Raw genomic sequence first — 72,089 nt, forward strand, 5'->3', positions numbered from 1 at the left:
ATTGTAAAGGATTGATAGAACTGGCTGGAAGACCTGCCAAGAGAGCATTGCAATAGTCCAGTCTGGACATAACAAGAGCTTGAACAACGAGTTGTGCAGCATGTTCCGAAAGAAAGGGCTTGATCCTCTTGATGTTGAATAAAGGAAATCTGCAGGATTGGACAGTTTTGGTGGTCTGAGAAAGTCAGCTGATCATCAATCAGAGAAGAGAAGTGGACTAAGAACTGAGCCCTGAGGCACCCCAGTAGTTAGATGTTGTGACTTGGACACCTCACCTCTCCAAGATACTTTAAAGGACCTATCTGATAGGTAAGACTCAAACCATTGAAGTGTGGTTCCTCAGATGCCAATTTCAATTCAAAGGGAACACACATACTGATAAAAAATAAAATAAATGTATAGCCTGAATGCACTGTAATTCGCTTTGGAAAAAAGCATCTGCTAAATGTAAATGGGAAGATTCCTCAGAGACTTTGGTCCATATTGACATGATAGCATCACGCAGTTGCTGCAGATTTGTCATCTGCACATCCATGATGCAAATCTCTCGTTTCACTACATCCCAAAGCTGCTCTACTGGATTGAGATCTGGTGACTGTGGAGGCCATTTGAGTAAAGTGAACTCATTGTCATGTTCAAGAAACCAGTCTGACATTATTTCAGCTTTGTGACATGGTGCATTATCCTGCTGGAAGTAGCCATCAGAAGATGGATACACTGTAGTCATAAAGGGATGGACATGGTCAGCAACAATACTCAGGTAGACTGTGGCATTCAAATGATGCTCAACTGGTACTAAGGGGCCCAAAGTGTGCCAAGAAAACAACAACAACTACAAGCCTGAACCATTGAGACAAGACAGAATGGATCCGTGCTTTCATGGTCTTTATACCAAATTCTGACCCTACCATCTGAATGTCGCAGCAGAAATCGAGACTAGGCAATGTTTTTTTAATCATCTATTGTCCAATTTTGGTGAGCCTGTGCGAATTGTAGCCTCTGTTTCCTGTTCTTAACTGACAGAAGCAGCACCTGATGTGGTCTTCTGTTGCTGTAGCCCATCTGCTTCAGGGTTTAATGTGTTGTGCGTTCAGAGATGGTATTCTGCTTACCTTTGTTGTAACGAGTGGTTTTTTGAGTTACTGTTGTCTTTCTATCATCTCTAACCAGTCTGCCCATTCTCCTATGACCTCTGACATCAACAAGGCATTTTCGTCCACACAACTGCCACTCATTGGATATTTTCTCTTTTTCAAACAATTCTCTATAAACCCTAGAGATGGTGGTGCATGAAAATCCCAGTAGATCAGCAGTTTTTTTAAATACTTAGACCAGCATGTCTGGCACCAACAACCATTCCACGTTTCAAAGTCACTTAAAGGTCACATTTTTTGTGTTTTTTTTAAGCTTTGATTGTGTTTACAGTGTGCAATATAACATGTGTTCATGCTTAGCGTGTAAAAAAACAGTATTTTTCACACAATTAACTTATCTGTATACCACTGTTTTCACTGTCATAAAAACGGGCAGATGATTTCCTTGTTCTATGAAGTCCCTCCTTCAGAAATGCGTAATGAGTTCTGATTGTGCCAGTGGTTCCTGTGTTGTGATTCGACAGCAGTTTATCCCACAATGCCCTCCTTGAAATGCGATTGGGCTAGTTTTGAGAAGCAAGTGGGCAGGATTTGTTTTGAAAACCTGGCAATCCTGATCTGAACGTACATGCTGGAGATGTACTTATAATCACAGAACGCCTTTACTGATGAGATGCGCATGAAAATCGCATTCTATTTTTTTTTGCACATCCCTACCATCTAGTTAACAAAGCTAAACAGTGTTGCCCTTTGTGTAATAAGTTACAGAAACTGTTAAACGCACCAACTTAAATAATAAAATACACTTACCGGTTGTGGTCCATAAACAACGCCTTCTCCAGACAAAGAGGGAACTGCTCCATCTTTCAAGAATAATCTTTGTGTGAATCCGGCATTAAACTGATTGAGATTGAGGAAGCTGTCCTCAGCAAAATGTGCTGCACATAGTTTTACATGTGGATTTTAATTTTCGGGAACTGAGTTAAACATAAATTACAACCATTGATCTCTAAGTACAAACAAAAGTGATTGGACTCCGAGATTAAAATACCAGCGTTTCAACGACATGGCGACAAACACAAACGCAACTCTTCCTCTTCTCCGTTGGAGCGCAACAAGGCCATGCCCCCATTTTGTGAATTCCTGTGAGCCGAGGTTAGTCAAAAAACGGTTTTAGTGACGTCATTACTGCAGGAACTAGAGGGCTGTAGTCCAAACGGGTCGTTTTTTGTAGGCGAATTCTGTTCAATTAAATATCTCGCTTGGCATTGAACTTTGAGCTTTAGAATTTTACAGATATTATTTATACTCTAACAACAACATTACACAGTAACTAAAGTTTGAAACATGGGATCACGAAGAACGGGACCTTTAAATCCCCTTCCCAATTCTGATGTATATATATATATATATATATATATATATATATATATATATATATATATATATATATATATATATATTAGGGGTGTAACGATACGCGTATTCGTATTGAACCGTTCGGTACGAGGCTTTTGGTTCGGTACGCGGTACGCATTATGTACCGAATGGTTCGTTGAACTAATTAATTCTATATATATATATATATATATATATATAAAGTTAAATATAATGATATGCATTCAACAATGTAGCCCAATAACCCAAACGACGTAACAGGCAACGTCCCTGACACCCGGTACGCGGTGGCCAGTGCGTTTAACAGACCAGAAATAGAAGATCCTCCAATAACCAACAGGTCTGGTGTTTGAGTGCACTTTGGATTCCCTGTAAGCTATAATGGTGATGGCAAGAGACTGGTGGATAAAAAAACAACGGTCGCATCTGCCATTCTGTCATCACCATTATAGCTTACAGGGAATCCAAAGTGCACCCAAACACCAGACCTGTTGGTTATTGGATGATCTTCTATTTCTGGTCTTTTAAATGCATTAGACATTTTGCAACGAGCCTTCAGCGCATGCTGAGTGAGCGAGTGCCTTAGGGGCCGTTCACAAATCGCACCTAAAAACGCGTGGAAAACGCTAGACGCGTCTTTCTCCTCCTTTCCAAAGCGCTCAGGCAGAAGCGCCCCTGAGGCGTCTGCCTTTGCTAAGCAACAATGACGTGCTCTCTCCATGAGATGCAGTAATTTCAGCAAAGGATAAATGGATTTGCAGCTCTAAAAATCGCTTGCAGTAGGCTAGCTCTGCTACTAAATTTATTTCAAAATTGCAATCCATATACAACTATAAACAGCTGTTCCTTCATCTTGGCTGAGCTTTCAACGTTGTTACGGGAAAGGATGAAGCTGATTGGTTAGTTCTTGTCACATGACCCGCGGTGCGCTTGCGGCATTCTGAAAAGTTGAGATGTTTTTACATTTTGCTGTATCTAAAACGTTCCGAACCGTACAGAACCGTACCATGACATCAGTGTATCGTATCGAACCGAACCGTGAATTTTGTGAACCGTTACACCCCTAATATATATATATATATATATATATATATATATATATATATATATATATATATGTAAAGTTAAGTCTCTTGCACAGACTGATAGTTTCACTTCAGAAGACCTCAATATATATGGTCAGGAGCCATGGGTATTAATTTGGTTAATTCTCAAGAACCAGCAGCTGCTGTCTAGCATTTTTTTTTTTTTTTACCACCAAGGACCAGTTTTAGTTTCAGCCTAAAAAAAGCTTCTTTACTGTTCTACTGAAATAATGAGATAAAAGTAAATGACCTGAGATGAGTAAATTAAGAGCAAATTTTCATTTTTGGGTGAAACATTACTTTAAGTGCACTTCTTCTTCCCAATGGCTGGCATGGTAGCATGTAGAGAATCTTGTTTTGGCCTTAAGCATATGTAGCTTGGTCAAATTAAGTTTGCTTCAAAACAATGGAAAATCTTTGTTTATGCTTCTTTATGCCAGGTTGGATCATGAAACATCCAGCTAACTAACTAAGCCACATGTAACTAAGTCACATGAAGAAAGGGACCTTAGACTAAAGATACATGTGAGAGTCTAAAATGAACACAAAGCCACAGCTAGTTGCACGTCAGATCTGTGTACTAATACCCTGCTGGGACGAGTGAAAGCCAGTTTATCAGCATAGAAAATTCATACCATGAGGAATCCAAGTGTCCTTTATTTTTTTGAGGCAAGGTTAATGTAGTGTCAAAAATGCTAGCAGAATGAAAAATATCTTCTTTAATCTAAAATGTATTTATTTATTTATTTTTACATTTAAACAGCTTTTTCCAAAATTTTGGGCATTTTTCTCTTAATTTGGCAGGAGATGACAGTAGACAGTGGAACACGTTTAGAAACAAACCTTGAACCTGGACTGTAATCAGACTTGAATGACTGATTGTTTTCAGAATTTGTCAAAATGTGATGCAGCTTTACTTAGAGGCTATTATTAAAAGACCTAAATTAAATGCATGAATTAAAACTATATTTGCCCCAACCATAACACCAAAAGCCTGTTCATGAAAACGATGAATCACTGTTGTTCATTTAACGTGAAAATACTACCAAAATATGACAGCACTATATATATATATATATATATATATATATATATATATATATATTAACATCTTGTAAATGTATTACCTCGCAAAAGTCTAATTAAAGGTTCCTCAATATCTTCAAGTTTCCTCAGAAGCCAATTTATGACTTAACTTAAATATACTAAGTAACCTTAACTAGAAATCTATTTTCTTGAAATATGTATGTTGTCAGGCAAAAAGCATTCTAGATTTAGTCAAGTAAAGTTATTGTGCAGTTTACACTACCTGGGGTCATGACGTGTCTCTTTACAAAATAATCTGATTTATTATCGCCAGAATGTTTTACCCAGGAACGACGGGCTCTTACACTGTGCTTGGAAAAACAGTTTGCAAATAAATGTTTACACTTGTTTCCTATGTCAGAGCCATGTTAATTACAAAAGACTTGAGATAGCATCCGACTGAAAAAGACATAGACCCACCAGTCAAAAGCAGCAATTTTCACATAGCTTATATGTGTGACATTATTCGTTTGCAGAGCATTTATCTCTAGAATGTTAACCTAACCTACTTCCAGATTGACAGTCTCCAGAGCTTTCTGCTGTTCGAGTCTCACTCCTAAATAAGGAACCACAGACTCTGGGCTAATGAGCCCGGCGCGACTCCAGAGCTCCAGGGCTAATGGGAAGATATACAGTATCAGAGCATCATTAGAGTAAACTCAAGAGTTTGTGCTGTAGTTTATGTCAGCTTGCTCACGCTCACTGCGTATGTGAGTTATAAACAAATGTAGTAAATGGAGATTAAATGTTTAGGGTTTCATCATTAGGCAGTGTAATATAGTCTGTTTATGTTAAGGAGTCGTTTCCTTTCCAGATTTTGGGAAAAATGTTTGGGAAAATTCACTTAAATACTTAATTTATTCAACCACATTAAATAATGAAATTCATTCAGACAGTTTATTTCAGTGAACCAGTTCAAAAAAATTACATTTATAAACTTTCATGAAGATTTTCTATTTTGTATTTTTTTTGTAAGTCTCTGAAATCATCATTAATATGCAGATTTGTTGCTCAAGAAACATTTCTGATAGTTAGCAGCACTCTTAAAAGTAAAGGTGCTTTAAATGGTTCTTAACAGTGATGCCATAGAAGAACCATTTTTGGTTCCACAAAGAACCATTTAGTCAAAGATTCTTTAAAGAATCATCTCTTTCTTACACTTTTATAATCTCAGGAACCTTCTTTCACCACAAAACGTTTTGTGTAACAGAAAGGTCCTTTAGATGTCAAAGGTTCTTTATGGAACCATTTAGACAAAAAGGTTATTTTGTGGCATCTTCATGTTTTTGTGGAAACTGTAATACATTGAATATAAATATAAATACATAAAATAAAAGCTGTTCATTTGTACTCTATTCGTCAAATAATCTTTAAAATCACACTTAAGCAGCAAAACTAATTTCAGCTACAATGGCAATAAGAATCATTATTAATAACTCATCGCCAGTAATAATTGATAAAAGCTGACCAGCATATTAGAATGATTTCTGAAGGATCATGTGACACTAAAAAAACACATGAATAGTTATTTAAAACTATTTTAGAATATTACTGTACTTCTGAACAAATAAATGCAGCCGTGAACATTTATTCAACTCATCTGAATCAAAACAGAATTCAATTTATCAAAGGAAAACACAAGCGCACAATCACTTGTCACTTAAATAATTTATTTACCACTAGAGCATCACAACAGTAATGTTTTACAATACACCATAGTGGGTCAACAATATCAACATCATCATCATCATCATCATCATAGACAACAATAACAATAAACAGCTCTAGTGTGACAATGCTGGTGTCTCCTTCCGCTTCCTGCGTCTTCAGGAAGTCATTCTTGCCCTAATACAAATAAAATAAGTGTCACCTAAAAATCTTGGGCATGAATGGACGTTGCTCTTTTAATCTGATCTGCTACCAGTTTCTCTCTAACACTGGTTAAGATAAGGACTAGTTAAAAGGGGAACCTCCACCTAGAAGCCACTCACATCATCAGCTCATGTTATGTGAGTGAAGCTATAACTACGAATAAAAACCAACAAACAAAAAATGTAGAAATAAAAAAAAGTCAGTGCAATTCTTCGTAACAAAGGATCACTTTCTCTGAGAGAAAAAAAAAATCACAAATTCAGGAAGACTTTTGAGATGTGTAGAAACAATTTCTCCATGATAAGCGTTATGGCCGTCAGTGTCCACGGCGGCTGCAGTGCATTCGTCAAGCTGGCCTCTGCACAACATGTGGGTTACCATCTCTCACTTACACGTCTGTTCACATTCTTCAAATCCTTTCATCAAAATCTGACTTTACAAAAGCAACTCACTCTTCTCACATCAATAGCAACATTTACATGCACCCCAACGATCTGTTTAGAGTTGGATCGATGGCTCAATCAGACTCAAAAGTCTTCATGCAAATGATTTGACAGAGTTTGATACATAAAATTTATTTGTGTTCTGTAAAACAAACTGGTCAGTGGAGGAGACTGAATATTTTCTAATATTTGCTTAAAAAAATGTTCTCAATGTGGTGACTGGTAACTGTGTATGCGCTATTTTTTTTGTTTGGAATTAATGTAATGCACATGTAAACAAATAAGTAAGCGTAAACAGAGCTTTGAGAATCTGATTTCTGAATCTGGATTGATTCCGAGTAGTGCATGCAAACATACCTATTGCAAATTCAGTCTCTGTACCAGTCTGATGATATCACTTCCTGTCAACACTGCCGAGTTGGTGACATCACAGCTTCACCTGCTCTTATAAGGGACCATGGTGTGAATTAAAGAAGTTGCCAATTTACCAACCCATAATTCCAGTTTAACCAGGCACTTTAACATGCTCTGGTATAGCTTTGCACATTCTTTTCAGAAATGCCTGCTTTTTCACAAAACTGTGGCTGTTTGCAGCTGTTTTAATTTGTGAATTGTTTTCAAACCATGCAAACACTATTTTAAGGTGGCATATTTACATGTAAGTACATTTTGTTAATTAATATTACTTAGTACATATTACACTGCAACAGCATCACCTTAAAATACAGTAAAGACGGTCCTAAAGGAACTAACTTTGTGAAGAATAAGGGGCCATTTACACAACATTTTCGGCCAAAAACTGGAAACTTTTTATGTGTTTTGTCAGTTCGTTTACACGAAGACAGCATTTTAGGGACTGAAAACGCACATTTTTGAAAATGGGTTTCGAAGTGCAAGTCGTTTCCGTGTGAACACCCAATACAGGAATCTTTGAAAACGGTGACGTCATGCGCATGCGTAGTAAATGCTACGTATAGACATACGCGGTATGTGTTGATTTTACATACACAACAGTGGCGGAGTGCATGGTACTGTTGTTGCTGCTCAAGAGTTTGCAAACGCTTCTTCAGCAAAGTGTCAATTTACTCAATATTACAACCAGCAGCAGAGACGCATCACAAACATCATATAATCGTCACTTCCCTACTGATACTGTTTACTTACAAGGTGACAACGCCAACTACTGGCCTGGCATACGTATTACTGCGTTTTTGGCCATTTGTGCTGATATGTGTAACCGTGAATCATTTTGAAAATGTTGTCGTGTATAACTGAAACTTTTAAAAAATGCAAGGGAAAAACTTTTCTGTATTTCACTACATTGGTGTTGTGTTAAGAGCTAGCTTGACATAAATTTGTGTACAAATATTTTTAACTTCAGAATAAGGCGTTTAAAGTTCTTCCACAAATACGTACACAATCATACACACGTCTTGCTTTGCAAACTTAGTTTCACATGCTGTTAAGTTCTGAAACACAACTAAATATCACACGTACATGTTGCATTCTCAGGGGCGCTACAGTGGACTAACATACCTTTCTCTGCCAGGTCAATTGTTGTCATGTGGCAGAGCAAAAGTTTGAAGAGAATCTTTCTGAGCATGTTTATATCCAGCTATCTGCATAATAAAACATTTGGATTAATGGTGCAGATATTTGATGGAAACTGTTTTTTTCTGCCAGTGATACAAAAATGCAATGGTTTTGCTTTGCAGCATTTGCGTGTGCAGTTGCGTATTTGTGTAAAGAATGTTTGTGTTTGCAATGGAACAAAATGTCTTTGGCTGCTAGAAACAACATGACTTATTGTTCTTGGCCTTTTTTTACTCCATGTAAGGTGGCTTAAACTATGTCTTTCTGAGGCTTGCATTAACTTTCCGCAATATTTCATCTTTCTGTCACCAACCCCAATCCAAAAACGCTTCATTTGCGCCAAACTCAAAGTTCATTTGTGACATCTGTACTGTTTGCCAGAAGTTTCCAGCTCTTCACCAGTATTGGTGAACAACATCATGGGTTTTATATATTACCAAACAAACAATATCCGTATTACTGAGGGGAACAAAATCAACAACAAAAACAGAAGTGTTGGTTTGAAATAAATGGAACAAGGGACTTTCCCTTCCACTTGCTTCACATATAGACACATATAGATCACATACTTCCAGTGTTTGCCAAACTCACATCCATAGAGTGATGAGCGGGTGATGTGACACATGCCGACAGGGCCGTTTCCAGCACAAGTTCACACATTCAGATGTGTGCTGTGGTTTGTGAGAGTTTGTAGGAATTACTCTGCTGTACCTGGACACCCTGCGCAGCACGTGTGTGATTGGGTTTTAAATTACTGTGTGTTTGTTTGAGTGAATGCGTGTTCTTGGAAACGGAGCTGATCGGTTCCTAGCTGCACTTGCAGGACTTGACAATCATGTTGGAGAGCTGCTCGATTTTGGGGGTTTTTCCAATGTAGTAAAGGATCGTGAGGGGTTCCAGATCCTGAGACACACAGCAAGGAGATGCAGACGCTTCTGGATTGATGGTGTTATAGAGGCCAAGGATCTGAAATGGGACATGAAATGCACTTATTAAAACCATATGTAATTCGTGGCTTGACAAATGTAGAAAAAATAAGTACCTAGAAGCATTATATCTAGAATGATATTGCAGGTTTTGTCTTACGTTGCTGTGCTGGGTGTCTGCGCTCCACAGATACGGACAGGCTCCTGCACAGAAGTTGGCGTTATAGCCTTTGGGCTCATGGATCCACTTCCAGCCCAGATCCTTCTTGAAGTCGATGTAGAGAGAGCGTAAACAGCAGTTGTCCTGCACATTCCTGTGACAAACACAACGGATGTATGACACGCAACTCTCTTTGTTGGCACATTTTTGTTACACTTTCAAACTATGATATATGCACATAAACATCTATACTCGTACAATTAATATGTATTTTGACAATTAAAATGAGAAAAAGACTGTTTCGACCTAAGAAATAACTGCAGTAGCACAGATAAAATAGTAGCATTTAAATTAACTATTTAAATACTATTTAACATCACTGAACAGGTCTACAAAATATACATTAAATTATAATGTACCAACGAAGTCCTTTTTTGGGGGGTTAAATCAGGTAAAACTAGCTGTTTAAGGTAAGTTACCACTTGTATTTTTACATGTACATACATTTTTATACCATTAAACCCTCAGTAAATTTATCTTAAGCAAAATACTTAATATATATATATATATATATATATATATATATATATATATATATATATATATATATATATATATTAATTCAATATGTATAACGGCCTTATATATATATATATATTAGTGGTGGGCTGTTATCGGCGTTAATGTGCTGCGTTAACATGAGACTCTTATCGGGCGATAATAATAATATCGCTGTTAATCTATTCTCAAAGTTGGGTTGGGAGCTGGGTCTATACTAGGCGAGCTATGATGACTTTCACCTTGATATTTTAGCGCGGATGTATACCCAGCCGAATCTGTAGGGGGCGAGAACTAGTCTTAAACCTGTGTGTATGCCTACTATGAAATTACCACATCAAATGTGACGCGCTAACATGGATGCAGCTGAAGCCGCCGGGTTTGCTTTTTTTTTTAAAGAAGCTTCCCAATGAAAACCTTGACAAGACGCACGCCTGTTCCACACAATCCGTCTGCAGTGTGTATGCAGTCCGTGTGCATATGTGGTGCAGAAATAAATACTGTACATATTGAATTAATGTTATGTTTAGTAAGTTACTTTTTTAATCAATTAATTGACTAATAATCACTACTAATCACATGCAAGTTTTCCGATACTCATGTTTATCATTACATGCTCGTGCTTATATTATATTATATGAACAAAATATGACATTTTTGACCAAGATTTTCTTGTAAAGTAATCTGAACATAATATTTATGGTAAAAAAATAAAATATATTCTTATGGCGGTTAATTTGTTTACAGTATTGAAATTAGTAAATCTGTTAAGAAAACTGAATTATATATATGTCAAAAAAATTAGTTAGGATTAATTAGTCTAAATTAACTTGCAAAATGTATATTGGATTCATGATATTTCTATGCGTCTAATTCATGGCTAAAATAAATGTAGCATTCATATGCATTTAATATTTTGCACTATACAGTCAAATGCGCTCTAGAATGAAATGATCCCTCACTCTAATAAAATCTATCTTGCATCTGAACAGAATGTAGCATGGCTCACAGCTGTCTAATGTCTATTAACAAAAACAAAACAAAAGGGATGAGTCCTTGGAGACGTCCCGCCCAAACCTTCTATTCCAACAGGAAATTTGTCAACACGGGAAAGAAAATGGTTCGTTCAAGTGATTTCTTATAATCCTGAATTCTGGCCAGCACTTCTAATCAGATCAGTCCACTCTTCAATGAACTCATTCTCAATCTCGATTTTATTTCTATTATTTTTTCTTTTCTCGATTTGGAGACAAATGGCTGCTAGTTTCTCAGCTTGTTAATACTGGATGGTATGATGGAAGCTGATATGTCAGGAAATATAAAATTAACAGCACATTGGTATAATGTGAGTGAAAATGTGATCGTGACAGCAATTGGCTGGAAAAGCGAGAATACAGATGACTTTTATTAAAAGACAATCGAGCCACTTTTATTTATATTGTAGCTGTAATCCAACAGAGAAAAGTTTTCCAGTTCATTGATTAAGCTGAATCTGGATTGATAGCTGGTCCGGTCTGCTTTGATACACGGCCTGCCAATTGCATAAATCTGGCCTGAAGTCTGGCTTTTTTAACTAATGACAGATGAGTATCTATAGACCCCAGAAGCCCATTCTGCTGCGGTTCAGATGCAGACGTTTGTGAGGAGGTGGTACCTGGAGCAGAAGGCCGCGTCCAGAGCACGTTTCTGTCTGTGGCTCTTGTGCTGTGACTCCAGCCGGTATGAGGGAAGCAGCATCAGCAGCAGGTGCGGAGACTGACCGCTCTGACGCCGCTTTTTAAACATCTTCAGATCCCCTCCTTGCACAAAGCTGTCATCTATACCTGTGAACCGCACAGAAAGCAGACAGTTTGCATCAGACAGCTAAAACATTCCTGTATCTCAAACAGTAGAGCAGTACAGCAAGCTTTGGAGTTTGTTTGACAAGAAACTACTATTTCAGTCTTTCATCTTCAAAATTTCATGTTTAATTCAATGTGCACTTTTTGATTTCTATGTAATTATTTTTTAAATTGACTAGCAATTTCTTACTAAAAAGCGTTTCTAAAACAATTTAATTTAATTTAATTTTAATAAGTGTAGACTCAATTTACAATTTTATCTATACCTTAAATGTAGTGTAAGTTTCACTGTGAACCTGTAACTTTTAGGATTAATTAACTTTTGTTTGAAAAAATATTATTATGATTATTATTATTTTAAATCCTTCTATTGTTATTATTTTCATACTAGAACTACTCCTAATAACATTTTATTAGTATTATTATCATAGGATCAGCTCAACATGTGTCAATCAAACTTCTTCAGGTAAAAGCAGTATTTGTGACTAGAAGCTGGATCTAGACAAAGGATGGAGACGTGCTAATATAAGCTAGTTTTCATTTCATAGTTTTGATGACTTTATTATTATTGTAAAACGTAACAAATAGGCCTCATCTAGAACGAGTAGGTGTGTCCAGACATTGGTGGAAAACACCAAAAACGCAACTTAAACATTTAAGTGCACTTTGTTTTGAATTAATTTGCTGCAATTCATGCCTTAATCAGAGCCAATCCTTTCTTTAAAAAAGTATATACAGTATATAAAATCTGATGGACTCGAGAAAGAAACTAAAATATTGATTTCCATTTTTTCTTTAAACACACACACAGACACACACACACACGCAGACACACACACACACACACACACACACACACGCAAACACACACACACACACACTCGCAGACTCGCACCCCCGCCCAAAGCCACCTGCAAAGCGCGCCTCCAGCTCCTCGCTCTTGTTGGGGATGATGTAATTATTCGACGGCACAAATGTGCAGCAGGGACAGTGCAGGCTGATCTTGAATCCATTGTTTCTGTCTGGTGGGAGAGGAAAACAGTGAGAAACACACACACACGTACAGCAAGGTCAGATAACCTACAGCAGATAATGAGCTCATCTCTGGATCTGGCCCCTGATGTAGATCTAGCCCACTCCCATCATCCCTCAGGAGTCACACACAGCGTCACTGCCGTCTCTCAGCTCCAGCATTCATCACAGCCACTCCAGTCATGCAGGAGATTTGCTGCGTAACGTGATGGAGAGCCGCTGGGCTCGTGCTGGTATGAGCTCATGCAGGCGGACGATGAGCACACACCTTCATCATTGCTTCTGCTCTGGCCTCTTACTACTGCTGTTCTTGGTGAAAACACACACCACTGAACTGATCTGAGCTGAGAATACAGAATTACATTTACAGTACTGCGTAGAGTCTTCACCACAACTCTTGTTTTAAGATGGTTATTTACATCTTTTGCTTTAGTGTGTTGATTGTAGGGTGCAAGTTTCAAAATGCAATATGAATTAATATACTTGGACCCACTTTATATTAAGTGGCCTTAACTACTATATACTTACATTTTAATTAATAATTTAGTACAATGTACTTATTGTGTACATACATGTTTTCACATTGTACTTATATAAAAAAAAAAACCTACATGTAATTACATCTGTATTTAATTTCTGTAATTACATTTATAATGACACTCTTGACCCATACTTTACACCTTAACCCACCCTTAAACTTACCCATACCTCCAACCCTCTCCCTAACCTTACCCCTATCCCACCTCAATAGCAGCAAAAGTGTTTTACAATACAATATGAACAAAATTTTTTATGTAAGTACATAGTAGTTAAGGCCACCTAATATAAAGTGGGACCATGTACTTTAAGTTTGCTAAGGGAATATAATTTAATGTGAACTGAATGTAATATTTTTGGACTTCTTGGACTTGCAGCTAAGTGATAAAAGTATTGTCAGTCTCTTTGTATTAACTGAACTTATCGGTTACTTATTGGTAAACCAACTACACATAGAGTGTTCTGTTTTCTATTGAAATCACAAACATGTTTGAGAAACTAAAACAGATTTGAATGCAAGATACAATTATAGTTTTTTATATTTTGAACTAGATTTGATTATTTAGATTTTCTGCTTTCATTTTACATTTAAGTTTATCTTTTAAATGTATGTTTTGAAATTTTGTTTTGTGAATTGCCATTTCATGTCTAAGTTTGTATAATTTTTAGTGCTTTCATTCGATCAATCCCATTCAAAATAAAGGTCTTTGTTTGCATAACTGTATGTGTGTGTTTGTTTTGTGTACATTTATTATGTATATATAAACACACACACACACACACACACACACACACACACACACACACAGTATATATATTGAAAATATTTATATATAAAAATAAAATATTCTTCTAAAATTTATCCTGTGCATGTGTGTGTTTATATATATATATAATAAATATACACAGTACACACACATATATTACCGAAACAAAGTCTTTGTGATTAATCGTTTGACAGCACTAATAATGTTATAAAAAGTTAAATGAAATGAAAATTATAAATGTTTAACTCATTTAAAATGTACTTTATTTCATGCAACAATTTGTAATGATTTTAGTTTAAGTTAAATTTGTTTTAATTTAATTTCTATTGATAATTGCATATGAATAATCTGTACCCACATATTTAACACAGATGCAATCTAGTACATTTTAAAAATAAAATTATCAATATTTTGTTTCATTAATACTATATTACCTTAAAAATGTACTTTAAAGATTTTGCACTTTCAATTCAGTTAAGCACACTTCTCCATGAGCACAAGATGACTCTTGAGCAATATTTTTGGTCCATTCTGGTCCACTGGAATCCTAAGAGACAGACTAGGACTAAAAGTCATTAGTCTTGCGGTTTGGACTTTACCTCGGTGCAGCAGCCACTCGCTGACGGCCTCCGTCACGTCGAACGACAGCCACTCTCCCTCCGTGCGGGTGCGCACCACCTTGCTGCCAATGTAGCGCTGCGTGGGGGACGTCAGGTCCTTGTGACCTAAGATCTGCAGAAACAGGACAGGCATCAGCACGGGTCAAGCACAGGCACCCTGTCCAGCGCCTCAGCAGCGGCTCCCTTCCTCCCTGATTGATTAGCCAGGTCTGGGAAATGCTTGGAGGGGCTGCGGTGGCGGAAACAGATGCTGGACAGGGTGCACTGTTATTCCTCTGTTTACGTTGGACAGCACAGCTCTTAATGCGTAAAACACTGCTTCGGCTGCAGTGCGGAGGTGACCGTGGGATGGAGAGGCTCAGACGGAGGCCGACATGGAGATTGTTAATTGTAGGGTTGTTAGGTTTGAGCTACAGGGGTCTGCTGTTGCTTTCGGGACAGTTTGGAGTCTAGTTACACAACTGCTGATACAGAGAGAAATCTCCACACTTGATTGGTTTAACAGGAGGGATATGAGGGATCTATTCATTATTGACTGATTAAAATACACTTCTGTAAGAAAGAAATTACTACTTTAATAAATCAAGGATGTTTTTATAAGAACTTTATAATGTTACAAAAGATTTCTAAATAAATGGAGTTCTTTTGAACTTTCTATTCATCAAATCATAGTTTCCACAAAAAAAAAAAAAAATATGAAGTAGCACGACTTCTGAAGGATCATGTGAACCTGAAGACTGGAGTAATGATGCTGAAAATACAGCTTTGATCACCGGAATAAATTACATTTCACAATATATTCACATAAAAAAAGTGTTATTTTGAATTGTAATATTATTTAAATATTTGTAATGTATTATTATGATTATTTATAGTGTTAACTGTAATTTTAATCAAATAAATGCTGCATTTGTAAGCAGAAAATACTTTTAAAAGTCTTTCTGGCCCCAAACTTTTGAACGGTTGTGTTCAGTAAAAAAGCTATTTATACAAGGAATTAGAAACACTTCTATGATGAAACAACATGCTTTTCATTTCTGAATTAAAATTGATTTTATTATTTAAAAACAATTGAGGATATAAGTCAGAAATTTCAACCTCATTAAAAAGATCAAATTGTTTAAAGAAAATCTCATTTATTAGTTAATCATATTCTTGTATTTTATTTCTTTGTAAAAAAAAAAAAAGGGAAATATTTCTTTAAAATATTTTATAAATTTAGGAATGAATTATTCCTGATAATAAAAAAAAAAAAAAAACTTCTGTAATGCACTTTGTTTTTCATTTCTGAATTAATTCTGATATCCTTAATATAATTATGAAGAAATTGTAATACTTTTTCATTTATTATTTATATTATGTCTTGGAATTAATAATAATAAATAACCATAAAAACACCTCTTTTGTGATGAACGTTTTTAATTTCTGAATCAATATTGATTTTCATCTTTTGAGGATGTAAATAAAAAACGTCAATCTCATTAGAAGCAGTTTTGTTAAAATCAAAAAACATTTGAGTAACTTCTGTCCACCAAATAAAAGTCACGTGGTCATTCATGATATTTGGCAAAAAAGGTTTGCCCTTTTATTTTGGTCTTGTGGTTTGACAGTTTGAATAAAGTATATGCTATACAGTTAAAATGCATTTCGTATTGTTCTTTCTAATCTTTTAGTTTGAGCTGTTTTTATACACCAAACATCGATCAGACACTGCTTAGTTCCTGAAGTGATCTTTTCCCAGCATGGTGATTAGACTCACTATTTTAGAATCCCTTCTTTAATCAGCCAATGTAACACCTACATTAAATGTGTTATATTTCATTATATTTTCATTACTGAAGTTCACTTTAATTATAACGACTGTATGATCCTGACCAGGATCATTAACATGAGTAATACAAATGGAAGCGGATCAACCTCTCCCTTCCCTGCAAGCTCCTTTTACACCCTCCCTAAGACATTCAGCATCTCTGTGTTATTGGGCCAGTGTTTACTGCACCTGTCATGACGGACCTGACACATGAACACAGAGGAGGGGAGCGAGGTTAAACGGAGAGGCGGGTGGGAGGCCCTCGAGACCCTCCGAACTCTAAATCACCAAACAGCATTCCACACACACATAAAACCCCGCTGATCGATGGGCCGGAGCCCTACAGCACCCTTAAGATAAATAAACGAACATACGAGGACAGAGGAGGAGGAGAGAGGTTAAAAAGTGCATGTGTGGGTGCTTTCACACCGCGTACACAAGCCTGTTTGACGTCACTGTTTGCTTGTAGTGAAACTGTTTTTGAACTTGAGTGCGTATTAGTGAACTACAAGTGATTACAAGTGGCCTTAGTTACTTTTCTGGTTCTGGGTTACTTTACCAGTTCAATCTGGTATTGCATTTATAGCTCAGAACACTAAACCCCTGTATTGTGTTCCAGAGGACTGAGTTTTTCCTGAAAATGCTAGGAAATGTTCATTGTTGGGAAGGTTGCTTTGGAAATGTAACAGGTTACAGAAGTTACTCTGTGTAAAATGTGACCCTGGACCACAAAACCAGTCAATCTTTTGACTACTGATGTACAGTATGGTTTTTATTAGGATAGGAAAATATTTGGCTGAGATACAATGTTGTGAAAATCTGGAATCTGAGGGTGCAACAAATAAATAAAAAAAATAAGAAAATTGCATAATTGCATAAAATATCACTAATCAAAAAAATTATGGTTTTGGGAAATTCTAGAGATGTTCCGATACCCTTTTTCTCTTCCCGTTATCGATTCCGATACCTGGGCTCAGGGTATCCGGTACTACAGAGACGCTGGTATCATCAAATTTTTTAATTTTCAGCACTGACTTGGTATTGAAGTGCCTGTACTTGTGGCATCCCCAGTCGCCGTTTTACTGTCTGGTTGGTCCAGTCTTAAATACTGCTAAACAGCGGACATACTGCTAATGCGTTTTCATTTCTTCTTCGCTGCTCTAAACAGGGGTTGCTTGTGGCAACACAGCACAATTTCCTGTGTTTGCAATGCATTCTGAGCAGCGAAGAAGAACCGTGCAGCGGTTAGGCAAAGCTAGCAGTCATACTCTTTTACTGACTCTATGATTATAACTAGGACTTGTTTAAGAAAATGGTATCGGATCGGTATATGGGTTCATGTACTCGCCGATGCTGATGCCAGAATTTGTTGTGGTATCGGTGATATTTCCGATACTAGTATCGGAATCGGAACAACTCTAATTTATTTACAGTAGGATATCGATAAATTATATATATGAATATCCTAATGATTTTTGGCATAAAAGAAAAATCTGTTATATTGACCAATCCAGTGTATTGTTGGAAATTGCTACATGCGACTTATGACTGCTTTTGTGTACCAGGGTCACAAATCTAATGCGTATTTACTTTAGTAATATAATGTAACTTATTACTTTTTATTCTAAATATAAAGTATTTCGGATTCAACTGGAAAACTGTCACAAGAGATCTACCGAGGAACTGAACCAAGTGTGAAAACAGCTCAAGTTCACATGCAAGTGGTTCATGGAACTGAATGAGTGGATGAAGTCAGATGAAATGCTTCGATGCTGAAGGGCTGATGGAGAGGACAGGACTCACCTGGTAAAGCTCGATGCGCTGCTCAGACACACGGGCCTTTGGGTTCTGCAGCCTGAAGATCCTGAGCTCTGCCTTCACCAGGTTCGAGGCGTTCTTCTCCATGGAGCTCACGTCAAACCTGAGCCTCCTGAAGTACGGGTTGAAATGCGTTGAAGAGATGAAATCTGGAACAAACAGCACGCAGTGTTACTGACCTGACAACAATATACTTTTCAGTCATCATGTTTAATTCAATGTTTAACTGTTCCCTTTTCTTTGTAATTATTTGTGAGTAAATTTCTGTGTACATTTTTTAATAAGTGTATACAATTACATTTATAGACCTACTTAAGTGGGTCAGATGATCAAACTAAAGTTCAGTTAGCTGCGTTTAATATGAATTTAAACTAAAATAGATTTAACTGTAAATATCATGCACATTAACTGAGTGTCCATAACCATTCAGTATTATCTTTAAATGACATTATTTCCATAATACAGTAAGTTCTCTTTTTAAAAGTATGCTAAAAGTACTCTTCTTTGTCTCAAGGGTCTGCATATTTCTCACACAGCTGATGGCACTCGAGGTGTTTAAACTATTTCAGACTTTCACTGTGTAAATCAGAGTCTTGCAGAGGCAGTGATGTCATTTTTACGTGCTCGTGAGGCGCGTCGAGGCGTAGTGTGTACACTGAGACTGTGATGAAACAATAGCGGGACACACCCCAGGGGCCGGGCTGGGCCGTCACGCGAGGGTCAGCTGTGGTACAGAGCCGCTCCATATGGTTCCTGTGTGAACCCAGTAGCCCAGCACTCACACAGTTCTCCAAACCATGTGTGAACGTCATGTGCTTTGACAGGCCCCGTAAACACACACACCGCGAGTGTGTCGAGAACCATGTGTGCTACCACGAGATGAGAGCGAAACTCTGCACAGTAGCTCAACAAATTAACAAAGACAAACAAAGACACATGCACAACTGTGTAAGTGAGCTCCTGACGGGCCGCCGTGATGCCAGGTGACACACAGCGATACACTCAGTTTGCTCAAAATCAAATTGTGTGTGACTCTTGTTTTTAGCATGAGCTTTCGCATATTCCCCATATAGGGTTTTTTTTTTTTTGCCCAAAATATATATTTTTTGCTGTATTTTTTAAGTTGTAGACCAGTTATTAATTATATTCAATTTCTTTCTTCATATACCAAAATATATTTCAAAATGTATTTTAAGGCAAGAAAATGCAATGCAAATGGAATAGCCTAGAGTAAAATAATAATAATAATAATAATGCATTTAAATATATTTATAATTTTAAAATTAAAAACAATGGCCAAAATATTTCGGTCAAAAATATATTTTATAAAAAATATTGTATATTTTTATATATACGTATATATAAGTGATGTGAAGTGTTTTTGTTATTCTGAGCAAAAAATAAATATCATATATTATTCCCCGATTTACAGAAGAGACTCATTAAAATGTAATTCAGTGTAACCATCTTTTCAGGCATATTTACAACAAAAATCTATTTATGACATATTAAAAGACTAATTACTTTCACCCAAAATACTAATTCGTTTTAAATTAATACTAAATACTAAAAATTACTAATCTAGGTTTTGCCCAAACCTTAAAAGTAGACATTTAAGTTATATGGACATAAAAATCACTTTTGTAAATGTCTTTTGATGCAGACATCTTAATGTCTTTGACCCATATGTGTGTGTGTGTGAGAAAGAGAGAGTGTATGAGGTCTGCAGCTATAAGCGGGGCCCGAGCATTGCACAGAAGTCAGGGATTACAGAGGCTCAATGGTTTGTTTAATAAGCCTACGCAAGCAGGACGTCCGTCCACATGAGACGGACAGAAGAAAATATTGGGCAGCTGCCGTAACTGTAAGAACAATCAGAGCTTTGAAGGAAAACTGTGTATTTTCACTTGAAGAGAAGTAACTTTATTACAGGGCTTTCTGGAGTATTTTATTCTGAATGGTCATTCGCAGTATTTTGTCATCAGATATTTCTGTTATTGTATAATTGATCATTACGCCATACAAAGTCTGTCATATCACTCTGCAGTGTTTTTTTTTAGAATCGATATCTAATGCATAAGTAACAGTGTACCAAGTGAATGTAAAAGTATGTGAATGATCGTGCTCAGCTTGCCACGAAGCAGCTATGCTAGAGTTGGTTTTTCTGGGCACTGCTCAATAGTTTGAGGTGCTGGTTGTATGGGTGTTGGGAAGGTTGTTTTGGAAATGTAATAGCTTGTGACAGGTCACAAGTTACACTATCTGCAAGTTACTTTATTTAAGTTACGTAATTTTCTAATTTTCTAATGTTTTAACTGCTAATCATTTTCAAACATGTAAAGCAGGCCGGGTTAACCTTACTGTACACAACACTGATTACTGTCACTTACAAAACCTTTCATCACTTGAATTATGATTATTATAATTTAATTTTAAAGCCCAGCCACCACAAAACTAAGACTTACTTTGAGATCAAAGGATAAAAACAGATTTAAAAGCATAACAAGAAACAGTTTTATACTGTTTTTGAAATCAGCTCTTTGTATTGCTATGTGCTCAAGATCTCAAGAACCAGAAGTCTATCAATCTTTGTAAGAGGTTTCTTCTGTTGACCAGCTGAACAGAAGAGCCAAGTCCACGCTCTTCTCTGAAGCTTCCTCCCTCCAGCAGCAGAAAAAGGCACACTTACAATAAGGCAGCGTAAGGCTTGCTGTTTACATCTCGACTGCATGAAAGGCTCTGCTGTGCTGCTACTACACTGGACGCTTTGAGCAGGGTTCACTGAAACCACACTCCACCGAGTTCACACACGTATAATGCTACTTCTAATCTGTCTACAACACAAGCTCGCTGTCACCCTCAGCCCGCTGGGGAATATGGGCTGAGTCAGGAAGCAAACCGCTGATTTACACAGATTCAGTAGCAGAGAGTCTGTAACCGCTGATTTATACCAACGTGACATAAAAATGATTAGTCGCATGTGGAGCAGCTGTGGTCTGAACAAACTCATCAGAACCACATTAACGTACACAGAGAGACTGTTTCATAATTACACCGAATTTTTTTTTTATAATAGAATCTGTAAAGACTTCCAAAAGTGATACGTACTGATTATTTCACATAAACAGAGCAGAATAAATAGATCTGCTCATGAATACATGGTTTAATTTTTCCAAAGGGGCTCAAACGTCAAATTAAAAAATGAGAGGTTAATGACCTTGTGAGCGTTTGCAAACTCTGTGATTAGTTCTTTCTCAAAAGTCAGCCAACTAATCAGATTACAGGAAGTGCTTTTACAATTTTGGGTTCACACCCTTTGGCCTTAATGTAAGATTTATGTATTTGAATTGCATGTAAAATGACCATCCATTTGGATTACAGTTTTAACATAAAAGCATGGCAAAGTTTATTCTACTATTTGATTTTATTTAAATAATCATATTTTCAAAATGCATTTAACCAAATTGTAAGACTTTCTGTGAAGCCTAAAGCATTATATGGGCATCCTTAATGCATTCTAATGCATCCATAATAATTTCCAAACAACGTATGTTCTAGCATCTGACAAACAATCAGAACAACTTTATAATTATGCATGAATTATAATGCATTATAAATGCAGGCTTCCCAAACTAATGTCTTTTTGTTCATTGTGAAAACAAAATGATTCAGTTTGAACACCGTTCAAATACGGCTAGCTGAAACAATCAAGATTCAGTCACAATAATCAAAGCAATACTGAGATTAAAGCTAACTGGATTTATTGTGTATTTAAAACACATTATTAGTATTACAGAAATCTGACCTGTTTTATGTATGTATGATTGACAAATATGCACCAGATTAAGTTTATTAGCCTGTTTATGTTAAAACTCAATGCATTTTTATGCAATTCAAATACATTAATCTTAAATTTAGGCCTTTTTTTTTTTTTTTGGAGCGGAGCTTGTGTGATTATTTGTGTAAAATTAGCACCTATGACCTGATTTTACAGGCACTTTAATAGGCTCTCAGCTGGGTGTGTTTTCTTTTTGATCACACAATGAAAATATCTCACAAGGGCTTATTATTCCCATCTAAGGACTTTTACAAGCTTACATAAGCTCGCTGAGAGCACCTTATTACCAAGTGCACACAAAATGATGTAATATAAAATAATGTAACCGTTTTTCAATAAAAAGAGATAAAATAGTCAGATGTGCTGCTGAAACTGAACTGGTTGAACCCGATACGAAGCGCTCACAAAGAGCACTAGCCCCGATGAATGATTCACATCTCGCACACACACACACACATTTCATACACACTAATAATAACAAAGAGCCTTTCTTATGCTCCCATAAATCACTCGTCAGGTTTGCCATTGCAAACACTTATCTTAAACTCAGGAAGTCTTCGTGAGTGAGGACCACTTGTGATGTGCGCCAAAAAATATGCACAGCGGCTTGATCTCACAAGAGCTTCCTTCCTGAGAGGAAAGACGCTACAGAGCTGCACTGTGGCCTCCACCAGTTGTTTAGTTAGCAAAAAACACTTATCTGATACTTTCGCACATATTTCCTTCATATAAACCTCAACTGAACCTCTATACGCACATCTGTGAAGACATGACATCATGTTTGTTTAAAGCAGTGAAACCGAGAGCTCTGCCGGTGTATAAGCAGTTTACCCTACACACAATATAAGGCATCTTGAAGGCATTAGGCAGTTAAACAGACACGGATCCCGGTTACTGATCTGTGCCCCTGAACGCTCACTGATCAAACACCTGCGCCGGGAAATGCCTCCCAGTGTCCTCTGCTCCACCGCTGACCCCAGTCCTACTTCCTGTGTGCTGGATTTCCTCCAGGATTTAATGAACAGATATATTAGTGAGCTTGTCTGCTCGATGACACGGCTGTCTGTCCTTCAGTCCCGAAATAACTCCTGTTGCTGACCGGACCGTCCCTCTCTCTCTCTCTCTCTGGCTGGAAAATGCTGTCAGATGTCAGAGTTAGCATTTGAATCCAATTACACAAACACATGAGCGTACACTTTCACCTTTCCACTATCTGCATTACAGTGAAACGCCCAACTCATCATCCACCACAGATGTTCCAGGTCGTGTGTCACGGGCCTCATCAGTGGCCAGAAGTCTTCATCGGTGACCCGTGAAGAGTCAAATGAAAATATGTATGTTCGTTAAAGGAACAGTTTACCCCAAAATTAAAATTTTCTGAAAATGTACTCACCCTTTAGGCTGTCCAAGATGTATTCTGGAAAAGATTTGGAGAAATGCATGACTTGCTCATCAATGGATGCTCTGCAGTGAATGGGTGCCGTCAGAATGAGAGTCCAAACAGATGATAAAAACATCACAATAATCCACACCACTCCAGTCCATCAGTGAACATCTTGTGAAGCCAAAGAATAATAACGCTTCCTTCAGTGAAAAGTCACATCAAAAGAGAAAGTATTATTATGCATAGAGCAACATTTTGAAGTTAAAATGTCTTAATGATGGATTTGTTTCTTATAAACATGCAGCTTTTGGCTTCACAAGATATGAACTGATGGACTGGGGTGCTGTGATTATTGTGATGTATTTATCAGCTGTTTGGACTCTCATTCTGACGGCACCCATTCACTGCAAGGCATCCATTGCTGAGCAAGTGATGGAATGATACATTTCTCCAAATCTGTTTACATGAGGAAACAAACTCATCTAAGTCTTGGACAGCCTGAGGGTGAGTACATTTTAAGCAAATTAAAATGTTTAACTATTAACATTTTATAGTGTAGTCACCATACTGCCATTTCTAACTTTGATACAATTCACTGAAAAATACTGATATCCATTTTGAGGACATGAACAAAAACTGGCACAATATTAAAGGCAAGTAAAAATAAATAAATGAATATAATTGTTTTTTTTTTCTAGCAGATGAATGATAAATAATTGCCAGCCAATCAGAATCCATTCTGCTTGACCACTGAAAGCAGCAGACACAAAACTGCAGTGCACACTTATAACAAACAAAGTCTTATTGTGCATTGGTGTAGACGCTAATGTAGTCATCATTACATCACATCTTGGTGTGACAGTGCATAGATTTGAATAGTATCTTTTATATATTTATATATATATATATATATATATATATATGGTATTTCCCACAGGCAAAAACAGCATTAGAGCAAGACAATATTAATCTTTTTTGAGAGAACCGTTTCTTTAAACAAAAAAAGTGCTTTCCAACACAATCTTTTTTAGCTTTAAATATTACAATAAACAGAGACACAACTTGTGTTTAACACAGAATAACTGTTTATATTATTTTCAAAGGAATACATTTTAGTTACCGTGGAGACCTATGGCATGGCATGTGGCTTCAATAAAACTATGACATTAAGGGGCTTATTTATGGGGATATATTAGTTTTCTCAGTTTTTACAAGCAGTGAATTATGAGGAAAATATTCAAACGTTTGTTCACATTCAAAAGACTTGATCCTGATTTATGAGTCCGAGAAATTGCCGGATGCAACCTCCGAGTCACTTTTACCATTCGAAAATGGAAACTGAGACCAAATACTGGTAGCACTGTGCTGAATCTCCGGGAAGGAGAGCGGAGGGAAAGTATTTGACCTACTTTAGAGCATTTCTTCTGTAAGACATGCTCTCGGAGTCCCCCAGTCCCTCGGCGGGACGTCCTGTCCTGGGAGGGTCAGAGAGAGGAGCGACTGTAGGCTCCTGCTCAGAAGTATTTACATTAGAAACAACTTAACTACATATTCAGTAACATGACAGTAGTTAAGTTGTTTTCAAGACATTGTTGCCTTTCCAATAATGAGCTACTTTTTCCTTTCAGTTGAGCACAGCATGTCAAAATGAACATCACTGTTTTTGTTTTATTACTTCTTAAATGTCTTAAATGAATAATGATCTATTGCAGTGAATCGGCTCATTCAGACGATTCGTTACAATGAAATTGATAAAAGAAAAAAGAACATAATTTGGGGTCAGCAGAATTTTTTTTTTTTTATATTAATACTTTTATTAAGCAAGGATGCTTTAAAATTGATCAAATGTCTTTGACATACATATAGCAATAAGCAATTTTCTGTGTTTTTATTCTTTTCTGTCAATCCCTAGTTTTAGTGCTGTTAACCTCTCTAAGCTTAGAGGCACAATGTAGTGATATCAAATTGAGACAAAACTCATGTTAAGTGTTTGGGTAGAAGAGAAAAAATCAAGCTGGATGAACTAGAGAATCTTTGGCTGCAGAGGACGAAAGAAGTGGGAGCTGCCTTTCAGAAAAAAAAAAAGCAAAAAAAAAAAGCCAAGACCTTTTGAATGGTGACCTGCATTCCTCAAATAATAAAATAAAAGATTCAGTTACCTATTCATGCATTGTTAAATACATTGTTCTGTCCCTGTCTGCTGCTGTACGTAGAGGACATTTGGAAAGTCGCACCTGTTAGTAAACACAGTTTTTCCGATCTCAAACACTGAGTGTGTGGAAGCAGCCAAAGAAACTGCCGCAGAGAGTCGAGACCTTGAGAGGCCGAACGGAAGCAGATTGAGCAGCGAGGGCAGAGAAGTGGGAGTGAGACGGGAAGGGAATGCTGGGAAAGAAATGAAAGACTGGGAGGGAGAAAGACGGAGAGATGGAAGAGTTCTTCCCTCCGCTCTGACGCTCACCTGCCAATAACAAATTGAAAACAACTCTGTTCATAATCCCTGGGAACTAAAAATACCCCACACTTCTGAAGGCCCTTCCATGAAGGCCGCTTAGTCTCTGCAGGACTCGTTCTGAGCCAGCGGCCAACACCACACACACACACACACACACACACACACACACACACACACACACACACACACACACACACACACAAGAATAATGACAGACAGAGAGCTGGAAGGATATCCATTTAAATATGACTATGCAATGCATTTCTACAGAAAATGTGAGAGGTGCTTGCCATGCAGACATTGTTGCTACAACACTGGGGTGCTGATGCTGTTTCTTAATGGCCAAAATAAACCCACTTTAGTCTTTATGTGTAAAGGCGTCTCTTCATTTACGTCTGGATGTAATGGATGTTTTCCACATGGTTTCTTAAGTAAAAGTAAATTTAAATTAATAGCACACCTCTCCTCATCAAGCCACATGGTTTTAGCGATTATGCAGTATCTGTAGCACAAATGGTGATGGATGATATTTAATCCTTAAATATTAAAGTTAAATCCTTAACCCCCTAAAGCCTGATATTAAAATAATAATAATAATAAAAAACTGTCAGAAAAATTGTTCTATTGTTTTAAATGCATTTTTAAAAACACAGTTTATTGAACATTTACATCAGAAATATTAAAAAAAAACATTTTTTTTGATGAGTATCATATTTGATGCATCATGCTTAAAAGTCAAACTGAGCAAAATAAGTATTGGTGCAGATGCTGATATTTGCTCAAAAATTAAGATTACAATTTTGATGCTTGTAATGTAAATCAGTATGCTCTTTAAAACAGAATGCAAATACCTACATAAAATGATGTAAATATTATCACAATATCTTAGTAAGATGATATTTAAATGCTTAGTTTGATGATCAAAACATATAATGCAATACAAAGATGATTGAGAGATGAACAAACAAACGTTCCTCTCAAATCTAAGATTCACTAATAAAAAAAAAAAATGCAAATAAATTACATCTGGGGAATCCAGTCCATTTTGAAATATTACCAACAAAGTTACTCTTATATTTACTTTTTTAAAATCAGTAAAGGTTCGAAAGCAAAAAGATGTGAATCATGAGCTGAAAGTTGACATTTGTGCAATTGGACTGAAATAACTTTTACTTTGCTAAAACATTATGATCTATTAATCAGATAAGAGAGGGCAAGCAGTAGATTGTGTGCAACAGATTTAACAACAAAGTTTGATTCATGTTGATCATTAAAAGGTCTTATAATTGTGTATCAGATATGATACAGTAGTTTTTAAAGGGTTAACTCAAATATGAGTAATAGTAACAGCAATGCTGGCCTTAGCAAACACAGCTGAGGTTGTCTCTTTCTGTCTTCCATGTCAATGAGATTGTTTTGTAACCAGCCAGGACCACCATGAAATTTCACTGGTCAAAAACCCTGCTCCACATTTGTGCGTGGTAAAATGTCAGAAATGATTATGTGGCACCAGGCAATACTTCACATTCAGTGAAAGTTAGTATGCATGGAAATGCTCTAGTTTCTAACCTCTCAGAGCATCTCGATCTTCCCTTCTTGCATCTTTGGAGGCCCTGGACACGTAGATTTCATTCCCACACTGCGCTGTGCTCGTGTTAGAGTATTGTATTACATGAGACCTGCGCTCTGCCTGTAAACAGTATAAAAGCGCTGGAAGAGCAGTTGTTATTCTTTCACAATCCCACTCTCTCTCATCCTTTACTCAAACTCTTTTCTGTCTCACTCCCTTTCACTCTTTTCCTGTTACGCAATGCAGTTTGGCTGTCGCTAACTCCCAATGAGAAGCAGAAAGAGGGTCCAGGTCTTGCGTAAGTACCGAGTCCCCCTTTTTCAACAATAACCCCACTCAAGAATCTCACCGAGAGAACTCTCTCATGGCAGCTATGAGGAAACCCAGGGTTTTGCCATCAGGATGTTTCTGTATAAACACACAGGCGGTAAATCTGCACTCGGTCTACTCCTAATGTCCGGATCCGACTCGCTATGTTTCTCCCCAAGCTTTCATAATGTCAACAACTCACACTCGCATCTGAGGGAACTCAGAGAAATGTGCAGAAAGAGGAGATTTTATAAATTAATAGTTGGTGGATAATCTTGTACAGGTAAAGCTCTGACTAAACGGCAAATGTCTGATCCAAGTCGCAATACTATACTATACTATAATATTATAATAAATAAAAACAATTGCTGTGTAAAAAATAAGAAAAAAAGAAAAGTCTGGAGTCAGATTTCAAATAATAATACTTTTTTTTTCCCAGCAAAGGTGGATTAAATTGATCAAAAGTGACAATGTTCTAAAAGATCTTGAAAAATACTGAAAAAAAAAATGAAGCAGCACAACTGTTTTCATCACAAATAATGATCAGAAATGTTTCCTGAGCAGTAAATCATCATATTAGAATGAGAAGATCATGTGACACTGAAGACTGGAGGAATGATGCTGAAAATTCTATTTTACATCATATATCTATATATATGTTTTACATTGTAATAATATTTCACAATTGCACTGCATTTTTACTCAAATAAATGCAGCCTTTGTGAGTAAAACAGACTTCCTTCAAAATCATTCCATATTAGGGATGCACGATACCACATATTTTATTTTCGATACGATACCAATACTTTTAATGGCCATTATCATCTATATCAATATGATACTTCTAAACTGAACTTTTAGATTATGAAATGTATTTAATTATTATGAGTACAATGGGTAATAACACCTACTTAACTTTATATTTATATATATAAAATTCAATATGCCTTAATTGCAACTTATTAGGTTATATTTTTATTTACACATGGTTAAAATATGTTTACTGCAGTGGTAACAAAGGACATCTACAAATACTATAGTTAAACTATGTTCACTTTACCATGGTTCAGTGTCATAAGGCACTGCCAGTAATAGATTCATAAAATGCAACCTTTTTATTCGGAGAGTGTATGATTTATATTAGCAACACAGAATTGAAGATGAGCAATATGAACTTTTAACATTACAATTTAAATAAATGCGCTGCACAAACTAGGGTACAGTTTCAATAGGTTTATTGTGAAATAAACATATACTGTAGGCTGCTTTTTTTCTGCATTGTTCTGGGCTGCCTTTACCAAAAACAAAAATGCTTTCTTATCATAGGCTACTCTTGGGAAATGCAGCTTTATTTAAATGCACTCTCAGAAGTGAGTGAACGCTCTCTGTAATTGATTGATTCTGCCTTGCAATATTTGTGTCTGTTCAGATGAGCAGGAAAATCCCTTCCATACAATTATTTGCTAACATAGGTTATTCGTCCAATTTAAGGCATATTGTAGGCATTATTTTCTGTTTAATAAACAAAATCACTGAATTACTTAGTAATATTAGTATCGATATTTTTATTTAAGTATCGATACTTTTGATACGCGCATCAGTATCGATATAACGATACTTCAGGATCGATTCGCCCATCCCTACTCCATATATGTTTGAAATTATGGGTCAGGAAACTCTGATTAGAAAGATAAAAAAACAGAGCGATCCAAAATAATATGAGCCGAAAAATTTACAGACATTGAATATAAATCTACTTAAAGGCGCAATATGTAATTTTTCTGCTTTAAAAATAGCAGAAATCACTATATGTATGTTATATATATTTTTTAGTTGTGTACTTACATCATCCCGACAGTTTCCACGAACTTTCAAATCCGGAGAAAATTATAGTTTAATTAGAAGACACGGCACGTTTCTTTATTTCCGTTTTGTCGCCCGTCTATGGCGTCATATAAACTTTGACCCCTCTAGTTTATCTAACTTCCTGCGGAACCGCCAAATACAAAGGTGAACAGAAACAAAGACGAGACGAAGAAGAAAAAGTAGTAGCCTTGATCGAGACCATTATATTTTATATTTACATTGTTTATATTCGTATTTAAACCTCAATCAATAACTTAGTTATGGATCATGATTATGCTTTGCCTGCACGTTCTGTGAAGCGCAAACGCACGGGTGAAATAAATGACCCGAGATGGTTTTGGGACAAGAGAAGCAACAAGACACGGGTAAATATTGGAGTTGCATTTCCAAGATAGAGAGAGCTTCGTGACAAGCTGAAACTACAGAGAGGTGCCGAACTCGCTTGCATTCTGATAAACAGGTATGTATCCATTCAGCTAACTTTATCTATCCGTATATTTTGTGAAACAATGATTTCTTGTGTAAAACGCAGACGCACTTGCTCTCATTTAAATCTACATTTGTTCTATATCTAGCTGAATAAAGTAGCTTCAAATGCAGTTCTCTAACTTGTTCGATATCATAGTTATAACGTAATTATAATTATTAACGAAAGGCGACCGTGTTTTTTAACATATATTACTACTAGCTAGATGGAATATTGATTTGATAGGGGTCTCATAATTCATATAGACGGTTTCATCGGGCGCACGCGCCTGGACCTAAGTTAACTTCCGGTCTGTGTTGTGTATATCGGTCTGGCTGCAGTGCCTTCTACAAACGCAGTTAAAGGCAAGGTGATGAGTAGACTGAAGTTGGGCTCAGGTGGTTGTGCTGTGAGATGTGTTTCCCACACATTTATTTATTTTTGGAGACTCGCCACAATTTTAAAACTGATCTTTTTTCAAAAAGGCTTCCTTGAGTAACGTTACGTACTGCACGTTAAATAATAATAATTCCTTACATTTATATGTTTAAATATCAAAGCGAGGCACAGGTGTTTTATATCGTTGTATTTCTGAAGAAAGACTTGCATGTTATATGTCTGATAAAGCAGCGTGTGAGCGTACCAGCTCTGCTTCGTTTACAGCTGTTACTGGGGAAACCTCTATTTCTCGTGCTTTATGTCTATGCTTTAAAACATCTCCTGTTGGCAAATAATGAATTTGCATTTTCATTAAGTCCGCCTGATCCACGCAGCCAACATTTTGTTTGTTATCAAAAAATATCTACTCTAGAGGGACTTGGCTGTTGTTATTGATTCTATTTGGAAGTCTACTGGAAGTTAAGTTAGGTCTGCAAAAGCGCTCATGCGCAGTAACGTTTGTTTATGTTGTTGCCGTTGAAATCGTCTCTCCGTTCGAAAAGACGTGATTGTCAAAATACTAAGTTAGAATGAGTGAGGAATGACAGGGAGCAACAGAGCGCGTGTTCCAATGAACAACAACTCCCATGAGCCTTACGCTCTTTCCCGACGTCATCAAAGTACGTCTTATGTTATTATTTTGATTGAGTGACCCCTGGTGGCCAAAAATTCCATACTACACATTTAAGAAAAAAAAAAAAAAAAACATTAAATAAACCTGTTGCCTTGTTTATAAAGAACTAAAACAAACTTTTACTCTTTGAAGTTGCATAAACTCAGCCAATCAGATTAGAGCTTGCCAGAACGAGAATGTGCATTCAAGTATGAAAGCTAAAAGGTACATCTTTGTATCATATTTACCCCAAAGGGGTACATATTTGTACCTTAAAGATACATATTAGTGTCTAAAGTGTACATTGTAGTAGCTTTTGAAATGGTACCACCCCAGTGGCAGATTTTGTACCTTTTTGCTTTCTTTTCTTTTGACTGTAGTTTTCTCCCCACAGGCTGTTCAAGATCAAGCTCCCTTTTGTCTCCATCTTTACCACTGGATAAAGGTCGGAGGTTCGAGCGCCCGCCCTGGGCCCAAACGCCCTGGTTGTTTTAGGGATGGCCTGCACGCCTGTGTTTATTTACAGAGGGAAAGGCGCTGGGAGATCACTAAACATAATCACACTACTTCTGGATCATACAGAAACGCTGACACACTTCTTACACCCATGCACTCCAAACACACTCGAGAACAACTTCAGCTTTCTAAACAAGCATTGCTGTAGGACACACAGAATAACAACTGCTTCAGAAAGTGTTTTTGTTTTGAAGAAAGCTTTCTTTTCTAAAATACTGTTAGTAACACTAAATCTTTTGATTGTTGAGCTACTAATTTTCTCATTTTTCTATGATTCATTCGGTATCGGCTTGTGAGTGTATATTTATACAGCAAGACAGATATTCTCGGGAATTTTTAGTTGTTTAGGTAAAATTAGCTCAGCTCCATTTGTCATATGTAACAAATTAGTTTATGCACCCTGTAATTTTCTCAGAGATAAAAGAGCAACTTCTGTCGACAACTGTGTTAAAAGGCACAAATTATTTTGCTCTTAAACTAACAAAACGGCTGACCTCAGACGAGCAGAAATAGCAACAAAAGCAATACTGTTGAAGTGTCTTTAAATTTAGGGTGTTTGCAAACCTTTGATGACTGCGTGCTTGCTTAGAGACAAAACCTCATTGTCACAGAGTTTCTGGTAACACTTCATAATAACTTCATCCACGTACATTACAGCATTATATGGTTCTTAACAAATCACTCCTTAATTTAGATTCTGATGAAGTAATGATAACCTGATTCATGCATTTGCACAAACATTCCTGCACTTAATTGTACAAAAACGACAGATATGTTAAGCATAATTCTTGTTAATGATATATTAGTGTAAATGAAACCGTGATTTGACCCTGCAACGTCTGGCACTGACTGCAAAAATGACTCATTTTGAGTAACATTTAAGTTTATGTTAGTATGTGTAATGTACAGGAGACTATGTATATTTAGGGTTAGGGTTAGGGTTATGCATCCTGCTATACATTCACTGAATTCACCCATAAGGAGATTAAATAAACACATAATAATACACAAACACTATAGGTAATGATTAATGTTCTATAATAAATCATATAAATCAGCCTATATGGAAACTACACTGCACTGAAACTGCACTCTGTTAGAGATCAGAAAAAGCTAAATACTACAAACCAGAGTAGTGATCAAGCTCATCTGAGACTGTAAGCTCAATTTAGTGAATTCATTTTATGACTGTATACTCAATAACAGACATCATGAATGATATTCAAGCCAAGATGTTGTTTCTGTGCATCTAAAATCTCTTACAGTGCAATCATGAGTCGAATGGAGGAGACAGCGCCATGAACTTTAAATGTCGTGTCCAGCTGTTTTTGCTCAATGACTCACTGTCGTAGTTTTTTTTTAACAGGTTAGGTGTGTTAGTGGCAAAAAACACAGTGCTGATATCCAGTGCAAACAGAGAGCATACTTCAGCAAGCACTCAAAGCGCATATATACTAAGTCATATGCTCTTGAACAGCATAAACCACACAAAGTCATAAAACGACTGCAACATAAACCATTTCCTAGAGCCTGGACCCGGTGCACAGAGACAGCCTTGTGTTGCTGTGCGTTCAGTCACAAGGGAGCTCTGTGCTGGGCTCCAAGAGACCTGCATTCACAAACAGACCGGTGGGGCCACGGTATGTTAGCATTCATGCATGCATGGACATTTAATACCACAGCGAAAACATACGGACCTGTTGAGATGTATGGGACATTAGGTTTAATGGAGGTTCCTCCAGGATGGACGGTATATGAACGAGCTGGTTTGTTTCTTAAATAACGGGGCAGAATAATCTATATATCAAGAGAGCGGCTGTAAATAATGGGTGCTGTGTGTGTGTGTTTACTGCTGGAAATGTCACTGTGTGCATGATGTATGAGCAACATTATAGTTAATAATAAAGCCGTAAAGTTGAAACTGGATGCAGTTTGGTGCAGCTCATAAAAATAAAGATTCGAGTAAGAACCTGAAAACATTTTAGAGCCTGGTTTCAAAAGAGACGCTTTTTACACTTTCCACTACTATTCATACGTTTGACATTAGTAAGATTTTATTTGTTTATTTACTTGCTGTTTTCAACATTGATAACAAACAGACATTTTTCTAATTATTACAGTTTAATATAGCCGTTTTGTATTTTTAAATGGAATTGATGGCTGTGATGCAGCGCTGTATTTCCAGCATCATTCCTCCAGTCTTCAGTGTCACATGATCTTCAGAAATCAGAATAATATGATGATTCGCTGCTTAAGAAACATTTCCAAGCATTACTGCTTTTAGTGTATTTTTAATCAGATAAATGCATCCTTGGTGAGTAGAAGAGACTTCTTTAAAAAATCTTACGTGCGCCAAATTGTGAATACTTAAGCAACTTATAAGTATTTTTTCATACAGCCAACTGAACCAAAAGATTTCCACTGTCCTTTAAAATTTCATACGACATAGAAAATAAAACACTGACTGAATAGTTCCAGGGTTACACATTTGAAATAGAACAAGTTCTGATGTTTGGTTTTGACTTTAATGGCTTTGACAGCTTCATATTTTCCCATTCGAAACTATATTTCTGATGACTTTCCAACTAATGTGCTCTTTTCTGATTGTTTTTCTTTTCATTACCAAACTCTGATTCTAATTCAACAACCTCCCAAGTGCCTTCTTTCAAAGATCATTACGCCTGCAGTCCAAAAGATTTGAGAATGTGCAGAAGTGTCAATGTGCAGATTAGCTAATTAAATCTGTTAAAAACAAAGGCTCCAAAAGGGGGTTTTCACACTGAAGAACCATTCCAGGTTTACAAAAGAACCTCTGAGTGAACAGTTCTTAAAAGAATAATTTCTGTCTTATTGTGAGGAACATCTGAATAATCTAAAGTATCTTTTTCATCTATGCTCTTTGAAATTAAGGTTCCAAAATTAGGTTTCAAAAGCTATGCCAAAGAAGAACCTTTTTCAATCATTCGTTCATGCAACTATCACCTATCAGCAACAATCACCTCAATCAAACTGTTCCCTGGATGTTCAAAGTTCCTCAAGGAACAACAGATTCCTATAAAGAATCTTTATTTTTAAGAGTGTAGCATTCCATTCTGGTGCTTTAAAGACAACCAAACCGGAAGAAACCGTAATGCATCAGCAATGCAACCACTCTTTCATCTCATCGATCAGAAGAGAGTTCTCCGCTGAAGAAGCTTTATTTTTAAGAGCACGTGAGATGGGCTGGAGGAGGGGGTTTGGGGAGAACCTCTCCAGTGACTCCAGCTCCACACCCCAGCAACAGTGGGTCTCCGCGTGGAATTTTCCATGGAGCATGTGGCACGTTGCGGAGTAAACGCACACTCCTCTCTAGTTTAAATAGTGCTGTGTGGGCTCTGCCAGCGCTCTCTCTCTCTCTCTCTCTCTCTCTCTCTCTCGTGCATGTTTGTGTGGCTTCCAGTGTCGCCTGCGAGTGCTTCCTGGCGCCCAACAAAATAAGGCAGATAACCTGTGAGCATATTAGCCAACACGTGAATCTGCAACAGAACACCTGATTCAAAGTTCACTTCCATGAAAAAAGTTAATTTCGTCCTATATGGTTATTATCTAGTCTGCTTTCTTTTCTGTTTGCTCATTGTTTCTTTGCCACACATTGGCTCCGTTCCAAATCTGCACCGTCTGCACAGGCAGCTGCCTTCTAAGGAATCTCATAACTGACCGATTTGGAACGCTCTACATTGGCTCTAAATAGCACTCCTCGCAGGAAGTGCACAGGATACTTGACTCACAATTGATTTCGCTACAAGTTGGTGTTAGCGTGTGCACAAAGCTAATGCCATGAACGCAAAATAAAGTCCATTTTTTATTTAATTTAACTATTTTTAATGAGTATTTGTTAGGGCTGCACCGCGGGTATCAGTTTATTTTCTTAACCAATAGATGGCACAAAACCTAATTTGATTCATTAATGTTATGGATTTATGCAGCAAATGAGAATCTATAGAATTGCAGAATATATCTCTTAGACAAACATCTGATGTTCAGTTTTATTCCAGGTAATTAAATAGACAGTCTTTTTTTTATAATCGAAGATATGTAAAAGTATGGTTCTTGAGTATAAAATCACAAAAAAGGCACAACAATTGATCTAATAATTAAGAGACAGTTGATCGTTGATTAAGATTGTTAATATAATTTATTAAACTCACTGGACACCCAAGAGATAATCAGCATATTTATAAAGATATAATTCAAATTATAATTAATTGTTATTTTATTTATAATATAATAAAAAAAATATGATATTAATCATATGTAATCCAATATGCATTTTTACTACAGTAAAGCCATATTAAACTATTACCTTCACTCTTTAAAATATATATTTTTAAGTATTTTTTTAAATAAATATTTTAATGGCAGTTTTAATTAATGACATTTACTGAAGAAAAATTACAGAACTGTTAAAGAATAACAGTGTGCAGATCTTTTTTGTTGTTGTTTTTTAATGTTTTTTTAAAATCAAAATAAAGATTTCTGCAAACTTTGCCAAAGTGATTGTTTTAACAAGTATAAATGCTAAAATAATATTACTGACGAGACTTTTATCACAAACATATCACAGGATTTGAAAACAAAACAAACCACTTTAAAAGTGGCACTTTTATGATTTATTATCTCACCAAATGTGTTGCTCTATCAGCGTTCAACAGAAACCGCAGTCATTGTTAGTAGTGGTAGTGAAAAGCATTCTCCTTAAAGTGTGCCTTCCACCCTGTTGTACCCAATCAGCATTTCTGTTCCGCTTCGCTTGAGCTCATCGCAATGCATTCTGGGATTTCAACATCCATTAGGGATACATGTGATACTGCTTTAAACCTGTCGCACACCAAATCGCAGACAGTTCACAGGTATCACAAACTGAACGGGTCTTTCTGTACTCGCACGCTCAAGTTAAAGGCAGTCGTCCAAGACAGTGAATCTAATCACCACTCAGGCAAAAGTTCACTTCAACAATGAACAAAGTGCCTTCAATGCATTTAGTGTATAAAAAACAGCATAAAGAGTTAGAATTCGATTATGCATATTATATGACTGCCAGTATGTAGCATATACTTGATTCCAGGGAGTGTGCCTACAATGCCTTTAAATGCTAACTATGTAGGCAGCTCATTAGGTTTTGGAACAGAGCCATTGTGATCTAACCCACAATCTGAAGGTTCAATTTGAAAATAATCAGTGGCGTTTCTCCGAACGTTGACACAGGATTATTTATATCCCGTAACTGCTTGCTGACTGGGGCTGGAGCTGTGCCAACTCTATTCATATCTGAAGCATTTATACAGCAGGCAGAGCCAAGAATAACATTTAATGCAAAATATACCTCAGGGCATAAAAGATCTCCTAATGTATTTCTCATTCAAGCTGTATACTCACATTTGATCTGGGAGCTGAAAACGATTACATAATTAAGGATTTTTAAAAGCATTTATTTGCTTATATAGGCCCAACTTTCAAGACACAGTGGGGGAGTATTTAGATACAGTGAGAAGCATCAGTCAAGTGGTGTGTGTGTGTGTGTGTGATTAATTGAGGAAAGAAATGAGAATAATGTTCTAGAACGAAAAGTACTGAAACGTGAAATATATATATATATATATATATATATATATATATATATATATATATATATATATATTGATTTGTGTAAAAGATGTAAAGATGCTTCAAACAGCTGCACAAACATTGATCAGGGGAGCCCACACTATAGCCTATGATGTGGCAGCTGTGGCCGAGTGGTTAAATCTGTTCTGTAACTGAAGGATTGTGGATTCAAGCCCGTTAGAGGAGTGACGCACTGCCAATGCACCCTTGAAAAAGGAGCCTAACCTCAGGTTACTCCAGAGGGACCAAACCTCTAATATATGTATTAATGACAAAGTAGTCGTTTAGAGTGGAGTCAAGAATAATCTGGCAACAACATCTTAGTTCTTGAATAGCAAAGTAAAACCATGCCACTTCACATTAGACAACAATTGGATAACGAGTACTCCAGGCTACAACCATCAATCCCAAAAAATAAAAATAAAATTATATATTACAAATGACTATTGAACTTGGCTTCAACAGCGCATCAGTGCTTCGCGGCTGGAGATCTGTGTGCACCGTGACAGTGGGAACCATGCCACAATATCTTTGGACATGCAAGTCACACTGTTCAATGACTGCTAACTGCCAGGTCTCTATTTGGAATGCATTACACACAAATATAACATTTATGCATTTAGCAGACGCTGCAAAAAATATCAAAGTGATGCTAAAAAATCTGTAAATATTCTAAATGTGACCCTGGAGCACAAAACCAGTAATAAGGCTCATGTTTTTGAAATATGAGTTATATGCATCATCTTAAAGCTGATTAAATTAGCTTTCCATTGGTCTGTTGGGATAGGACGATATTTGCAGTGCAATATATATATATATATATATATATATATATATATATATATATATATATATATATATTTTTTTTTCCAAATTAAGTTCTTAGCAATGCACATTGCGAATAAAAAAAATAAGTTTTGATATATTTATGACAGGAATTGTTTTAAACATTTTCATGGATCACGATCTTTCCTTAATATCATAATGATTAGGCATAAAATAAAACCCAATCATTTTGAAACACACCATGTATTGTTGGCTATTGTTACAAACATACCCCAGAGATTTAAGACTGGTTTTGTTCTCCAGGGTCACATATACATCAAATTACCCACTGCAGTGTTAGTAGTTTGCCTTATACGTTCAACACGTTTGTGACGCGGTGCTTGCAATGAATAACAATCTTTTTATATATGCCTATTTTCATTCATGCTGAGGGTGTTTACGCACTGAGGCCCATTTAAACACTGAGGTAAACTGAGCTCAGCGATGTCGAGGTTCGAACCTACCACCATTACCCAATCCCACCCCCGAAACAGGGCTGAAACACTCACTCTCTGCGGGGTAGAAGGGCTGCATGTCGATCTTGTGCACTTCTTTGGCGTAGTACTCCTCCTCGCTGCGCTGTCGCTCGCAGGTGGCCGCGCGCTCGTTGGCTTTCTCCTGCAGCAGGTCTCGCGTGCTGTTATAGATGGCGATGATGTCCCGGGACACCTCCTCGGGCTCGGGGTAGATCTCGGGGGGACAGCTCAGCTTGAGTTTACTGAGGATCTGACCGCGGATGGCCTCGATCCGCTTCTTTTTGAACTGCTCCATGTCCAGAGTGCTGCATGTGGATAGACTGACGGCCACTGTGGCTAAATCCAAGGTCAGAAGGAGGCTCAAGACGTACAAGTTCATTTTGTGCTTTTGTTTTGGAAGCTGAAGCGAGTTTGAAAATGCTAATTAATGAATTAAGTCACGCAGAAGCCCAGTCATTTCGATGGCGAAGCCAAATGTAACTTTTTTTTTTTTGCGCACGCTATTATCAATTGCAAACGTCTTTGTTTATTGTTCCTGCAAATCCATCCGAGGTGCCAACACGAAATGGTCTGTCAGATCCAAACTAAGATCTTCATTTCAAATCACTTCATAGCAAGTGCACGGAATCACGAGGCACTATAAGAGCCATTGATTTGGCCATCAAAAGTGTCTGCTTCTCAAAGCTTTCTTTCTGACAGACGCGTCGTCTGCGGGCTTTCTGCGCGCACCTCCACCGCATCAGAGCGCCGCGAACTCTCTCCAAAGCGCCGCACAATCACTCGCCCTCGCCGTGTGAGAAGATGTGGAGGTCCAGGGAAAGCCTCAGCTCACTCCGCAAGGCGCATCGCCTCTCCTCTCCTCCTCCTCGCGTCTGGCTCCAGCAGATGCTGAAGAAAATAAAGCTGGACCTGTCTCACGCGTCCTAAACTTGCCTGACAGAGAAGAAGAGTACGGAGTGATGGGATAAACTACCTTATGAGCAGGCAAAAGCGATTTCCTCCTCAGTTTGCGCACTCCTCTGTTCCTTCTGCGGGAAAACTACGGTCCCCGTGCCAGCACACACATGCACATCTGAAGGCGGCCGGTTGGAGAGAGAGGTTTATATAGGACTGACTTCACCACGTGGTTGTGGTCATCACGGTGAGTCCGAGGGATTCGCTTCTCTCCAGCACTGCGGCCAGGTCCTAACGCCCACTGGGTCCTTCCACTGTGACCTCCCCCAAAAACAGTCAGAGTAAACCTCAGACCTAGCAAGAAACACATCTCGAGGAGCCAGTTCACCTGCGCATGTATAGTCCCAGGAGACAGATCGACCAAACACGTTTCAGTTGTCAACAAGTATGTCATAGAAATCTTTAGTATTTTGTTTAAAAAGTCAAGATAGCTGGCGTTGGGGATGAAGTGGAAATACTAACACCATTAGAAATGAAAACTAATTGGTAATTTTGTAATTATATCCATGTATAAGCTTTAGTACATTACACTATGGCTTCATGTTTTATGTAAATGCCTTCAGAAAGCCAATGTGAAAGCTGACTGTGTTAATGAGTTTTAATTTTACAAGCCTTGAGAATGTTTCAGGGTTTTAATGTTAATATCTTTACGAACATTCACTTATCAGATATTTTCAGTACAAAATCATGTTGTACTGAATATATATATATATATATATATATATATATATATATATAAACCTCTCACTGTCTTCATGTAGGGTATCCATCATCATGCCAGCAGTATTAAGCTTTCAGACATGAAGAACACTTTCTTTATTACTCTGCAGTGTAGTATAGTTAATATTTATAACCTTCAGAAATGAAATGAGAGAGAAGTCAGCATAAAACCACCCATTTAATCTGCCCTCTTATCTTGCTTCATTTAGTAAACTGGAAAAAAAACCTGAAAACCTAATAGTATCTTATGGTATTACTACTGTTAGACACAGACAGCTGATAAGGATTGGAGAAGCAGGTCCAGCTGTTGCATCAGCGCACACATCTCGCTGATAACCCTTTCTGGGAGGTTGCTACAAGTCGTTTCGATCACAGACTCTCTGTGTGCAACATGTGACGGCAGGCATTTTCCACATTCTCCCTCGCCGCACCTGCTTGATTTACTTCTCAATCCCTTGAGCTTCTGCTTTAAAAAAAATCATCATTTGCCAAAGCCTTTTGTACCCGGCCCACACTCCAGTAATCTATCAGGAGGGACAGGCCTCGGAACGGCTCTGCCCAGCGCTGTACGCCAGATGTTATCGCTAAATCACCACCAACAGAGACAGATGTGAGACTGCATGCGAGCGAGGGAGAATAAGGACAGGGATTTAAGGGAATAAACCAAACGTTATTAAGTGTGGTAAAAATGCACAACACTTACTACACCTGACTGTCCTCACAATCACTTCCTGATGAGACGAGGAAGAGGTTTTGTGATGTAGACAATGAAAAGATGAGCAGCGAGGGAGCGACAGAGGAGCTTGACCCTCTCTAGGGCGCTGTGTCAACATGCCCTGGCGAGGGCGGGCATTCCTGAGCGGCAGCTCACAGTGTTGTCGTGATAAATGGGAGTTTTACGTCGGCTGTACCCTCTCAGACACTGGGTAAATATATCTCAACTGGGTGTGTACACATAGCTCGACTGAGAGTGATAAAGAGAAAGTCTAGAATCAGCACAACTGTCATTCCGGCAGGGCTGCACCCTTAAAGGTCAAAGGTCATCTCCCGGCAGCCCTCCAATCAGGGCCTACAGGGCACCTCTGATGAAACGACCTGTTATATTAAAACATACACTCCTTATGAGCTCAAAAGAATTAAATACACCATGTGGCCCATGTCATGATGACACATGCATTTCAGTTTTACATTTCCACATCTGTGTTCTCCTAGAGGTCAGGAAGTCAACCCAACTGTAGATCACTGCACTGCTTTGACAGCGGCGCCACCCGGTGGTCAAGCAATCCTGAACACCTTGATTGGAGTTAAAGACCTCTGCTTTATGTATTTGGAGAAACATGTCCATAGTACATGTGAAAAAACACATGCTTTTCTTGCATTAAAGTTTTCTTGTCAATCAAAATATCTGAAGATTTTTTACATTGATTTATTTAGCAAAAAACACTGTGACAAATGTCTATATACAGAAAAAGAGCACAGATGTTTGGCACTCATCAGTGCACTCACACATGAACAACATCACAGATGACTGTCTCATGATCGGTAACTCTTCGAATCTTCTCTCTCTGGTCACGTGATGGATCAGTCTGATTCACTGCTGTACTCTTCAGCAGGCTCAAGGCTGTCTTCTCCTTCCTCACGCTCTTCATCGCTCTCCTTATCCCAGTCCTTCATGGATGTGCCCATCATGAAATCATCCCTCAACACGCTCCAGGACGGATTCTCTCCTTTCACTTCTACAGGCTGCTAAAATCAGTCAAGAGAAGGGACAAGAATCAGTCTCAGAAACCACACGCTGGGATCATAGGCCTATATTTTTACATTAATCAATTCAATAAGAGCCGTATGTACACACTGCCACCATGTGGACACAGTGAGTGAAATTAAGAAACGTAAAAGAACAATGCATTTCTTCAACATAAAGCCTACATCTTACATCAGCTGAATCTTAATATTAAATAGCAATGTTTAATAGCAGGTACAATATCTCTAATAGCAAATGCCAAGAACAACAGTGATTAAGGACATGATTTCTGATGATCTTTGAGGCATTTTAATAAATCATTTGATTAACAATGCTGTTATTTTAAAATTAACACAATTTTACTCCTGTTATGCGTTGGAAAGAATAATCCACAGCACAAAAAAGGTCATAATTACAAAGACAAACAAACCTTTTAAATCATGCACACAGAGCTCAGCATTATTTAGAAACTATTATAATATTTTTAATTCAGTTTAAGTTTTAGTTATTTTATTATGCGCTTTCATGATTTTTATTAGTTTTAGATCTTTTTTTTTACTATTTAATATAAATTTATGTTTTATTTTGATACTTCGGCTTAAAAATGTTCAGTTAGTTGTCAAGGCAGCATTTCTAATTTAAAATTTCTCATTTTGCATTTACATTTTAATTCAATTAGCAAAATAATGAGTTATAATAGTTAATAACACTGGTAAATAGAGACTTCATGTGTACTTAAAGCATGAAGGCTGTGCCATGTGACGAGGAAAGACAGTAAGTGTATGGGAAAGAAAAGTAATCTGACCACTTTCTCTTTTTTGACGGCCGGTTTGTGAGCCACGTCCGCTCCTCTCAAGACATCGATGAAGTCCTTCTTAGTCACGGAGGACAGAATTCTAGATTTCTTTCTCTCTGAACCCCCAACTTCCTTTATCCTGTCATCCACGTTCTTCTGATGCTTCTTCACAGCGTTGAACAACTGCACCACACCTCTACAGACATCACACAACACATCATTATACATCATTAACTGAGAAATGCAGCTCATGAATTGCTTGTCTATCTATACGGAGCAAAAGTGGACCGAATGAGGTCTCACCTGGTTGCAATTTTCTGTAGGTTCCTCTCGTGCTCTCGGTCTCGAACCACATCAGGCTTCTCTCGACACATATTCTCCCATGCTCGTTTCTTATCGAGCTGTCAATTAATAACAAACCCATGTCAATGCATATAGGGGTCGGTCATTCAATGCCTCTTCACAAAAATGCATTGAAGAAAAAAAAAAAGGTTGTTTGTAATGTTCTCCCTTTTTCAAATGTTTAGAAGGTCATCAGGTTGCCGTCATTCACAAATGAACATGTAGGGCATCAAGTAACATGTACATATGCTCCAAGACAAATATATATTCATAGTACCATAATGACTAACAACTCTGCATACATGCTTGTCTTATTTTTGTTGACTACATTAATCATTTTGCTAAATTAGTCCCAATTTTTTTTCTTTTTCTTGCAATTCATTCCAGCACTTAGAAGCTTAATATTAAACATTTGAAAACTTTATAACATAATAAAAGAAGCTGTTTAAAGTTATATTGAATTCTATGAGATCTGGAATAGCTCAGCTGATGCAGCACCCGTTTCTTTTTCTCCAGCCGCTCTTTCTTCTCCTTCTCTTTGATCTTGTCCAGCTCTTTGTTCTTCTGGAGGATGATGGGTTTGCTGTCTGGGGTTTTCTTGCCCAGGATTTTGGCCATGGCTTCGGCCCAGCCGGTGTTGGGATTTTCCGCAGCGTCTCCATTCTGTTCTTCCTCGCTCTTTCCATCCTCATCACCGCTGTCTTCTACATCAGATTCCTCCTGCTCACTCTCTCCATCATTACTGACGCTGTCATCAGAAACCCCAAACGCTTCTGATCATCCATATCACACACACACAAAAAATATATTTCATCACATGGCATCACAATTTATGTTCTTTTCAAGCATCTTTTCCTCCATTTAAAAAAAAAGTGACAATGTTAGGCACTACAAGTAAAATGTAAAAAAAAAATTAAACAAAAAATAAAATGCATTAATTTGTTTCTACTTGTCTTGAGAATTTCTAAGTATCTAACGACTTACATTCTTGAAATTTGCTTGTGTATGCAAAATGGGTCAATATATGTACTGCATGCAATAAGAATGTGAATATTTAGCCCAAACAGTTAGAATTTTCATTTAACTTACATGTTGTTTGCACGATAAAATTGGAAGGACACTAAAGTGTTAATTCTAGCCAGTTAAAATGTCATCTATAAAAATAACCCAGATAAAGACAAGCCAGATAAATGTCAAAATAAATCACTGATTATTGCAAAAGAGAACGAATGTGTATTTGGCTTTACATTTCTAGAGTAAAATCGAGAGTAATTTGGGTTCACTGTCATATCCCTTTGCCCTGTGTGGCTTTTGTTGGGTTTAATTACGAAATCAGTAGACGTCTGATTAACGATAATAATACGCAACCTTTCGTAAAGACATTGTATATGTGCTGCATCATAATTTGCCAGAAAAACAGTTAAATTCCTCACCGTTTCCCTCTTCAACAACGACATGTGGCTTCTTCGTGAGCGTCGCCATCTTTACTGATATTTACGAGTACTTTCTAAACAGTCCGTGCGACACTAGAGGCGCTCGGGAAAGGTTCCGCTCCTGTTTAGTTTCGAGGTGAGTTCCGATTGAAAGGGTCCCTACGCGAAGTGTTCACTGCTCCCTACTCCCTGAGTACGGGATCGCTTATTTGGAACGCACTGAAACGTCATAAAAGAAATGCAACACAAAGATTCTTATATAACATACATAAATATTACAGTTTGTGACGGAATGTCACGACTGACCAATCAGAATCAAGTATTTCCACAGAGCCTTTTAATAATTGCAAAGAAATACTTCCTAATAAAATGATGACTTGAGAGGATGAATGAATCAAGGCTCTGGGAATCACACATTTAATCATATATATATATATATATATATATATATATATATATATATATATATATATATATATATATATATATATATATATATATATATATATATATATATGATTAAATGAAAAAAAAATCATATATATATATATATATATATATATATATATATATATATATATATATATATATATATATTTTTTTTTTTTTTTTTTTTTTTTACACATATATCTTTAAATCCAAACCCCACCCCACCTACCACAACCCCCATACACCTGTATCACCTGTATGACAATGCCCTGATGGATGAGAAGGTCAAAACTGAATCCTCAATACTGTTGAGGCAATATAATAACAATATAGTGACTCAACATGCAAAATGAACAACATGAACAACATTCATGTGGCATAAAAAAAAGAAAAGACAACCCCCCCCCCCCCCCACAAAAACACCAATTAATTTAATTCTATGTATGAATTTGTTTGATTGTTTGATTGTAATTATTAGAAATAGCCAGGCTCTTTGAGGAATGTGGAGAAACAGCAAAAAGATCTGTGCAGGTGCACAGAAAAAAAAAGTGAACACAGTCACACATACACGCACACATACACATATACACACACACACACACACACAGAGAGAGAGAGAGAGAGCTGCTGTCTCAGCTGCTGAGGTGCACTGAAGAAGAGAGCCGACTGACATCTTCACACTCGAGTGGAAGGACTTTACCTGTTTGCCCGGGTCACCATAGTGCCATCACAGCAGAGTAAGACAAATCCTGATCAACAATGATGAAAAACAGCCTTAAAACTAAGAGGTTAAAGCTGTATTTAAAGACTGTTTAAATACATGTTTAAATGTGTACTGTAAGGGACAAATGCATGGCATGCTGACGTGTTGTCTGTAGCTGTTGGTCTTTGCCATTGTTCATTTGTGAAATAGGCTTTAAGTAGTTAACATGAAATTAAAATAGTGATACACTCACACAATGTTAATTCCATGTTAACTACTTAAACCTATTTCAGAAATGATTAATGGCAAATAACAAATTTTTGTTACTTATCAATTGAGAATATATGGGCTATGTAAATGTATAAATCTTGGCGTAAATAAAATAAAATAAAAACCTTTTGGACATGTTAAATGAAACCTATATGTCCCATACCCTTCTACAAGTAAAAAATAAAAAGAATGTAAGACTACTACTAAGACACCTACTACTGTAGGTGCAACAGTTTTCTGTGCACAGTTTTCAAATTCTGATTTACTTCAAAAACTCAACTGAACTGATGTTCATTGTATGTTGTTCTGTGTAACTGGAGCCACATTATTTAAGTATGGAACAGAATGGAAGAAGATGCTGTTACAGTACATCAGTTTTGTTGACTGAAGTTAAAACCTATGTTGTCACATTAATCTTTTACTCCAGCCTGCATGTGGACACAATATACTGTACACACCACCACGTAGCATACCTGGATAAACTGGCTCATCATGTTCCCTCTGGATAAGATATGTTAAAGGGGTGATACGATGTTGCTAAAAAGAACATAGTTTTGTGTATTTTATGTAATGCAATGTGTTTATGTGGTTTAAGGTAAAAAAAAAAAAAAAAAACATACTGTACATCAGTGTTGGGTATAGTTACTTTGGAAAGTAGTTAGTTAAGTTACAACGTTACCATCATTTAAAAGTAATTAGTTATGATACAGCGTTACCTATTCATAAAAGTAACGCGTTAGAGTACTCATGCGTTACCAAAAATTAAAAGCCGTTTGCAGCGGCTCACACACGACAGACACAGCCCCCGGCCCCTTTAAATGCACCTAGAAGTCGTGACTCGCGACAATGAATAACGTCAGACATCCGACTAAATTAACACTGCAGGATAACAATAACAGGAAAGACAGTCAGCAATCGGCTATTCCACATGGCGTTTTATTTATTTATTATCACAGAACATATTATTAATCAAAATTCGCACCTAACGTTACCCAGCCCGAGTAGCCTAGGCTACTGTATATTATGAGCACCACAAGATAACTCCTGATTTTTCTTTAACTTTAAATAATGCAGTTATCAAAGTACAAGTATGCTTACTTGTAAACACAACCTTAAACAGGCTTGCAGATTTAAATCCATTTAGAAATGATGAACAACCAGCCAGCCAACGATCTAACAGAAATTAACAGCTGCCTGTCAAACAAAAATGATAACAAACCGAATTAAATCCTTCACTGCCACACAGGCAAATGACAAATCGCTTAATAGCCGAACTAATTATTATTAAAGTGTCACTCACAGTCACAAGCCTAAATTCGCTGTAACACAGTCCTCTTACATTTACTCTTCAAAGTAGTGATTAAAACGTAGCAGAAGCAGATTTTCGAAACGTTTGTCCGACAGTCGATTTCTTTTTCGTTGACAAATTGAAAATAATGTGCGTACTTCCATAAACCAAACGCTGTCCTCTCTGCTATCTTGCCGGGAGTTCGAAAAAAAAAAAAACCCCACCCACACACAGGGTCAGGCGCAGGGCACAGACGCATCACAGCCATTGACTTTACGATCACAGAGCTTCGGCTCCGCTGATACTGTACATCCGCAGGTGGCACAGTAGACCTAGGACTACTGTCTGACAAAAAGCAGGCTGCAGTCGGGATTTTCCTTTCCTTAAAATAACGGATTACTTTTTTAAAAAAATAACGAAGTTACTGATTACTTACGCACGAAACTAACGCGTTAAGTTACACATTTCAGGAAAAAAGTAATTAGAGTACTCTAACGCGTTACTTTGTAACGCGTTACCCACAACACTGCTGTACATTACTGTTTCTTCTCTACAAAGCTCATCGCTCTGAAAAGCGAGGTGTGCTCTGATTGGCCAGCTATGTAGTGCATTGTGATTGGCCGAATTCCTCAAGCATGTTGTGGAAATGTTACGCCCCTCACCATACTGTGATGGTGTGTCCCGGGACGTAGGGCTGCTTGATTCTGAAAGTTTTGAAATCAAGTTCGATTTAATTCTTGTTTCTTTAGATTGAAGAAACCTAATCTCACCATGATGACTGCAGGATAGGTTGTAGAATGTATCCTTCTCATAATATAAAACAATAAAAAATAAATAAAGAATTGACGATACGTAAACTTTAAGTGAAAGTGAAGTGACATTCAGCCAAGTATGGTGACCCATACTCAGAATTTGTGCTTTGCATTTAACCCATCCGAAATAAACACACACAAAGCAGTGAACACACACACACACACACTGCACACACTGTGGGCAGCCATTTATGCTGCGGCGCCCGGGGAGCAGTTGGGGGTTCGATGCCTTGCTCAAGGTATTGAAGGTGGAGAAAGAGCTGTTCATGCACTACCCCTACCCACAATTCCGTCCGGCCCGAGACTAGAACCCACAACCCTTCGATTGGGAGTCCAACCCTCTAACCATTAGGCCACGACTTCCCCAATTTTGTCTGCTTTGCCTGTGAAATTATTCATAGCCCACAGCTCAGCAGGGACATGCATGTATCGCATGACTTTAACAAGACATGAAGTGTCTAAAATAATTGTGCACAGTTCAGCTGAATGATGGAGCTTACTTTGACTGTATGCTTTGTACAATATTAACAAACTGTACACTGAAACAAAATAAGCAGAATATTAATAGTTGATAGAGCTCATGGTTTATCTGTCAATCAGATGTACTCTTGGCCACTGATCTATACTCGTGATGTTTTCTTTTATAATATCTTTGGCTGATGTTTTTTTTTTTTTTTTTTATGTTTTAAAAAATAGTATTTTAGATGGTAATAAGATCAAGACCCTTGATGACATCACGATCGGTTCTGTCATGCAGTGCTTGTTGTGGAAATTCTAATTCAATATCAATTTGTAGAGACTGAGAAAGAAAAACCAAACAGAGTTTTGTCTTTTTATTGCTTTAATTCTCTGCAGAGAATGATCTGGATTACACACAGCTTCTGAGTCTGTGTGCAAAGAGATAACACACAGACTTACAGCCCATTTTTTATAGAATGTAAAAAGATACACTGAAGGACAGACTAGGACCTTTGAGCCAATCATGTTGCTCCGTGCACATCACATCATAACACATGCACATCTCATCGTAGATGCCTGGTAACTCTCAAAAACTGCCTGTTTCCCCTCAAATGCTGTTTTTAAACCTAAAGCAGTTACGTGCACAAGTTACATAAAATAATTAAATGCCCCTATGGACTATATATACTACCTTATTCATTGTATGTTATAAAAGAGATTAATAAATTAGATTAATGCAATCAATGCCAAATTAACAAAACACTCCTCCCTTTTGATCATTATTGATCACTTATATTGATTAAATGTAGATACATTTGTGAACACACTACCCTTATAGTTTACATCAATCATGTAAATTCAAGATTTTAAACACCATTACTCTCATAAGGGCGAAATAAAGCATCTGCATTGTTTTTTCATGGAACATAGTCATTCCTAACATATAAGCAAGCTGTAAAGAAAAAAAATAACTCTTATATTTGATAATATGTCAAAATCGTAGTGTAATATTCAAAAAGAAGAAACTTTTTTAACTTTTCTTCCGGTTGCATCATCTCGTAACACGGACAATGACCTGCTTTAGACCTTCTTTATTGTACAGCATGTAATGCTTACTTACCACTCTTCTTCTGTAGAGCTGCTGCAGGTGTCAGATTTTAGCCTCTCATTGTCTTCATCATTTTTATCAGAAGTGCTCACATTATTCTTACTTTCACACAAGACATTGTACATTAACATCTGATGAACTACTAAAGATTTCATGATTTAATTTACAGCTCTTCTAATCATTCCCACTACACAAGGCCACATACACAGCAAAAATAAATTCATGGCCAGTGCTGAGATGGCAATTAACCCAATGTATTCTTCTTTCTGCCATAAACCCTTAAACCAGTTCCATTCCCAATCATCATTGGCATTTACTTCTCTAGCTGTTAACCTGTGAATTGAATTAGTCATGTTTTGAATACAGTTCCCACAAGTACACACACATCCCCGTCAGGAGATGCAGAGAGCTGGTCCAGGACAAATCTAGCAGTGCAGTCGGCCTCAGTCCTCGTAGTTTCTTCTTGATGCCTTCCATCGTCACCTTAGTAGTGTTTATGAAACTCATCAGTTCATACCTCGTGATTTGGACTTCAATTTGAAGAAGGCTGACCCCAAGTGCCGTAATTACAGCATGGAAGAACTTCTCAGCTCCGTTCCACAGCTTGTGTTCCCTCTTGTCGGGTTGGTTGTGTAGTTTCGCTGCAGTGGTCGGATGGTATGTTTCCTACGCTGTCATCCGTTGGCCCAAACTGACCTCAGATCACCCCCACACAGTGATGCTGCTGCGTGTTCAGCTCCCGTACACCACTGTATGTTTGTTCACCTCAGTCAGCCAGACGTCCCCCTTGTCACGGGGCAGCTGGTCAATCACTTTACTGAGCTGTAGCCCTCTGGTGGCGCTGGAACCTTCCTGCAGTTACTTGCATGTACCCACGTAGCCCTCTCTCTCACTTTCACCTCAGTTATGTCTGTTATCAGCAAGACCTGATATCATGCAAGACTCCCACCACTGGCTTGGGCAGAGCATCCTTGACCTGCTAAGGTATCTGAGAGAGAACAAGAGACATCTTTCTGCTACACTTCAGCATGTCATCTTCACACAAGGCTGTAGAGGACAGTTGTTGTGGTTCTGGTCCTACTCCACTGAAAGTTGGCCTGTCAAACTAAATTTCAAATGGACTCAAGTTAGACTGTTCTTTTTGTCATTATCATATACATTAACACAATGGGGAGTGCTTTTACCCAAGTCTGTCCTGTCTGCCCACAACACTTCATTACTTTTCTCTTTTATGTCACATCTGACTAATGGTTTTATTTGCATTATCGATTATGCTTTCAATACTCGTGATCTAGGCCATGTACAAGTTTTGCATAGTGTGGGAAACATGTTTTGGCAGACGGTCTGTCGTCTGTACTCGGCCTGTTTTCAGTTTGCACTAGGCCTTCACCCATTGTTTCTTTTCTTCTGCTGTGGCAAAAGCTTGCATAGCTGTAAGATAATCAGAAGGGGGTGTGAATTAATCATTGTTAAATGTTACACAGGTAAAAGAAGGTTCTGTTCCCATAGCCGTGTCCTTCGCTGTGGTATCAGCTTACTTGTTACCTAAAATCACCAAATCATAACTTTTGGAATGTGTGACGCATTTGCAGATAGCAACTAACTTTGGTAGCAAAAATTGCTTAAAACAATGCTGCTCTTTTATCATGAATTAGATCAGGCTTACCATCAGACTTAATAAATGTCCTGTGCTTCCACAATGCACCAAAATCATGACAAACCCCAAAAAGAATAACAAGAATTTGTATAAATTCTTTGCATAAAGCCTCCGTCAATGCTACCAATTCAGTCGCTTGCGCAGAGCAATGCGCGTGGAGCGCTCCAGATCTTATTGTTGCATATGCAGTGGTTACAGCTTAACTTGCTTTGTTTTTGCCAATTGTTTGGGTCTCTAGATGCTGAACCATCAATGAATAGAATTAGGTCTTTTCTAAGTGGGGTTTCTTTTCAATCTGGTCTTTGTGTACAGACCTGTTCAAATGTGGCATTCTGGATCAGTCTGAGGCAGTCTTTGACCTCTGCTCTTCTGCGTGATTTTGGGGGTGTTCACTCTGACTGGACAGTGAGTCTTGATCCGTTGACACAGTATTTCCACTGCTTGATGATATGCTTCGTTTTGCCTCTATCAAGTCTTTCTCGTTCTATGGTTAAGAGACCATCACAGCTCTATTCAGCCCAGCCGCTTGAATCATGGGGAAAGCTCTGACATGCTCTCCTTTTTCCTCCAGTTTCTTCTCGTTCAGGCTGTCCGGCTGCAGTGTCACTCTCTCGTGAGCTTTAGATCTGGTGCTGACTCCGGCCATGGAGTATTTCGTCAATCCGATGACGTTGCTGGTGGCAGAGCAGACGGTTTGGAAGATGATGATGCTGTCGAAGCTGTGCTTGTCTTTCGTTGGGCGGTAAGGACTGCGGTGCAGATGCAGTTTCTCTTTAGGAAGGAGGCAGCTGTGGTGGTTGAATCTGGTGCTGCTGTGGCATCGATAGGGGTGAAGCCAGGAGTCCAGATCAAAGTCCACTTTGGCACAGCGCAGTTCTCTAAGGGGATAAAGAGAAGAAATCTGAACAGTATGACCTGTTCTTTTATCAGCATTTTCTACAGAAATAATTTTTCAGTTCTTTCCTAAATGGCATTTAAATTTATTTATTAAAAGGTAAAATAAAAATTCCTATGTTTCTGAAACTTGCTTGTTTTTCGCCTTTTATATTCTCTTAATTTGTTTTCACATTTTTCCAAGTTCTCTTTTATATTGTTAAGGGCTGTTATGCTAAAGGTACCTCTTCTTTTTTGGAAAACCATAATTCTCAACCCAGGGTATGACTTTCATAATTATTTCCTTATACTTACTCGCACAAAGTCTTATCACCACCATCCTGCTTACCTGCAGCCCCGTTTCCCGTACCCGCGAAAAATCAGTCTTGCGTACCTGCGAAACTATCCTGTTTCACGTTCCGGCGACAAACTGTTTCACGTACAGGCAAAATGTACGTGTACCTGTGAAAGCATGTGTATCTGGGAAGCCATGCTATAGCTCCACGTACCCATGAAAAAAACGTTCACATTCCGGCGACCTGTGGGGTGGCTTGGACTTGCAACATAAGGTCTAGGAATATCAAACCGCAGTTTACCAAATTAGAAACCCAATTTTATAATTTTTTGAGCCAATCATGTTGCTCCGTGCGCATCACATCATAACACATGCACATCTCATCCACATCTCATCGTAGATGCCTGGTTACTCTCAAAAACTGCCTGTCCCTGCTACACAGTTTCCCCTCAAATGTTGTTTTTCAACCTAAAGCAGTTGTGTGCACAAGTTACATAAAATAACTCAATGTCCCTATGGACTATATATAATACCTTATTCATTGTATGTTTAAAAAGATACTTAAATGAGATTAATGCCAAATTAACAAAACAAAAAATTTCCATAACATGCTCACCTTCATTATGATATGAATTATAACTAATGGAAAACATTTTCACCACAATTTTACGATGTAAGTGGCAGTGAAATTAGTCTTACTGTGGTATCATTTCGTGAATCAAAGGCCAGCATATTTTCATGTAATATAGATGCTGAACAGAGCAAAACAACCAGGCCTACCAAAGTTAAAATAATATCCTACAAGAATAATTGTATATTTTGAAATATTTGTATTTTACTTAAGAGTAGCTAACACATTTCTGTTGGTTTATATAAGACTCTAAAACATTTCTATAGAATGTAGACCCCTTAGATCAGGGATCATCAAATCTGGCTCACGAGATCCACTTTAATTTAAGATCCAACTCACCCGAGGATGCTAATCAATGTCTTCAGGATCATTCGAAAATCACAGGTAGATTGATCAGGGTTGGAGCTAAAATCTACAGGAAAGTGGATCTTGAGGATCCCTGCTTTAGATTAACAGGTTATGTATGTCTCCCTGTAATAACCCATCTGACTGATTCTGATCATCAGCTTGTTGGGACAAGTGATCAGGGACCTGTCAGAACGCAGCTCAGTTCAGACAGCTCTCTCCTAACCAGTATGGTAAGGTGTATCTGAAAAGAGAGACATATAAAATGTGCAGAGCATCGTCAGGACCAGAATTAGCCTATATTGGCATTGCAATCAGTTATTTGAAGCTCATAAAAAGAAGTCAAAAACATACACCTTATTTGTTATCAGTGCCCCCACAAGAACCACAATCTAAGAAATAATCAGATTATTCAGACATCAATGAAAGAATGTGCCCTAAGGTCTACAATGAAGTGAGTCAGGAGGGTGGGGCTGAATTAAGAAATCATTTTATCTGTTCGCTGAGGAAAACTTCTGTTGAAAAGACACCATTTCACATTGTTATACGAACAGCGTGTAGTGATACCATATCTGACGGTAAGATTAAGCTTTTCTAATGTAACTTGATTTTTCCCTGAACATGTTTGACATTTTGTATTTTATGTGTGTGTGTGTGTGTGTGTGTGTGTTTTACAGCATAACTTTTAAGAAACATCAGTCACATTTTTTTTTCTCAACTTCAATGTGCCCAAATAGACCTAAAATGTGGTCAAATTTTGTAAAGTGCACTCTTTGATCTTGTGTCTTGATATGATCTCACCTCGACTGTTCTTTTGATTTTCCCATTCTTTACTTGTACTCTGTAATGCCATTGTCCTCTCGTTTTTGTCACCTTTCCTTCAGCCTTTCCAAATGATCCTGATTCTGTCTTGCATAAACTAATTGCTCAATCAGTATGATATTTATGTGGCTTCCTTTGGTCCCTTACCTGATATTTAATTTCCTTTTATATATATATCAGACTACTTCTAACCCCAGGTTGAGAGTTATAGTTCCAACTACGTCATTTTGCAATGCTTTTTGTGAATGTTTGTTTGAACTATTGTTTCAAGAAACACCTGAATCGTGGAACTATGTTGGTAATAAGAAAACTTGTGATCATAGTTCACAACGTGGGGAAAAAAACTGCTGCCTCATCTGTTTCATTGCAACTTTAAGGGGTGCAACTAAGTATGAAAAATTACAAAAAAGTATATTAAAAGTAGACTATTTAGAAGAAAGGATTGTTCACCCTGTTGGACAATATTTCAGCAGTTCCATTTAGGCAAGGCAAAGCATGGCATATTTATTTATATAGCATATTTCATACACACCCTTACCAAAAAGTTGTATATTTCAAGTTTATTTGACTAAGTATACTTAAGTAAAGTTCAAGTATATTTTTAAGTATACTTTATGTATAAAGTATACAAATATCAGTGTTCTAGTAGTATACTTGTAAGTGTACTGTTTCAATACTCCTTGGGACTAAATTGGCCCACTTTCTAGTATATAAAAGTATACTTTTAAGTATACTTTAAGCATAACAGTACCCTATTGTTAATCTCTCATTGGGTTCAGCTGTTCCCTATTACCGCTGGCGTTCGTGCACCAGCACACGCACCTGTTCTGTGTCTTCGCGCTGATTGTGCTGCCTAATTCTCCCTGTTCTTTGTTCTTGTCTGTGTCTGGGAATTGTTTAATGTGAGTGTGACGTGCTTCTCGACGTCTCGCTTTACACTAGGGCTGGGACGATAAATCGATGCAGAATCGATTCGTGGATCGATTCTTAGATTTTCAGAATGCATCTGGATTCCTCTGGAATCGATTCTGAGCTTAGATTTTAACAGCAGATGGCGCTCTAATCTGGTTTTTATCTGCACACGCAAATGCTCATGAAGAAGACTCATCTAATTTTTACTTCATCTAAGAATGCTTTTATGATGCAAGATTAGTGTAAACACAGCCCACTGTGAACACCTCTGTAATTCGCTTCAACCTTTTTGAGTTTTATTAATGATTATTTTAGGTTCAAGTATCTGTAAGGATTTGGGAAGGAGCAGAGTACGGGTGTTTCTAAAGCATGCAGTGCCATCTGCTGTTCAAAACTAAGCTCAGAATCGATTCGAGAAAGAATCGCGATGCATCCGGTAAATCTCAGAATCAATGCTGAACCATCTCTCGATTTGCGATTGTAATGATCGAACCAAGTTCAGGTATCTTTGAAGGAAGGAGACCGGAGTTGGCGTACTGAGGCTTGTGGGAAATTTATTAACAACTCAAAAAACAAAAACGATCTCGCTCCATATACTTAATTAACTTCACAGCTCTTTCTCCACACTGGCTTCACGGTCCCGCGAGTCCTCAGTTCTCTCTCTCTCTTGCCGTCTTTCAGCTGTCTTAAATACTGCCTCCACACGCCAATCACTGCAATCAGAAGCAGGTGTTAGTCATTTTCCACTTGACCCACTTACCACCGCTCGTCTCCTCGCTCTCTCTCCCGTCGCAGACCTCGCTGAACCACGCCTCCCGTGCCACATACCCCCACCGCCCGACTCAGGCTGGGGAGCCATCCGGCCTGCAGCCCCCCCCCCCCCCATTCCTGGAGAGAAATTCGGCCACAGCCATCTGCGCCCCCCGGTTTGTGAATCACCTTGAACTTAAATGGCTGTAAGGCCAGATACCAACGGGTGATTTGCACGGTGGAGCCACTGGAGGGGTGCATGGTCCGAGCAGAGGGTGAACTCTTGGCCCAGGAGGTAATAACGAAGGGTGAGCACTGCCCACCTGATGGCCAAACACTCCTTCTCTATGGTGCTGTACTTAGTCTCCTTTGAGAGCTTCCGACTAATGTACAGCACTGGGCGGTCCTCCCCCTCCACCTCCTGGGACAAGACCGTGCCTAGCCCCCTGTCCGACACGTCAGTCTGCAACAGAAAGGGGAGAGAAAAGTTAGGAGAGTGCAGGAGCGGTCTGCCACACAGGGCAGCCTTAACCCCGATAAAGGCCTGTTGGCACTGCTCTGTCCACTGGACCGTATCTGGTACCTCCTTTTTACTCTGGTGAGTCAGTGAGCTGGTGAGGTCCTAATAACCTGGAATAAACCTCCTCTAATATCCCGCCAGCCCCAGGAACTGCCTCACCTCCTTTGTGGTCTTGGGCCTGGGGCAGGTCGCAATTGCTGCCGTCTTGTCAATTTGGGGACGCACCTGCCCGTGGCCCAAGTGGAAGCCCTCCACCCGGCCGACTGCGCACTTCTTCGGGTTGGCCATTAGCCCCGCCCATCTCAACACCCTCAGGACAGCCCTCACATGCTCCATATGCCGCTGCCAGTCCCCACTATAAATGATGGTATCATCCAGGTTAGGCCACGGCATATGCAGCATGGGGCCGCAGAACTCGATCCATGAGTCGCTGAAACGTAGCTGGGGCCCTGAACAAGCCGAAAGGAAGCTTCACAACTTGGTGTAATCCAAACAGCGTGGTGAAGGTTGTTTTTTCTTGTGTTCAGGTAATTTAAATGGCCGGCTGCGAACCACCACCACACCTTGCTCGGTCTCAATATGGTGCTGAATCAGATTGGTACGACCAGGTAGAGGCAAATTCTAATTGCAAACGGCTGATGTCAGTGAGTTGCGAGGGAGAGAGGTGATCCCCTCCCGGGGCCAGGGCGAGGGATTTGTCTTTGATAATCGCTTCTGGCCCGAGATCCTCCTCTCCACTGACTGCCGTCGCCAGCAACACTGATTCCTCCTCACTCCATTTTTTAAGGAGGTTGAGGTGATACATTTTCTGTGCGTCGCCTCTATCTGTTCGTATTACTTCATAATTGAGATCGCCCAAACGCTGTGTGACCTCAAAGGGTCCTTGCCACTTTGCTAATAACTTAGAGCTGGAGGTTGGCAGTAATACAGGTACTTTTTCTCCCGGTGAAAATTCTCGAAGCTTAAGTTCCCCTGATATACAACTGGCTCTGCCTGCCCTGGGCTTTAAGCAAATTCTCCATAGAAAGCTGCCCCAGTGTATGAAGTTTTGCCCTCAGGTCTATGACATACTGAATTTCGTTCTTGCTATCCGACCGTCCGTCCTCCCAAACTTCTTTTAAGACGTCTAACACCCCACGGGGCTGGCGTCCATAAAGAAGCTTGAAGGGGGAAAACCCTGTGGAGGCTTGGGGGACCTCGCACACAGCGAATAAGAGGGGTCCCAGCCATCTGTCCCAATTTTTCGCGTCTTCTTGAACGAATTTCCGAATCATTGTTTTCAACGTGCGATTAAACCGCTCGACCAGTCCGTCCATTTTGTGGGTGATAGATGCTGGTACGTACCACTTTAATGCCCAACAATTCGTAAAATTTGCTTAACGTGTGTGACATAAACGCGGTGCCCTGATCTGTCAGAATCTGTCACCAACTGACATTCCAGACACAATGAGCACCACCTGCGCACATTCTTGTGAATGCCCAGCCTAAAAATCTTGTCATTAGACGTTTTAGTGTCGCCGTCACTCCTAAATGCCCTGCCATTGGATTACAATACGCCGTCTGGAACAAAATTTCCCGACGGCTCAGAGGTACTAACAACTGGGTTGTATCCTCTTTTGTTTGAGCGTCGTGGGCCACTCGATACAACCAATACTTAATAATGGCAAAATACGGGAATGAAAGCGCACGATCAGGGTGGAGAACCTGCCCATCGATGGAACGGACCTGCTCGAATGCGTGTTTGAGGGTCGCATCTTGGGACTGTTCCAAGGGGAAGTCTTAGCGACTGGAGAGGGTTAGCTTGGTTCCCCTGAGACAGCCCCACTAGGTCCTGGCACCTGAGTGCTCGCCCGCCCCCCGGTCGTCTCTTCTTCCCAGATGCATCCACTGTTAAACACCCCAATAATTGTTCGAAAGCGGGCCAATTGGTTCCCAAAATTAGTGGATGTCGGAGGCGCGAACTAACGGCCACCTCCACATAATGCTTTTTTCCCCTAAATTTGATAGCTATGGCTTTTACGGGCTATTCCACTATATCCCCGTGCACACACCTCACCTTAACCATGCGACCCGTATCCAATTCCCCCATTTGTATCAGGCTTTGATGGATGGAGGTCTGGTTACAACCTGAATCTACCAAAGCCTGATAGGTACCCCCCTTAATACTCATGGGTATTTGGTACAACCCGGCTTGATCGGGGGCAGCCTGCGGGTCGTCCGGGATCCGGACCTCGTCCCCACCTCCATGACCGGGCACCGATCCACGAAATGGCCCGGATCCCCGCAACACCAGCAGGCCAGCCCAGGCCTCCCCGCCGCTCTAGTGGCAGGAAGTGGGTTGGGGAATTGGCGTGGGAAGGCAGTATGTGGCTCCTCGAGTCCCTCCTGGTGCGGCGACCCCAATCCCCTGGAAGGGCCTCGTGGCCCGGCCGCTGTCTCCATCCCTGTCGTCCAGAGGGGGGCAGCCCTCGATGTCCCCGCAAAACAAGTCCTCGGAGCAGGAACTGGTTTCTGAGAAGATCCAGATCCAGCGCCATATCCAGCGACACCGGACGGTGGCATTGGACCCACTGGGCAGTCCTCTTTGACAGGCGGGAGATGGACTGCTCCAGTACCACCTTGTTGATGATGCCCTCGGCGCCGCTTCCTCCGGCCAACAGCCATTTGCGGAACGAGTCCCGGAGCTGCTGTGCCAGGACAAAGGGTCGGCCCACTTCTGTCAATTCCAATGACTAGAGGCGCTGTCGGTGTTGCTCAGGGCTGAACCTCCCCGTCCAGCAAGCTCCGGAACAGCTCGCAATCTTCCTGCTGGACCTTCATTATCACCTGGAACCGATGCTTGTGGTCCTCCCGCAAGTCTAGCAGGGCTTGATGGTGTTCTTGATGCAGGCCCGCGAGCGATGTGATGATGTCCGCAAATGGCGACGCTGGTGGTCCTGACGGAGTTTGCATGGCGGCGTTGTTCTCCTTCCTTCCCGGGTTTCGGCACCAGTGTAATGATCGAACCAAGTTCAGGTATGTTTGAAGGAAGGAGACTGGAGTCGGCGTACTGAGGCTCGTGGGAAATTTATTAACAACTCAAAAACGATCTTGTGCCATATACTTCATTAACTTCACAGCTCTTTCTCCACACTGGCTTCATGGTCCCGCGAGTCCTCAGTTCTCTCTCTCTCTTGCCCTCTTTCAGCTGTCTAAAATACTGCCTCCCCACGCCAATCACTGCAGTCAGAACCAGGTGTTAGTCATTTTCCACTTGACCCACTTACCACCTCTCGTCTCCTCGCTCTCTCTCCCGTCGCAGACCTCGCTGAACCACGCCTCCCGTGCCACAGCGATGCATCAATTTATTTTCCCAGCCCTACTTTACGGAGTTTGTGTGTGTGTGTGTGTTAGCAGCCATTATTCAGAGTCTGAGTCCCAGTCCCAGTCCAGAGCCCAACGTGTTTCTGCTGTCCTGATCTGCTGTGCTGGGTCCTCTGTCTACAGGCGTGGTTGCCACTATTTGCCAGCCTGGACTGTCTCAGCCGGCTTATGCTTCATTCCAGTTGGACTGCACTTCAGTCAAGGATCTGTGACTCGGGAAGCAACTGTATGATCCTTAGTTCTTAGGCAGTCTGTTTGTGTTTGTTTTCAGGACTGAATAAACTGTGCAAACCTCTTTCACCTCTGGGTCATCTCAGGTCTCCTGACAGAATTCCCGGACCAAGATATGGAACTGGCGAAGGATGCACCGATTCGCTCCATGGTGGAGATTCAGGGGGTAATGCTGGGCCATCATGAGGAGGAGCTCTCCGCAGCAAGACATGCGGTTGAGAACCTCGCTGGTCAAGTGACGGATTTATCGCACTGTTTTCAATTCCTCTATCATGAGCTTTCAGATTCTCCGCCTCTCAGCCAAGCCCCCGAACTGAGAGTGAACAATCCACCAAGATATGCCAGTGAGCCCAATGAATGCAAGGCCTTCCTAAGTCAATGTGAAGTTGTCTTTTCTCTCCAACCCACCCACCGTGCGAAGGTTGCATTTGTCATCTCTTTGCTGACAGAAAGAGAGCGAGACTGGGCCACAGTGGTCTGGGAGGCGGAGGCGGTATGCTGCCAGTCCTTTGCTTCGTTCCGGGAGGAAATGGTAAAGGTCTTTGACTCTTCCGTAAGTGGATGCAAAGCATTATGAACAAGCAGTGGGCTCGTGAAAAGAAGATTCCTTTGAGACTCGAAGACCCTACTCCTGTGTTTTCGTTAGACGGCAGTGAGCTGCCTGGTATACACTTTGTCACAGTAACGGTGAGTCTCACCATCTCGGGCAACCACCAAGAGACTATTTCCTTTTCTATTCTTTGTTCTACCATTGCCCCTATAGTCTTGGGTCATCCTTGACTCATTCAACATAATCCTCAAATTAACAAGGAACTATTCAGTTTTGGAATTTGTCTTGCCATGTTCCAGGAGGAGCCTGGTGATTTCTCCGGAGTGCCAGAGAAGTATCACGATCTGCGGGAGGTCTTCAGTCGTTCCCGGGCTGCATCTTTCCCACCTCACCATCCTTATGACAGCAGTATAGAATTACTTCCTGGTACTACTCTCCCCACTGCCATTTATACTCTCTGCCAGCCCCGAGCGTGAGTCTCTTGAGAAATATTTATCTGAGGGTCTTGCTGCCGATACTAACATTCCTTCCACCTCTCCCGCCAGTGCAGTTTTTTTTTTTGTTAAAAAAAAGGATGGCTCATTGTGCCCCTGTATTGATTACAGGGGGTTGAATGACATAAAAGTTTAGAATCACTACCCTTTGCCCCTTATGTCATCCACTTTTGAGATGCTTCAGGGAGCTTCACCAAGCTAGACCTCTGTAACACTTACCATTTAGTGCATATTAGAGCGGGAGATGAGTGGAAGATGCCGTTTAATACTCCCCTCGGTCACTTTGAGTATTGGGTTCTTCCGTTCGGCCTACTCAATGCACCGGCAGTCTTTCGAGCCTTGGTCAATGACATTCTGAGAGACATGCTCAACATTTTCATTTTCGAATACTTGGATGACATCCTCATCATTTCTCCGTCTCTGGCGGTGCATGTCCAGCATGTTCATCATGTCCTGCAATGCCTACTGGAGAACAAAATTTTTGTTAAGGCTGAGAAGTGCGTGTTTCATGCCCAATCGGTGTCCTTCCTGGGTTCGGTGATCTCTGCTGACGGCATCAGCATGGATCCGGCTAAGATAAGCATGCTGATAGAGTGGCCCATCCCAGATTCTCACATTGCTCTCCAGCGTTTTCTGGGATTCGCTCATTTCTATCTGCATTTTATTGCTAATTTTAGTCACATTGCCACACCTCTAACAACACTCACTTCATCATAGAGACATTTTAGTTGGAGCAAGAGAGCCCAGCGCGCTTTTATTAGACTGAAGGAGCTGCTATGATGTCACCATGGCCACTGTCCTTTCCCAGTGCTCCCCTACTGATAATAAGGTCCATCCTTGCATGTTCTTCTCACACGCCTCTCATCTGCTGAATTAAATTACGACATCGGTAACCACAAGCTTCTTGCCATTCGTTTGGCTTTAGGTAGCGCCACTGGTTAGAGGGTTCCTCTGTTCCATTCATTGTATGGACAGATCATAGAAACCTCGAGTATATCCGGTCGGCTAAATGCATCTAAATGCATCCGTCGAATGCACGAATGCTTGTTGGGCACTATTTTTCTGATGTTTTGATTTAACTTTTTCTTACAGACCTGGGTCAAAGAATACTAAGCCTGATGCTCTTTCACGGCAGTGTGGCTCCGCTGGGGACGCCTCTTCCTCTGAGCCCATCCTACCGGAGGGTTGCGTAGTAGCAGGTATTTCTTGGGGAATCGAGAGACAAGTCAAAGCCGCTCTTACTGGTATTTCCATTCCCAGACAATGCCCTCCTGGCCTATTGTTTGTCCCTCTGCCCATGAGACCCGTCGTTCTTGGCTGGGGCCATTCCTCTAAACCCTCGCATCCCTAAGTCAACGATTTTGGTGGCCTTCTAGGACGTGCCATGTGCGTTGGTTTGTTTCATCATGTTCTGTATGTGCTCAGACCAAGTCTAAGAACTCTCTGCCCGCTGGGCTTCTTAGACCCCTCCCCATTCCATCTCGTCCATGGTCGCACATAGCCATGGATTTCATTACTGGTCTTCCGGCTTCAAATAATAACAGTGTCATTTTGACTATAGTCAATAGTTTTTCGAAATCAGCCCATTTTGTGCCACTTAACAAGCTCCCCTTCGACAAGGAGACCATGCAAATTAGTATTTAGAATGTTTTCCATTTGCACAGTCTCCCCACCAACATCGTCTCAGACAGGGGTCCCCAATTTTCTTCGCAATTCCGAAGAGAGTCCTGCTGATTGATTGGTGCATCCGCCAGTTTATCCTCAGGATTAACGTACTTAGAGAGATGTTAGGTCCGCCCTATGTCAAAGTAGAGAGCGTACCCTCCGTGCTGCCCATCTTCATCGCGTTAAAGCACCTATGTATATCAGTGGACTAAGGGTATGGTTATCCACCAAGGACAGACTACTACAGACCGAGTCAGACCCAGTCAGACCCAGACCTTAGTCCAGAGGCCTTCAAGCTCAAATTGCCTCCCAATTTGAGGTGCGTCCACCCAGTTTTCCATGTCTCATGTATTAAGCCAGTTGTTTGTGCTCCCGTCCCCGCCCTGCCCACTGTCCTGCTCTTGTTAAGAGTTCTCCTATTAACACGGTCAGGAGATTGCTGGACACGCGCCGCCGGGGTCGGGGCTTCCAGTATCTCGTCGATTGGGAGGGTTATGTTCCAGAGGAGACCTGAGGACTGGTGTGATATGCTCAGATTTTCTGGTTCTTGTCAGAATCCTGGCAGCAGTGTTCTGGATGAGCTGTAGTTGTCTAATGGTCTTCTTGGGAAGGCCAGTGAGAAGACCATTACAATAGTCCAATTTAGTTACTGCATTGACATGACTAATGAAACTAAGGTCTGTCCAGAATCACACTAAGATTCCTGACTTGATTTTAAGTTGCTAGTACCCTAGAATCAAGGTATGCATTCACCTTGAGAACTTCAACTTTGTTTCCAAATACAATGACTTCAGTTTTTATTTCTTGTTTAACTGAAGAAAGTTCTGGCACATCCAACTGTTAATTTAATCAGTGCATTGGCAGAGGGAGTCGATAGCCACATTTCCACTGTTGGGACAGCGCGAGCCAGGGCTTAAAATGGGCCGGGCGGGGCTAAAAGCCTCGGGCCAGTAGCACCGAGGCCAGAATAACGCAGGGTCTCCACAGTGGAGCCTGAAGCTGGTAATGGTAATGTTCATGTCTAGTGTGCACAGTCTTTTAAATCGCTTATAAATATTTCTGCATTGAATGGTGATTAAAATCCAGATCAAATCAAGTTATTGCAAACACTCCTGCTTACTGAAAGTGAGTTTTGAGCTCAACTTATTTAAAAAAGTTTTTAATGCTGGTGTTATAGCTGTTAGCTTTCTGAAATGATCCGCTGCGCCGACTCTCTCTATTTTTATAAAAGCTCCCGAACAAAAATCATTAATATATTTTTATGACATATGCTACGTTGAGCTAAACTCTCGAGACAAGACGACAGATAAAATATGTTACCTAATAAATACACAATTGTGATAGAGAATAAGAAGCTGACATCTGATTTCTCCATGTTTACTGTGTAACGTTAATGTTTAGCGTGCATAGTCTTTTACATCGCTTATAAATATTTCTGCCTTGTTTGGTGATTATAATTCACATCGGATCAAGTTATTTCAAACACTTGCTGCTGACTAAGTGTGATTTTTGACCTCAACTTATTTTAAATAGTCTTTAATGCTGGTGTTAAAGCTGTTATCTTTCTGAAATGATCTGCGCTGACGATCTCCAGACACGGAGAAACTCCGCCTTTGTTCATAACCCCTAATCTAGCACCAGCTGGCCCGCTTTGGACCAAGGTTTTCGTCGGGCCAAAAAACCCTGTCCATTGGCCCCGTGGAAGCCCCAACGAGGCACGATCAAGCACCGGAAGTGACAGTGGAAACGCCCTGGCATGCACTTGCACACCCGATTTAAGCTCGACAGTGGAAACACGGCTAATGGGGTTGTAGTCATTTGGAGTTAAGGCTAGATAAATCTGGGTGTCATCAGCGTAGGTGTGATAGGCAATTCGGTTCTTTGAAGTTATTTGACTTAGTGGGAATTGAGAATTGAGCCTTGTGGGACTCCGCATGTCATGAACGTCCACTTAGACTTATGCTCTCCTAGAGTCACACAATAACCTCTCCCTTCTAAGTATGACCTGAACCATTTGAGAACCATCCCACAAATCCCGACCCAGTTTTCCAGTCTCTCTAGTAGTATGTTATGATCAACATTGTCAAATGCAGCACTGAGATTTAGTAGGACCAGCACTGATTATTTGCCAGAATCAGAATTTAAAAAAATATAATTTCTTAACTTAATAAGCGCTGTCTCTGTGCTGTGATGCGGTCGGAAACAAGATTGAAAATAGTCCAGGGATCCATTTGGGTTTAAGTATTTGTTCAGATGATTAAAAACTACATTTTCAATAATCTTGCCTATGAAAGGACATTTTTATATTGGTCTATTATTGCTCAATATTATCAAGATTGCTATCAAGAAGGGGTTTAAAAACTGCAGTTTTCAGCGAGTTTGGAAAAGTCCCAGAAAGTGAGGCCTTCACCATTTCTAAGAGATCTGCTTTTTTCACCCTTTTGAAAAAATATGTGTGAAGTGTGTCAAGAACCTCATAAACAGTAAGTCTTCTCAAACCTCATAAACAGTAACTTAAAGAACACTCACACTATTTTTGCTAAGAGACTGACAACCCCCCCCCCCCCCCCCCCCCAAGTCAGATTCCCAGTGCAATGCTCTCAGACAGACGAGTTTGCTTCCTTCTTTTCTGAGAAGATCAATAAGGCAATTAGCACATCCCCAAGTTATGCAGTCTTACAGATTCGACCAGAATATCAAAAAGAAGATACTATGTCTGCTTAGAAAAATTGACAGCAAAATTTTGGAAGAAAAGCTGTGGCTAGTTTCACATTAAAAGCATGAAGGCTGTCTTTATAGATGATATAGTGAATTTCAAGTTTTGTCTACTGCCACATCCACTTAGCTTTTCTGCTATTCACTATTTAATGATAATAGTGAAACAGAAATTACACACTTTTGATTTAGTAGGCTACTTGTCCTGTGGTAAAAAGTTTACATTATTGTTGTCTGTCATTGACTTCCCAGCCAACATTTCAAGGTTGAACAATGAGGGTTTGAAGTATTTCCATGGGTTCCATGTCAGCCTTATCTGAATTAACCCATAAAAATCTAATTTACGTAGAATATGACTGGGTCTAATCCAGATAGGCCTGACATGGACAGAACCAATGGACAAACCCATTCAAGCTCATAACGTGCCTACATTGGCGACCACCATGAAATGTTGGCTAGGCTGATGTTAATAGCTGATGCAACACAATTTGACAAATGTTTCTTAACTATTTTTTCTAGAGACCATGAGCCCAGTGATGGAGTCTGTCAAGGGCTTTGTGCTTGGAGCCGTGGCTGGAGGTACTCTGGGAGCCACGGAGGTACCGCTGAATCGAATAATGTCAGAGATCATCTCAGGAGCCCAACTGAAAGCTGTTATGTCTGGCATTAAGAGCATTGGGGCACTTGGACTGGGTGCACTTCTAGGAACTACTGCACTCATCACATCTATGGCATTGATGGTGACGGGGGTCACCGTAGCCGCTTCTGTGGCCTTGTGTCTATTGAGATTGAGGAAGAGTGAAGGATGGGTAGCAGCAGGATTGGCCGCGGCTCTCACCATGACTTCAAGCGGTGCAGCACTAGGGGCCATCATCGAAAATCTGAGCAAGAGCTACGGGATGGTCAGCCTGCTCTGGGCTTTGGGTATTTTTACAGTTTTGAAACTATTGATGCACTTCTTTGTCAAGTATTCATGCACAGGACGGGAATTCTGTGGATCAGTAGCCGATGCTACTAAGAGAGAACAAGCAAGACTACTTGCTTTGGAAATAGATCTAAGACGGCGGGCTGCATTGGAAATGGAAAAGCGGATTAAGGCCTGCGAGATGAAGAAACCAGAAGAGGATGGTCTGGTTTCTCGGGAGGTCCAACAAAGAGAAAGAGAAGAAATAAAGAGACAGCAAAGGAAGGCTGTTGAGTTGGAAATGCAGCAGAGGACTTCTCGACAACGCCTGCTGAAAGCTGTGGCCACATACATGGAGTTTCTTGCATTTTCTGGCATTCCAATGACTGTGACTGCTTTTGTGACTGCTGGCTTTGGCATCTTTGGCTTCGGAAATTACAGATTTGTTTTTGTTGTCCTGTTAGTCGTTGTGTTATGCATGTCGTTTTGGCTCATGAGTTCTCGGCGTTTGAACTTTTGGATGCTTATGGGTTGCATTGGAATGTTTGCCACATTTGCCATTGCCGTGCTGACTGTTCATGCCGGGCAGGAGGTGGCAGGCATGTCTGTCAAAATGCGCTTGGCAGGACAAAACATGACCAAGGAGAATATCAGCATCCGTATGACTTATGCATCCTCCGTACAGGCGATATCTGCAGGATTCTTCGTGTCAGAAGTCTGTCAGGTTGGTTTAGGGGCCACAGTCGGTGGTCCAGTGGCACGAGAGGCAGGAGGAAAGGTGATTTTGGGGGCGTCTGTAACCGCTGCGATTGTTTTGTCGATAGTTGAAGTGTCGTCGCAGATGCTGGGAGTCGGTGGTAAGGCGGGGGCTTTGCTGGGGGCGGCTGGAGCTGCTGGTGTGTCCATGGGAGGTGCTGCAGCCGTAGCGGTGAAATCGTCCTCATGGGGAGGAACAACAGGAACTACTGCTGGGATGATCGTTGGCTTATTGGTGTTTAGAGAGTGGGACATTATTAACATAGGGCTTCACATTTGTGTGGCATACCTGTTTGCCATGACAAATCTTTACTGAAATGCTATGTAACTGCTCTTTTTATTACTACAGTAATAACTTGGTAAGAATCGGCATCAGTAAAATTGAGCTTTTTTTTCTTCTTTTTCTTTCTTCTTTCTTGTTCTATTCTCACTTTATCACAGTTTTGTTCTCTATGTTTGCTCTAATATATATATATATATATATATATATATATATATACATATATATATATATATATATATATATATATATATATATATATATATATATATATATATATATATATATATATATACAGTGGGGATCGAAAGTTTGGGCACCCCTTGCAGAATCTGTGAAAATATGAGTAATTTTCAAAAAATAAGAGAGATCATACTAAATGCATGTTATTTTTTATTTAGTACTGTCCTGAGTAAGATATTGTACATAAAAGATATTAACATTTAGTCCACAAGACAAAAGAATTGCTGAAATTATTAAAATAACCCCACTCAAAAGTTTGGGAACCCTTGGTTCTTATTACTGTGTTCTGTTACCTGATGATCCTCGACTGTCTTTCTGTTTTGTGATGGTTGTGCATGAGTCCCTTGTTTGTTCTGAACAGTTAAACTGAGCAGCGTTCTTCAGAAAAATCTTTAAGGTCCTGCAGATTCTTCAGTTTTCCAGCATCTTTGCATATTTGAACCCTTTCCAGCAGTGACTGTATGATTTTGAGATACACCTTATCACACTGAGGACATTTGAGGGACTCAAACACAACTATTTAAAAAGATTCAAACATTCACTGATGCTCCAGAAGGAAACAAGATGCATTAAGAGCTTACTCCTGTCTTACTCAGGACAGTACTAAATAAAAAATAACATGCATTTAGTATGTTCTCTCTTATTTTTTGAAAATGACTCATGTTTTCACAGATTCTGCAAGGGGTGCCCAAACTTTCGATCCCCACTGTATATACATACATATATATATATATATATATATATATATATATATATATATATATATATATATACACACACACACACACACACACACACACTGAATATATGTTTTTGTTTATTTTTCATATGTCAGGATTCTTTTTTTTAATAGGCAAAGAAATACTTTAATCCATTTTTAAGTAGTGTAGAAATAAGGGAAAGGTAACAACTTTAATCAACAGGATTCTGTAAATTAAGATAATACATATGAACAATAAGGCACTATAGTGGCTCCTGTCAAATATTAAAATGTATTTGTCTGAATCTAAATTTTCCAGTGAGAAAAATGGTCAGAACGAACAATATGCCGTTATTTTGGTCATTATTGTAAAACAAACACTAGATGTTGTGTATGTGTCTGTGCATATTGACCTAATTATGTGCTACTTTCTTTCTACTTTATATTTTCTAATTGCCTCTTACTTTTTAAAGGGCTGATCCCAATCAGGAGATGCAGTGTTTGGTCATTTTTACTTTTTATTAAAATATTTTTATTTAATTTGGTCTGCTTTTGTTATTTTGATATGCTGGTTGGTAAAAAACTATATCATTGTTGTTGGCACATGACCACACTCGTCACACAGGTATAGAATACCATATGTACAAGAAATGGGATACAAAATCTTGTCTGCATTTTCTGGAAATTGTATTTTATTGAGTACTAGAGATTTAACCTAGAAGCAAAATTTAAAATGAATAAATAAAATAAATGAAAATAAATGACACTAGTTAACACATATGACTTTTCTTTCCAAATACTATATTAGTATAGTAATTAGATATATATGGCTTGAAGTTGTGTTTTACAACTTCAAAATATGAAGTGGACACTAGAGGGTGGTAAACACCATGATAATCAGTGTGACTGACCTTTTCCTACATCTAGAGCATTGCTCTTCATGGATACAGTAGAAATGTACAACTTCACAGAAATACACAGAGCACACTGACAATTTTCACTTGGGTATTGCAAATAAATTTCACTAAAGATAAAGAAAATCCAATTAACAGACTATTAAACTGATATAGATTTTTTTATATTATTATTATTATTATTTCAGAATCTTGAAATACACAAAAACACATATGTTTCTGTGACCCCTAACCCTAACCCTAACCCTAAAATGTTATTTTCTGTCCCCTAACCTAACCCTAAACCTACGTCCTTACAGAAAACCTGTTTGCATTATTACAATTTCAGATAAACATCATTTAATTTCATTAAAAAAAAAATTTTTCTCTCTCCTCATGGGGACCAGAGACATTTGGCCTTTCATAAAAAGGCATATCTATTTAAATTGTTATATACTATTAAAGTGATTCATCATTAGTGTTATCAAAATGAAGTCAACAGATTGTGTAAAGCACAAAAAAAATCACGGAGCATGCTGTGGGGTGTGAGCAGTTCAGATTGACGCTCCTGAACTGAAAGCGAGAGCAGTTGTGTCCGTCTCTGGAGGTCTGTGCTCTCAGGTGAGGGTCATAGTTTCTTTCTTCAGATGTCTGGCTTGAACGACAGAGTGCTGTGATCGTCCATCAGCTCTCTGAGTCCACTCATGTCTCTCTCATGGTCTCTGAAGAACTCATCCTGCAAGGTTTTGACAGGGCTTAGTTATTCTGCCAGCTGGGATCGATCATGGATGAGTCTGTTTTGATCTTCCTACATACAACACAGTTATACAATACACAAATATGTCAGTTTCACTACAGATTAAAAGCAGATTTCAAACTAAATACACAACTCTCAGAAGATGCACTTGGTGTTTTAAACGAGCTTTCCTCTGCATGTGTACGTGTGAGACTCGCTGGCACTGAGCGTGCTCAGAATCCTCAGACACAGCATCACTGTTCTCATAGCAACAATGCTCGTCTGTGTGAATCCTGCAAGTCATAACCCTGTTGTGTTTCTTGCTGTAATTGTCCCTTTGATCAAGTACACTAACATTTGGGGAAATGAGGGGGAGGGGGGGGGGGTATTTGGTCATGGCTGAAGTTATGTCAGATCATGATTTGTGTGAGTGTTATTTTAGTTGAAGTGAGATAATTATAGTTTTTATTAATATTTTTAATATTTAATATTTTAATATTTTTAATATTTTCAATAGTTTTTAGTAATTTAATTTCTATATATTTTATTGCATGCAATGTTTTAATCATTTTATTTCAAGTCATGAAAGTATTTTTATGGTTTTAGTTTCAGGTTTAGGTGTAGTTAACTACAATAACCTATTTTATTTTAAGATTGAAAGTCTGGATGATAAAATCTACATAGCAAAGATATATTAAATGAGGAAGGCATGGTAAAAAGGTTCTAAGAAAGCTTTAATGTGAACTTCATAAAACAAAAAATAAAAGACAAGAAAGAAAGAAATCAAATCGAGGATGCTAATGCACACGGTTCCAGTGTTTGTGTCCGTTCATAACTGTATCGTTGAGTTTGATCTCTTTAGGCCACAGAAATCTATTTTTCCAGCAGATGCTTCACTGCTGGATCTTTCCTGTGGACCGTTCCCTTGGTTGAGGCAAGGAAGAACAAAGAAGAGGACAGGCATGTGTTATTGATGTTATTGGCTTTTATAACCCAAGACAAAGTTAAGAAGAAAGGGCCCTTGGTTACATTGTAAGTGATTTGTTAGAAAAGTATTTGCATTGGCCGCAGTACAAACACATCACATGACGAATGCCTTATGTTAATAATACGTAATGTATTACAACAGTGGTTTTGGAGTTTCTTTTACAGCTCTTTCCCCAAAGCACAACATCTCTGACCCTGTTAACACTAGGGAAGAACTGAAGCATGTCTTAAAGAAAGAGCTGGTCCCCTTCTCAGGGCAAAAGGCTGAAGGATGGCACACATCTGCAGCCTCTTCTCACTGCACACAGATGACAAATCGCCAGCTTTACATCAACTTTAATAGAAAGATTAGTCAAAATTGGTTTTAAGGACAAATTCTTACAATTAACTGCTTATTAACTATGATATATATATCTGACAAATAAACCAAAACAATCGCAATCTCAAAGCACTGAGTATGGAAATGTAAACATGTCATTATAATCCGATAACCTGTGGAAGATGACCCTGCTGTCAATGGCTCAGTGTGTTCAGCAGCGTGATCTGGCCGTGTGATATGCTTTGTCTTTGTGAATGGGAACTGACGTTGGTGGAATAAAGGACTTGGTTGTCATTGTGCAAAGCCCACAGGAACTTGGCAATGGGTTTCGCTAGAAAAACTCAATGAGGC

At 39.1% G+C, this 72,089-nt stretch overlaps 3 protein-coding genes across 4 annotated transcripts; 1 reads left to right on the forward strand and 2 right to left on the reverse strand.

Annotated features, from left to right (window-relative positions):
• Positions 1-6,312: 6,312 nt before the first annotated feature.
• Positions 6,313-40,306, reverse strand: LOC113116533 (transforming growth factor beta-2-like). Its single transcript, XM_026284746.1, has 7 exons — positions 39,073-40,306; positions 18,626-18,789; positions 14,992-15,124; positions 12,968-13,078; positions 11,870-12,038; positions 9,658-9,811; positions 6,313-9,537 (listed from the first exon to the last, which is right to left on the reverse strand). The coding sequence occupies exons 1-7, from the start codon at positions 39,416-39,418 to the stop codon at positions 9,379-9,381; spliced, it is 1,236 nt and encodes a 411-aa protein (XP_026140531.1). The 5' UTR covers positions 39,419-40,306; the 3' UTR covers positions 6,313-9,378.
• Positions 40,307-42,123: 1,817 nt separating this feature from the next.
• Positions 42,124-45,183, reverse strand: rrp15 (ribosomal RNA processing 15 homolog). Of its 2 annotated transcripts, none has more exons than XM_026284750.1 (5): positions 45,029-45,183; positions 44,094-44,368; positions 43,557-43,654; positions 43,263-43,449; positions 42,124-42,456 (listed from the first exon to the last, which is right to left on the reverse strand). In XM_026284750.1, the coding sequence occupies exons 1-5, from the start codon at positions 45,075-45,077 to the stop codon at positions 42,295-42,297; spliced, it is 771 nt and encodes a 256-aa protein (XP_026140535.1). In that variant the 5' UTR covers positions 45,078-45,183; the 3' UTR covers positions 42,124-42,294. The 2 variants fall into 2 exon arrangements, with proteins under 2 accessions (XP_026140535.1, XP_026140534.1); XM_026284749.1 differs by having other exon boundaries at positions 42,124-42,459; positions 45,029-45,182.
• Positions 45,184-54,377: 9,194 nt separating this feature from the next.
• LOC113116532 (uncharacterized) lies at positions 54,378-68,034 on the forward strand. The gene is made up of 2 exons (XM_026284745.1): positions 54,378-54,476; positions 66,440-68,034. Exon 2 carries the CDS (start codon positions 66,445-66,447, stop codon positions 67,894-67,896), a length of 1,452 nt encoding a protein of 483 aa, XP_026140530.1. The 5' UTR covers positions 54,378-54,476; positions 66,440-66,444; the 3' UTR covers positions 67,897-68,034.
• Positions 68,035-72,089: the final 4,055 nt, after the last annotated feature.

This window comes from Carassius auratus, chromosome 16 (genome assembly GCF_003368295.1).
Source record: "Carassius auratus strain Wakin chromosome 16, ASM336829v1, whole genome shotgun sequence".
In the NCBI taxonomy this organism is placed as follows: domain Eukaryota; kingdom Metazoa; phylum Chordata; class Actinopteri; order Cypriniformes; family Cyprinidae; genus Carassius; species Carassius auratus.

What these genes read in the sequence shown, in the direction of transcription:
- LOC113116533 (XM_026284746.1), bottom strand. Translation starts at nt 39,418, where the DNA reads ATGAACTTGTACGTCTTGAGCCTCCTTCTGACCTTGGATTTAGCCACA. An exon ending in GCTGGAGGCGCGCTTTGCAG is followed by an intron (nt 12,039 to 12,967) that starts GTGGCTTTGGGC and finishes TGCGGTTCACAG; the next exon opens with GTATAGATGACAGCTTTGTG. An exon ending in GACGCGGCCTTCTGCTCCAG is followed by an intron (nt 9,812 to 11,869) that starts GTACCACCTCCT and finishes TGTTTGTCACAG; the next exon opens with GAATGTGCAGGACAACTGCT.
- rrp15 (XM_026284749.1), bottom strand. Translation starts at nt 45,077, where the DNA reads ATGGCGACGCTCACGAAGAAGCCACATGTCGTTGTTGAAGAGGGAAAC. An exon ending in CGTTGTTGAAGAGGGAAACG is followed by an intron (nt 44,369 to 45,028) that starts GTGAGGAATTTA and finishes ATGGATGATCAG; the next exon opens with AAGCGTTTGGGGTTTCTGAT. An exon ending in CTACAGAAAATTGCAACCAG is followed by an intron (nt 43,450 to 43,556) that starts GTGAGACCTCAT and finishes TGATGTCTGTAG; the next exon opens with AGGTGTGGTGCAGTTGTTCA.
- LOC113116532 (XM_026284745.1), top strand. Translation starts at nt 66,445, where the DNA reads ATGAGCCCAGTGATGGAGTCTGTCAAGGGCTTTGTGCTTGGAGCCGTG.